A 71,107-nucleotide genomic window follows, 5' to 3' on the forward strand; every position below is an offset into this window, starting at 1 on the left:
CTGGTTCGATTAAACCTTGGTTTCTTACTGAGGGAAACTTGCCGCTGTGCGCATCACACCTTCCTCTTGGGGTTCCCAACGGACGTGTCAACTACACGCATCACCAGGTCACCCCCGACCGGGCCTTTTACTCCTGGAATCTCTCTAGAATATCTAGAGTGTCCCACAGTTCTTTCTTGAGAACTTTGTCCTCACTCGTGCACACCTAGGATCAATTTCATGTCCAGTCACCCATTCGCAAATTGCTCCAGCATGCTTAGTCTGGGAAATATTTGGGGATGAGATTCCAGAAAATAAACTGCAACTAATTTCTATGAGTATCATGTTAATCCTTTGGAGCCCGGGGCCACTATGTCACACTCATCCCCCTTAGAAGATCGACATCTTTGCCGATCAACCCCAATCCAGCAACTTACTCTCTTGGCACACGTACGGGCGTCTAGTGCCAGCACATGTGCCACGAATGGCCACATGTCCGCGTCTCCAACTTGTAGGCACCGGTGTAACCGTGTGGGTTGGATCTAATACCAAATGTAACACCTTGTCCACCCCGACCGAGCATATTATCCCTGGCAGCTCTCTAACTTAGGATATCTGAACTGACCCAACAGATCAACATATATCTTTTCTGCGCCGCTAGGAGCGCTCCAGGATGTCACACATGGGGTCCCCTTAGTTAGGCGATATTCATTCCCACAATGGTCATTATTGGAATTTGTTGGATTTTCAGAAGCAGAAGTTCAATAATTAAACCCATGGAATTCAAGTATATATCCGCTGTCACACAGGTCTAGTTTCACTTGTTTGTGTATGTTAATAGTGTTCAGTGAAAGTTTCCATCTCGTTTATAGCTTGCACACAAGAAACCCTATTTCTTAAAGGAAACGAATTTAGATAGAGGTTATAAACCCTTACGCGTGACATTGTGTTGGTGGTATAACTCTTGAAAGGGGTTGAAGGCACGTGGAAGGAAGGTTTCCAATGTGTTCCATATGGGATTAAATAATAATTGATCACTTTGATCGTGTAGCCTCGAATGGGTGGGGCGTAGCTAAACTAACCTTGTCCTATGTCATATTGCTAGTGGAAAGGCAAGCCCCTAGTACTTTGGCTCTATACACTAGTAGAGATTAGCTTGTAGGAGTTATGTGATCTGTGGCGTGGCAAACTAAAAAATACACTACATCTAATGTTGGTGGTGAATCATATGTTGGCGCGTCACACAGAGTGATGCAACGCCACAATGTAGGACCCACATGCCAAACCGTCCACTAACTGGCCACGAAAAGAAGTAATAACCCGCACGTGGCCTTCGCCTCTTCCTCTTCATCCCCCGTACGGCCTCCATGCCCCCACACTCGCGCCGCCCCTCCCCCACTTGGCCTCCACGTCACTCTCCGCTACGCCACTATCCCCCACTCGTTGCCCGCCGCTGGTTCGCCGCTGATTCGAGGTGGCCCATCGCCAATTCGAGGTCGCCATTCCGCCGATTGCAGTGAGCCCTAAGCCTCCACTTTTTAATTTTTAGTTAAAATTTCTAGCTAGCGTGCCCCCTCTCGCACGCACGAGGAGTAGCCTACCATCCGCGCTGATATCCTCGATAGTATCTAGTCCGACCGATTTTATATCAGCTTATGCACACCGGTCTCTAGATGTACTACTAGATGTACTATTTATGTTTTAATTTGGAAAATGTTCGTATAGTGCAAATCTTCTAGTCTTAAATAATAAGTGCATTGTTAGTGTTTGAAATGTTTAGTTTTATTATCTTAATAGGATATGGTGTCGTCTTGTTATGTCTGCCATACTAGATGTGCATCGAGCTTGTCGACGGACGCATCCTTGGGTGTGTATCTTTTTGATGGTTTTGCAAATAAAGTGGTAAGTAACAAACTATTGTGCATGCACTTCCACACTTATTAGATGAAATGTATATTGTTCTTGCATTATCTAATGTTTGTTTATTTTTCTGATTTGTGCTTAGATTCTTACGTGGAATCGTAAGGTCACATTTCAATGACTTTCTTGGAGGGAGTGCGTCCTTCTAGACTCATGGAGACACATACAACATCAAAATAAAGAAAAAGTCGACAAGGACCCTTCCGCGTGGCCAAGGATGGAGGCAGTTCATTAGAGAGAAAGAATCTCACCGAAGGAGAGATGATACACTTCAACTTGATAGCTCAAGTGCCAAGGATTAACATTGTCTATCTCAACTTTGGTGGTAATGAGGATAATGATGATGATGTCGCTTGGCAGCTACCCTGTTCGCTCAAAGATGCAACCTTACCGATCCCTAGCAATACCATCTTTTGTAAATTCTACCGCCACTCAATGCCTGCACCGGGGTGCCATTTGAGACCCGATCGTCAAGCATGAGTGTCAACGAAACACTTTGGTATGTTTCTTTCAATTTGTATGTTTTCTTCCTTTTTGTTGTTGTGTGCATGCATAAATATCTTGTGGTGGAAGCTCTCGTTTTACATTGCTTTTTTCTGCTGGCATACTAGAAATTACCACAATAGTGGGTACCTTGGCATCCTTACTAAAGGCGTAGTTGGAGTACGTGTTGGAGCAACCGGTGCCATCACCAACATTGGTTACCAAATGGAGCAAGATGGCCGCGTGATGTTCCTTATCGAGGGATGGAGGGACTTCATCAGTAGCTTACATCTAAAGACGATTGGAAAAGCTCTGCTATTGACTACTAGACCAATAGCGCGCATGAAACTCAATGTGGTGTTTGTCATTGATTTCATCAACAATTATTAGTTGTTCACGTGGCGGCCATATAATAAAGTAATAATCTATTCATGCTATAAATGGTGAACTATGTTATAAGTGCTCTATGCATGTGAACTTAGTTGAGATTTGGATGTATGGGTGGTGACGTCATATATGTTAAGGCCTCTGTATGTGAACTATGTTGAGATTTTTAAATTGCATTTTGCTTTCAATTTCAATATTAGCAACATAATTATTTTAGTCAAGATAATTACAGTAACATCGTGGCTTACTAACTCACACTACACTAGAGCATTTGGTACATGTGGCCTGTTTCTGGTACGTGGAGACTGTGTAGTCCATTGAAAATAACAATCCAACTTGTAAGCTATAGAGAACCAACGTGAGGTTGGTTTGTTAGGATGGTGGTTGTACCTCCAGCCCTCTAGAGTTCAAACCTTGGGTTTGACTTCTGTACGTCTCATAACGGCGGAGTATTCTTTTAGTGGGAGGCGAGCGTTCCCGTCAACAGATGAGCGCTTGTAGTGACTTCATCAATTTCAAGATCCGATCCGCTGGCTTCGGTCTTCCGAAGAAGGTGGTCATAGGGGTAAATGTATGAGCGTGTATGTAAACATCTGCATTTGTATTGTGTTTTCTCAGAAAAAAAAACTTGTAAGCTATATGATGACAGGCGGCTCGGCCTTCAGCGGCGCGTGATACTCGTGTCCGTTACTTCCGTTTTTTTTTGCAGAGTTGCTTCAATGAAAGGGATTTTCCCCAACCTTTGCTATGGACAGAAGATAATGCATGATTTATTAGCCGAAAAAAGCACCTTCACACAAACGAAAGAGCATCAGATGATTATTGATCTTCCTAGAGGCCTCTAATCAGTACGTCGTCCACCGACAGATCTGATTTCCCACGAATAATTGACGATGATTATGGACTGAATAATATATCCTGGAGATACGGTGTGAAAATATGTGCCGCTCTAGTTTAGTGGATGCTGCATCTCCACGTCAGTAGTATATTGAACAGATCTTTTTTTGGAAGTAGCAGCAGCAATTTTGTTGCCCATAAAAGGAGTACACACTGATAATCGATTACTAGTCCCTTTTCTCAACAACCGTTGACCATTCACTTGTATATATAGACGTCGGGCAGAACGATCCATACCCAGGGCAACCGAGCAAAGAGAGAGAGAGAGAGAGAGAGAGAGAGAGAGAGAGAGAGAGTAGCACACAGAGAGCTAGGAGAGCAAAACAATGGCGGGTGAAGGAGATCTGAAGCTGCTGGGCTTGCTGGTGAGCCCATTCGTGGTCCGCGTCCGCATGGCGCTGCACATGAAGGGCGTGAGCTACGAGTACATCGAGCAGGACGTCATCGACAAGGGCGAGCTCCTCCTCAAGTACAACCCCGTGTACAAGAAGGTGCCCGTGCTCATCCACAACGGCGTGCCGCTCTGCGAGTCCCAGATCATCGTGCAGTACATCGACGAGGTCTGGCCTGGAACCAACGGCTCCTCCATCCTCCCCTCCGACCCCTATGACCGCGCCACCGCTCGCTTCTGGGCCGCCTACGTCGACGACAAGGTGCGTGCGTTTATTTTCTCACGCTTTTTCTCCTCCACTTTGCGGATTCCATTTGATCTGCCGGAGTTATGGTTTTCTCACGCTCCAGAGAGTCATGGTTACTCTTCTTGCCATGCAGTTGTTCCCTGCCTGGCTAGGCATTCTCAAGGCGAAGACTCAGGAAGAAAGGGCAGAGAAGGTGAAAGAAACGCTTGCCGTGGTCGAGCTGCTGGAGGTGGCCTTGGCCCAATGCTCCAACGGGAAGCCTTTCTTCGCCGGCGACTCCATCGGGTTCCTCGACCTTGTGGTTGGATGCAACTTGTTATGGTTCGAGGCGCTGCGCAGGTTATTCGGCGTGACATTCGTTGCCGCCGGCAAGACTCCTCTCCTGGCCGCCTGGGCGGAGCGTTTCGGAGGTACCGAGGCGGCGAGGGAGGTTGTGCCGGACGCGGACAAGGCGGTGGAGTTCGCCAAGAAGCTCATGGCTAGTTTATGCTCCGCTCCGGTTGCCAATGCCAGCTAACATGATTCGGTTGTACTCTTTTCATCGTTGAATTACGTGGCAAATCAGATATGTACTTCAGAACATGTTCTTCGTGTAATAAAAGATGGATATGTCAACATTTTGTACTACAGTAGAAGGAACCACGAGGTCGACTGAAAATGCTTAATATATAATTCGGGCCTCCTTGCCTTAAATAATATAGTGCGCATTAGTTTGTACGAAAGTAAAACTCCACTAATTTTGACAAAGTTTACTGAGAAATTATAGATATCTCCAATATCAAATGTATACTATTACTATATGACATAAGAATGCTTACCATATGTTTGAATTTTAAAAGCATATAGTCTTCTTATATCATATAGTAAGCATTCAAGTTGATAAACAAGGTTTGGACATATTCAAACCAGACAAATCATGTATCTACCCCTAACCCTAAACTTCGGTCGATTTTATGAAAGTCAAGCATGAAGAGAAGTGGTTTTTGGTTTCAAACATGGAAATTTCAAAAACCCTCCCAAGAGTTACATTTTGGAGTGACTTAAGAATGATAGATGCTTAATTTTTCATATTCATGTTTTAAACTTGTTTAAATCATGGTCAAACCTAGGATTTGACCAAGATTCAAATGGGCATAAAATAAAAAAAAACAGAAAATAAAAAACCAAAGTACATAGTCTTCTTTTGTCATGTAGTAAGTATTCAATTTGATAAACAAGGTCTAGACATATTCAAACTAGACAAACCATGTATCTACCCCCTAACCCCTAAAATCTGTCTTATGAAGTCTACCATGAAGAGAAGTGGTTTTGGGTTTCAAACATGGAAATTTCAAACACCCTCCCAAAAACTTCATTGTAGAGTGACTAAGAAGATACAAGGTTCTCTTTTCATTTTCATGTTTTAAACTTGTTTAAATCTTGACCAAACCTAGGATTTGACAAGTTGAACCCATCTGCTGAAATCTCAGCGTTTTGGAGTTTTGGACACTGTTCATGGTAGCTTTTCGTCCAATAAAATCTTCACGCGTCGATGTTTTTTACTCCACATTAGCGATGCCTGGCTTTGGTCAAAGAGATGATGTACCGCACGTTTCCACGTTGACATGTTGGTCGGCCAAACGCCGTTTGCCTCTATCTCTCCCCTCGTGAATTCTCCCTCCCGTAAGGTCTAGCGTCAAGAGGCAGTGGGACAGGCCGACCTGCTTGGGCGGCAGGGAACGGCGGCCGGCGTTGAGCTCAACCAGAGCTTGCCCGGGGAAAGCTGCTGGCGAGATGCAGCTGGCGTGGTCGCCGACGTCCGCGTCCAGCGGCGACCGCCGAAGAAGTCAGGCGCGGTGCTGCCGCGCCGCGGCAGATTCTTCCTCTTTGCCCCTTCCTCTTGAACCTCGCTGCTATTCCTTCTTGGCGGCCGCGGCATCCGGCGTTCAGGAGCTCATGGTTGTCAGCAGGGACAACGAGGGTGGGTGCCTGGGGGGAGACACCGTTCCCTGCCGCTGCTACCCTGGGCATCGCTGGATGATATTAGCGAAGCAGTCATAATCGTAGGCGAGGAGGACGACCTGCGGAGCCATGTCTTCTGGCTGCGCCAATGATGCGCAGCGCGACGGAGGCGCTTCAGAAGTGTACTGGTGAGAGCCGCCCAGAGCTCCACCGCATTGCCCGAGATCTCAGCCGCTGCCGTTGATACGAGCACGCCCTTGAGGTATGTCTGTGTTTGGCTGATTCAACTTTGGTTTGGTTTGTTCCTATGTCAAATGAGAATTCCAACTTTCTTCCTCTGAAATCGCCTACTGCAGAATTTCATGGAGAGGACAAAAAACTGAATTCAGTCCTGCTTTGCTGTAGGAATCGGAGCATGTTTTCGACTTGCAAAGAGAATGACTGAACGTTTCTAGGTGCACGTTAGGCATAGTTTCAGTCTTCCAATTAAATTTCAAGCGTGGATTGCTAGGAATCTACACGATTCTTGTGTTTCTAGGTGCACGTCACTCTCCGCTACGCCACTATCCCCCACTCGTTGCCCGCCGCTGGTTCGCCGCTGATTCGAGGTGGCCCATCGCCAATTCGAGGTCGCCATTCCGCCGATTGCAGTGAGCCCTAAGCCTCCACTTTTTAATTTTTAGTTAAAATTTCTAGCTAGCGTGCCCCCCCCCTCTCGCACGCACGAGGAGTAGCCTACCATCCGCGCTGATATCCTCGATAGTATCTAGTCCGACTGATTTTATATCAGTTATGCACACCGGTCTCTAGATGTACTACTAGATGTACTATTTATGTTTTAATTTGGAAAATGTTCGTATAGTGCAAATCTTCTAGTCTTAAATAATAAGTGCATTGTTAGTGTTTGAAATGTTTAGTTTTATTATCTTAATAGGATATGGTGTCGTCTTGTTATGTCTGCCATACTAGATGTGCATCGAGCTTGTCGACGGACGCATCCTTGGGTGTGTATCTTTTTGATGGTTTTGCAAATAAAGTGGTAAGTAACAAACTATTGTGCATGCACTTCCACACTTATTAGATGAAATGTATATTGTTCTTGCATTATCTAATGTTTGTTTATTTTTCTGATTTGTGCTTAGATTCTTACGTGGAATCGTAAGGTCACATTTCAATGACTTTCTTGGAGGGAGTGCGTCCTTCTAGACTCATGGAGACACATACAACATCAAAATAAAGAAAAAGTCGACAAGGACCCTTCCGCGTGGCCAAGGATGGAGGCAGTTCATTAGAGAGAAAGAATCTCACTGAAGGAGAGATGATACACTTCAACTTGATAGCTCAAGTGCCAAGGATTAACATTGTCTATCTCAACTTTGGTGGTAATGAGGATAATGATGATGATGTCGCTTGGCAGCTACCCTGTTCGCTCAAAGATGCAACCTTACCGATCCCTAGCAATACCATCTTTTGTAAATTCTACCGCCACTCAATGCCTGCACCGGGGTGCCATTTGAGACCCGACTGTCAAGCATGAGTGTCAACAGAAACACTTTGGTATGTTTCTTTCAATTTGTATGTTTTCTTCCTTTTTGTTGTTGTGTGCATGCATAAATATCTTGTGGTGGAAGCTCTCGTTTTACATTGCTTTTTTCTGCTGGCATACTAGAAATTACCACAATAGTGGGTACCTTGGCATCCTTACTAAAGGCGTAGTTGGAGTACGTGTTGGAGCAACCGGTGCCATCACCAACATTGGTTACCAAATGGAGCAAGATGGCCGCGTGATGTTCCTTATCGAGGGATGGAGGGACTTCATCAGTAGCTTACATCTAAAGACGATTGGAAAAGCTCTGCTATTGACTACTAGACCAATAGCGCGCATGAAACTCAATGTGGTGTTTGTCATTGATTTCATCAACAATTATTAGTTGTTCACGTGGCGGCCATATAATAAAGTAATAATCTATTCATGCTATAAATGGTGAACTATGTTATAAGTGCTCTATGCATGTGAACTTAGTTGAGATTTGGATGTATGGGTGGTGACGTCATATATGTTAAGGCCTCTGTATGTGAACTATGTTGAGATTTTTAAATTGCATTTTGCTTTCAATTTCAATATTAGCAACATAATTATTTTAGTCAAGATAATTACAGTAACATCGTGGCTTACTAACTCACACTACACTAGAGCATTTGGTACATGTGGCCTGTTTCTGGTACGTGGAGACTGTGTAGTCCATTGAAAATAACAATCCAACTTGTAAGCTATAGAGAACCAACGTGAGGTTGGTTTGTTAGGATGGTGGTTGTACCTCCAGCCCTCTAGAGTTCAAACCTTGGGTTTGACTTCTGTACGTCTCATAACGGCGGAGTATTCTTTTAGTGGGAGGCGAGCGTTCCCGTCAACAGCGAGGCGCTTGTGGTGACTTCATCAATTTCAAGATCCGATCCGCTGGTTCAGTCTTCCGAAGAAGGTGGTCATAGGGGTAAATGTATGAGCGTGTATGTAAACATCTGCATTTGTATTGTGTTTTCTCAGAAAAAAAAACTTGTAAGCTATATGATGACAGGCGGCTCGGCCTTCAGCGGCGCGTGATACTCGTGTCCGTTACTTCCGTTTTTTTTTTTTGCAGAGTTGCTTCAATGAAAGGGATTTTCCCCAACCTTTGCTATGGACAGAAGATAATGCATGATTTATTAGCCGAAAAAAGCACCTTCACACAAACGAAAGAGCATCAGATGATTATTGATCTTCCTAGAGGCCTCTAATCAGTACGTCGTCCACCGACAGATCTGATTTCCCACGAATAATTGACGATGATTATGGACTGAATAATATATCCTGGAGATACGGTGTGAAAATATGTGCCGCTCTAGTTTAGTGGATGCTGCATCTCCACGTCAGTAGTATATTGAACAGATCTTTTTTTGGAAGTAGCAGCAGCAATTTTGTTGCCCATAAAAGGAGTACACACTGATAATCGATTACTAGTCCCTTTTCTCAACAACCGTTGACCATTCACTTGTATATATAGACGTCGGGCAGAACGATCCATACCCAGGGCAACCGAGCAAAGAGAGAGAGAGAGAGAGAGAGAGAGAGAGAGAGAGAGAGAGTAGCACACAGAGAGCTAGGAGAGCAAAACAATGGCGGGTGAAGGAGATCTGAAGCTGCTGGGCTTGCTGGTGAGCCCATTCGTGGTCCGCGTCCGCATGGCGCTGCACATGAAGGGCGTGAGCTACGAGTACATCGAGCAGGACGTCATCGACAAGGGCGAGCTCCTCCTCAAGTACAACCCCGTGTACAAGAAGGTGCCCGTGCTCATCCACAACGGCGTGCCGCTCTGCGAGTCCCAGATCATCGTGCAGTACATCGACGAGGTCTGGCCTGGAACCAACGGCTCCTCCATCCTCCCCTCCGACCCCTATGACCGCGCCACCGCTCGCTTCTGGGCCGCCTACGTCGACGACAAGGTGCGTGCGTTTATTTTCTCACGCTTTTTCTCCTCCACTTTGCGGATTCCATTTGATCTGCCGGAGTTATGGTTTTCTCACGCTCCAGAGAGTCATGGTTACTCTTCTTGCCATGCAGTTGTTCCCTGCCTGGCTAGGCATTCTCAAGGCGAAGACTCAGGAAGAAAGGGCAGAGAAGGTGAAAGAAACGCTTGCCGTGGTCGAGCTGCTGGAGGTGGCCTTGGCCCAATGCTCCAACGGGAAGCCTTTCTTCGCCGGCGACTCCATCGGGTTCCTCGACCTTGTGGTTGGATGCAACTTGTTATGGTTCGAGGCGCTGCGCAGGTTATTCGGCGTGACATTCGTTGCCGCCGGCAAGACTCCTCTCCTGGCCGCCTGGGCGGAGCGTTTCGGAGGTACCGAGGCGGCGAGGGAGGTTGTGCCGGACGCGGACAAGGCGGTGGAGTTCGCCAAGAAGCTCATGGCTAGTTTATGCTCCGCTCCGGTTGCCAATGCCAGCTAACATGATTCGGTTGTACTCTTTTCATCGTTGAATTACGTGGCAAATCAGATATGTACTTCAGAACATGTTCTTCGTGTAATAAAAGATGGATATGTCAACATTTTGTACTACAGTAGAAGGAACCACGAGGTCGACTGAAAATGCTTAATATATAATTCAGGCCTCCTTGCCTTAAATAATATAGTGCGCATTAGTTTGTACGAAAGTAAAACTCCACTAATTTTGACAAAGTTTACTGAGAAATTATAGATATCTCCAATATCAAATGTATACTATTACTATATGACATAAGAATGCTTACCATATGTTTGAATTTTAAAAGCATATAGTCTTCTTATATCATATAGTAAGCATTCAAGTTGATAAACAAGGTTTGGACATATTCAAACCAGACAAATCATGTATCTACCCCTAACCCTAAACTCGGTCGATTTTATGAAAGTCAAGCATGAAGAGAAGTGGTTTTTGGTTTCAAACATGGAAATTTCAAAAACCCTCCCAAGAGTTACATTTTGGAGTGACTTAAGAATGATAGATGCTTAATTTTTCATATTCATGTTTTAAACTTGTTTAAATCATGGTCAAACCTAGGATTTGACCAAGATTCAAATGGGCATAAAATAAAAAAAAACAGAAAATAAAAAACCAAAGTACATAGTCTTCTTTTGTCATGTAGTAAGTATTCAATTTGATAAACAAGGTCTAGACATATTCAAACTAGACAAACCATGTATCTACCCCCTAACCCCTAAAATCTGTCTTATGAAGTCTACCATGAAGAGAAGTGGTTTTGGGTTTCAAACATGGAAATTTCAAACACCCTCCCAAAAACTTCATTGTAGAGTGACTAAGAAGATACAAGGTTCTCTTTTCATTTTCATGTTTTAAACTTGTTTAAATCTTGACCAAACCTAGGATTTGACAAGTTGAACCCATCTGCTGAAATCTCAGCGTTTTGGAGTTTTGGACACTGTTCATGGTAGCTTTTCGTCCAATAAAATCTTCACGCGTCGATGTTTTTTACTCCACATTAGCGATGCCTGGCTTTGGTCAAAGAGATGATGTACCGCACGTTTCCACGTTGACATGTTGGTCGGCCAAACGCCGTTTGCCTCTATCTCTCCCCTCGTGAATTCTCCCTCCTGTAAGGTCTAGCGTCAAGAGGCAGTGGGACAGGCCGACCTGCTTGGGCGGCAGGGAACGGCGGCCGGCGTTGAGCTCAACCAGAGCTTGCCCGGGGAAAGCTGCTGGCGAGATGCAGCTGGCGTGGTCGCCGACGTCCGCGTCCAGCGGCGGCCGCCGAAGAAGTCAGGCGCGGTGCTGCCGCGCCGCGGCAGATTCTTCCTCTTTGCCCCTTCCTCTTGAACCTCGCTGCTATTCCTTCTTGGCGGCCGCGGCATCCGGCGTTCAGGAGCTCATGGTTGTCAGCAGGGACAACGAGGGTGGGTGCCTGGGGGGAGACACCGTTCCCTGCCGCTGCTACCCTGGGCATCGCTGGATGATATTAGCGAAGCAGTCATAATCGTAGGCGAGGAGGACGACCTGCGGAGCCGTGTCTTCTGGCTGCGCCAATGATGCGCAGCGCGACGGAGGCGCTTCAGAAGTGTACTGGTGAGAGCCGCCCAGAGCTCCACCGCATTGCCCGAGATCTCAGCCGCTGCCGTTGATACGAGCACGCCCTTGAGGTATGTCTGTGTTTGGCTGATTCAACTTTGGTTTGGTTTGTTCCTATGTCAAATGAGAATTCCAACTTTCTTCCTCTGAAATCGCCTACTGCAGAATTTCATGGAGAGGACAAAAAACTGAATTCAGTCCTGCTTTGCTGTAGGAATCGGAGCATGTTTTCGACTTGCAAAGAGAATGACTGAACGTTTCTAGGTGCACGTTAGGCATAGTTTCAGTCTTCCAATTAAATTTCAAGCGTGGATTGCTAGGAATCTACACGATTCTTGTGTTTCTAGGTGCACGTGATAGTTTCAGTCTTGCACAGAGAATGGCTGAAAGTTTTTTCCTTCTACAGCTGTGATTCACTCTTTTTTGTTTCAGGTTTCTGAAATTTCTCAGAGTGACCATCTTTGCTGACCCTTATAACTCGTGGCATTTGTTATGCTGTGCAGCAGCTTCTGTTATAGTTCATCTACACTCGGTTAATTGAAAGGATGATTGAATGCAGATTCAGGTGTGCTATTTGTTTTCTGTCTGTCTGATGAAGTATTATTGTGATACATGTAATATGCCTCTATGCTGGACAGTTTAGATGCTCTGCTGCCTCCGTTTAAGACTTAAAATAACAGAGATGCTGCAACACACAGGATTTCTAGCTCTGCAGAATTGTTTACTCAAAGGAACTCAACCGTGTTTGTACACATGCAGGATAATCCTTGATTTGATCCATAAGGTCTTCTACCGACCGAATACAAGAGTATCGATGGCCTACAGGTCCGGATACAAGGATTTAGGTAGCTCTTTCTCTTTTTTTGTTGTCTCTTTACATACTCTCTTTCATTAGTATATATATATTTGCGTAGTACACTGTTTACCTTTTAGAGAAGATTTATAGATAACACAAACGCTCAATGGAAAGAGATTTCCTTTTGGTGGCCGACAGATTGTTTGTGTTATCAATGTGTTATTATTTTCCTTCCGGTTAGAAGGAAAAAAATCTTATATGACTCTTTGTTTGACAGCTTTGAGAAAGGGAGAAGATTTATAGATAATACAAACGCTCAATGGAAAGAGATTTCCTTTCGGTGGCCGACAGATTGTTTGTGTTGTCAATGTATTATTATTTTCCTTCCGGTTAGAAGGAAAAAATCTTACATGACTCTTTGTTTGACAGCTTTGAGACAGGAATAAGAGCTCTATTTCCTGCAACTTTTTGGTTGTCGGTGCGTACCTGTTCTTATGCATCTATTAGATAAATGGATTTTATCATAGATGCATAACTGATCAAGCAACCTAGCCAAAGAAGTTCACCATTTAGGTCCATGTTTCATTTAGGGACTCTACATTCTTCACTGGTTTTATTTGAATTAATCCCTGCTAATTGGTGTGATTTTGCATGAACATGGTAAATTTATTATAAGTTGTGCTTTAGTTGTACTGGAGTTTTGCGTGTACAACAAACATGTAAGATGATCAGTTTGATGATGCATATACTTGGCTAATTTTGATTTCCATTGACTGCATAGAATTGTTAGGTTTGGACTTATTGGTAAACATGTATTGCAATTTTTTCTTTTCAAGCGGGTCTCTGATTACCGCCCGATCTAATGTTCTTTTGAACTTTCTCTGTAAAATATTGATGCATGTAGAAAAAAGTAAAATGCTACACTAATTTTCATCAATACAATATTTTATAATTTTACTTTTTCTGGTTCTGAATTTGCCTCATCCCCTATACTCGAGAATGCGTACATGGATTTCTATCGGATCTTATCAGTGTGTACTGCTTACGATGCAGTGTGCATTCCTTTTCTTATCTATTTGCATCATCATAAGGATCATTGTACTGTTGTCTTGCAGATGTGGGATCGTAGGTCGATTCGAGGATAACGGGCAGGCCGTAGCGGAATTTACTCAACCGCCAATTACGGATCAATTCAACAACAGTCTGAGGCAGATCAGATTGCAGCCATTGTCTGTTAAGCTCCCGAGTGGACGCACTGTAGGGGAGCTACCAAGCCTGGCATTGAAGCATCAAGACTCGAGAGTCGCGAATAAGGACACAAATACCATCTATATTTTGCGTTGTGCACTAAAGCCGCGTCAGTTATTGCACAAACTGACAGGGCGCGACAAGCCATGCTACAGAGGTAGAGAGAGCTTCAGAGCTTGAGAGAGAGAGAGAGAGAGAGAATTGAGAATTGTTCAAGAACATGAATAGAGAGAATTCAGAAGCAGTTGCTGCACTAGCCAAGAAAAGGTACATCCCAACATTAGTTCCATACTGATGACAGTAGAACTACCAATTCACTTTCCATTCACTCTCTGCAGTGGAAACAATGAGCATAGAAAGCCATTACGAATTGTTCCCGCCTAAGTAGGTCATTGGACGCTGCCAGGTCAAATTTTAGAATGAACTTCAGGTAAATAAAAGCAGTTTCCCAACAAGCATAAAAACACTAATTCTGGAATTTCCTCCATGCGTGAAACACCAATATCTCATCTCCAGCAACAGATCAAGCTAACCTGAAAGAAACAAAAAAAAAGTGTTCCAACTAAGTAAACTAGCATAATTGCTTCTTCGATATAGCTATTTGGTGGCCACCTGCCATAGGAAATGCTATAGTACTGCATCCATTGCTTATGTTGGACAATTCCCAATATAATTAGCTCTATTGCAAATTATTAGCACCAGCTAACCATCTTCGCACTTGTGTGTAGATGTATGTGCAGTGTCTCTATTTGTAACATAGATTATTATTTACGGGTGCGGCGTGTCGCCGCGCCGTAAACTTCCTAGTACTATATTAAAACATATTTATGATGAATCAAAATATCAAATGGCATTGATTTGATACTCTAGATGTTAATGTTTTTTGGTACAAAATTAATCAAAGTTCACACGGTTTGACTTAGACGGGTGTGTCTATGTCTAAGTTCACTGAGATTTTCTTAAGTCTCAGTCACCTCAGAAAAGTGCAACTGCAGTTTGAAGAAAAGTGCAACTCGGTCCAGTTGCACATTTCTGGCAGAAAAGTGCAATTGCACTTTTTTAACAGAAAAGTGCAACTCAAGCACTTTTTTGTAAGTGACTTAGAGCATCTCCAGCCGCGTCCCCCAAAGCGTCTCCCAAAGGGATTTGGGGCGCGCCGGGCCAAAAATGCGTTCCAGCCGCGTCCCCCAAAGCCCATTTTTGTCCGGCGCGCCCCCATACGGTGTCCGGCGCCCGAGCCCGTCCCCGTCCCACGAGGGACGCACCGGGCACGCCGGACACAACGAAAGCGAGGCGAACCGACGCGGGCCCGACGCGTCGCCGGCTCGGAAGCTCAGCCCCCGCCTACGTAGCGACGGTGCGATTGTCGGGAAGCGGAACCGTCGCATTGGCAACCGCGTCGACGACGCGGCAACCGCCGGAATGGAGTCGGGACTCCTTGGAAGAGCAACCGCTGGTCTTTTCGACTTCTGCGCCGCCGATCATCCGCGCTCAATAAGACCCGTACGTCGGCGCTATTGGATCTTCACCGGCCGCATCCGACACCTCCAACGACGATGAGCTACATCTCCGAGCTTCCGCCCGACACCTCCAACGAGGGAAAGCCTGCTGGATGGCGCCATTGGTGGGAGAAAGCTCCGACGCCCAGCAGCGACGACGATTCCCTCCCGCCACTTGACAGCGCGGAGGAATGGCTGGGCGTGGAGGAGGACGCGGAGGAAGAAGGGTCATCGGAGGAGGCGGCGGTGGCCGTGCGAAGGCGGAGGCGGACGCGAAGGCCAATACCGCCAAGGCCAAGGCGCGGCCCGCGAGCACCGGCGACAACGAGGAGGACTCCGACGCGTCGGCCGACACCGCCTCTTCGGAAGAGGTGACGAGCAGGGAAGCGCCACCGTGACGACGACGACGAGGCGGGGCCATCATCGAAGAAGAAGTAGTAGTTTAAAATAATTTGTATGTAATTTAATTATGTTTTTTCGAAGTTTTATATATATTTTGTTTATGTTGAACCGATTTGAATATTAGTAAAGAGTTTTATTCTATCTATTTAAATTCTTTTTAATGTTTGGGAGCAGCGTTTGGGGGACGCGACTGGGGAGCGACGTCCCCCAAAGGCGGCACGAACAAAACACGTCCCCCAAACGCTCAATCCGGCGCGGTTTGGGGGACGCGACTAGAGATGGTCTTAGACTTAAGAAAATCTCAGACTGAGACATAGCAAAACCGAAAAAATTATACTAGGCACTGTATTTTGGCATAGAGGGAGTGTGTCTATGTCGCCTCGTGGAATAAAGGTGGACTAACTCGCTAGTGTACACCTCGATTCCAGACTGCGTCACTGGTGACGCACTCAGGTACGTAAACATCAAGAACGAGACGCCGAGGTGTCTATCTCTTGCACAATAGTAGATAAGAGCTAGGAAGAAACAGATCGAGAACGAAAGAATGGCACGCGAAGGAGGCCTGAAGCTGCTCGGCTTGACGGTGAGCCCGTTCGTGCTCCGTGTGCGCATGGCGCTGCAGCTGAAAGGCCTCGGCTACGAGTACATCGAGCAGGACCTGTTCACCAAGGGCGAGCTCCTCCTCGTGTCCAACCCGGTGCACAAGAAGGTCCCGGTGCTCATCCATGACGGCAAGCCCGTCTGTGAGTCGCTGGCCATCGTGCACTACGTCGACGAGGTCTGGGCAGCCACGGGCCCCTCGATCCTCCCAGCCGACCCCTACGAGCGCGCCGATGCTCGCTTCTGGGCCGCCTACGCCGACAGCAAGGTGTTTTTCATATGTGTTTTGCCCCCCAACTTCTTTTCTTCTATGGTAGACTGGTAATTCAGTCTAACCCGGTGGCAAACTCGTGGTGTTCTATCTGCAGCTCTTGCCTGCTTGGGTAGGCATCATGTGGGCGCCGACGGAGGAGGAGAGGGCGGAGAAGGTCGAGGACACGCTCACCGCCATCGGCCACCTGGAGGAGGCGTTCGGCAAGTGCTCGAACGGGAAGGCTTTTTTCGCCGGCGACTCCGTCGGGTACCTCGACCTCGTGCTCGGCTCACAGTTGTTCTGGTTCGAGGCGCTGCAGAAGATGTTCGGCGTGGTGGTCATTGAAGAGGGCAAGGCTCCGCTCTTGGCCGCGTGGGTGAAGCGGTTTGGACAAACTGATACAGCGAAGGAGGTGGTGCCAGATGTTGACACAGCGGTGCAGTACCTGAAGAAGCTTCAGTCTCACCGACCAGGTTCTACAGTTGCCCAGTTGTTGTCGTGACAAAAGTTCTATGCCAAAGTGCGTAACCAGGGCTATCAGCAAGATTGCAACCATTCAGTATTTCATCTAAAAAACAATCCTGTCTAAGCTAGTTAAATTCATGTATTTGTTCATTTGGGAGCACCAGCTATTAATTTGCTGAAGATGTAGGACACTGAACCCCCGTCGGTGATGATATATGACACTGAACTCCAGTCCTGAAGACATGGCAATATTTTTTGCTTCCATCACATTTCAGACCATTGCCTGGACTGCAACTCAATTTCATAGCGGTGATACTTAGGCGTAACCAGCATCCAGCAATGATGGCACTTGCGGGAGATTTTGGGCTCTAAGCGATCACAGACTCACAGTGACAGCGATGGCGAAGACACACGGAATAAAAACATTATCAGAATTCAGAAAGCCAAACTAGCTGAGATCACAAGGAGATTGGAGGGAGCCAGACAGGACCGCAGTTCAGATATGTGCAGGTCTATTCGTCATGGGTATAACCTCGTTACCTACACCTTGAGAGTGATCTTGGTTTAATTGTGCATGGTAATTAAAACATTTTGTTTTGTGTACCATGTACCACAACAACATGATCCATTTTGTTGCGCTCCTTCCAGATGTTCCACCAAGTGAGTTGAAGGAGTGCTGTCCAGTTCTTCTGATTGGGCTTCGGATGCATTCTTTGGGTGGTTATTGGTTAACAGCCAGGACTCGAGTGATTCAGTATCAGGAGTCGGTGCAAGCTGGGAGGGCAGCTGGGCGGAGGTTGGCAAGAACCTCTAACAATTGAAGAATGTTGCAGGGAATGGGGGTCTCAATACAACAGAAGGGACTGGAGACAATGACATTAACAACGATAAGGAAGCAATGCATAACTCTGAAGATATAGTCAGTTTACTTGATGATGATATGTTCATGATGAACCATCTAATTCTCAGTCAATGAGTTTTGGCACAAAACTGGGGAATTCAGTCCCAATGTCTCACAGGGTGTTATAACAAACTGTTTTGGAAGAGGAAAATTAACTTGGAGATGAACAGGACACAAAGAGAATCAATAAAAGTTCCATGAATCTCACAAGAGAAATAATCCGGAAAAAAGGGAAAGGTACTTCTGAAAACATGCCTACTGTGCTTAATTCGTGTAATTCTACTTTGATGGACCTTGCAAATTTAGTTGGGGAAGATATTGGACCTTCTTTTGATATGATTGAGACAAACTTAGATTTAATTAGAGAGCAATAAAATGCCAGAGTTAATAGTCTTTTAGCAAAAGAAAAAAAAAACTACTGCAGACCAATCCTGAACAGGAGATCTTAAAAACGAGGATTAAAGTATCTTCTTCAAAATTTGTTGCCTCTTACTAGAGAGCAACTAGAGGATGTGGACAATAGTAAGATGAAATATATTTCAGTTTGTGGGATCAAGTATGGTTGCTGGTTTAAGTACTGTGATACTTTCAAGAGATTTCTTGCAGTTAAAACCCAATTCGATTAGGTGACTCATATAATTTCTAGCCGGTAATAGGCCCCTCTCTGAACAATATCCCGCGTTATATAGCATTGTTCGTCGCAAAAGTGATACCATTGCATTAGTAATGGCAACCTCACCCCCGACTGTGACGTTTAGAAGGGATTTAATCGGTCCGAGACTTCGTGCATGGAATGCCTTACTGTTACGTTTGGAATCCCACGGTATGATTGCTGCACCCCCATGGGGCTCTCACAGGCGTTTGGATTTTGGGCCGTCCGATCGAGCTGACGTGGCGCGATCTCAGCCGGCCGTTCCGTTCCGGGCGCGAGGCCCTCGCGCGAACCCACATTTTATCCATGGGTCGTGTAAAAGCCCGCCCGGCCAGACCACTCGCGTGCTGAGACAAAACTGGAGACCCAAACCAAACCCTACCCATTCGCTCCACATCCTCCAATCCCCTCGCGTGATGTCCTCCCCAATCCCCTCGTCTCTCTCTCCTCTCTCCCACCCTGCTCCGCCGCCATCCACCCTCCTCCACCACCGTTCGGCTCTCCGTGCGCGTCTCTCCCGGTCACGGTGCGAGACATCGATTAGGCAGGTAGCCCATTCTCGACTCGGCCACCACCGCCGCTCCCAACCGCCGCCGCCGGCCGACGAGGAGAGGCCAGGATGTTCTTCCACATCGTCCTGGAGCGGAACATGCAGCTGCACCCGCGCCACTTCGGCCCGCACCTCCGCGACAAGCTGGTCGCCAAGCTCATGAAGGACGTCGAGGGCACCTGCAGGTAGGGTTTCCGTCAACCCCCTCCTCCGCCCGCCCGCCCCCTCCTCCAGCTCGCCGAGCCCTAGAGCCAGGGGCGCTGAATCTCATTGGCTGTACTGCAGCGGGCGGCACGGGTTCGTGGTGGCGATCACGGGGGTGGAGGAGGTCGGGAAGGGGCTCATCCGGGAGGGCACGGGCTTCGTCACCTTCCCCGTCAAGTACCAGTGCGTCGTCTTCCGGCCCTTCAAGGGCGAGATCCTCGAGGCTGTCGTCACCATGGTCAACAAGGTGGGCTTTTACTCGACTGCTGTATTGTGGCCTTCTTATCCGCAGGCGTGATGTGCTCTGCAGTGCCCGGTTTACTGAACTTCGATTGCTTGGTTCTGCAGATGGGGTTCTTCGCAGAGGCTGGGCCTATTCAGATCTTCGTGTCAAATCATGTGAGTGGCTTCTGTGCTTTTAATTGGAGCTGCTTTGTCAAACTGGTGGAGCAAATCGATAAACTTCAGAATTCTCTATGTGGTCAATTATTCAGTACAAGCTCTTACAAGTTCTTGTTTACCTTTCACATTCTGGCTCACTGGGTGTGTTTTCTGCTTTTGTATGCAGCTGATTCCTGATGATATGGAGTTCCAATCTGGTGATGTGCCAAACTACACAACTTCTGATGGATCGGTATGCTTATTTTTGTACAAGTGGTTCCTATTATTCTTCTCGTTTGCACGTGCAGTTCTTACTTTGCTTTTGCTTTGGCATCTTTAGCCTGCTCTGCTGAGGAACATATTGTTTTGCCGAAGCTTTTCAAGTGGTTTGTGAAGCTCCTATGGTTACTTACATGCACATCATGAACAAATACATGTGTGATGGTCAGTACTCATTTGAAAAAAAACAATGGTAGTTGTGTTTCCATGGTCTGGTAATAATGTAGACTGAAGCTGCTCAGTTTTTTCAGTACTCCGATATTTTTATTGCCCAAAACCAAACTACTCACTCTGATCCATAGTTGTCAGTGATTTAGTATAACTTTATTCTAAAAATCTAAATGAGCGACAACTAATATCAATCGAAGGGAGTATAAGACTCAGTATGTAGTTATGTACTATGTAGCTTAGATCCAGGAAAAGTGCAATACTATGTATTTGTTCTGTAATCTTTTAAATGTTGTGTTTCGAAATCTATTGATAGAGGTGACTTTGCGCTTGCAAAATTACCGAAATCTAATGACCGATCATCTTCCTGGGTAATCAAATAATTTGTTGTATTTCTTGTGCATGTCACATTGTGTTCTTTGTACTATATTGCCCTGTCCCAGGTGGTAGGAACACATTGTTTTGATTGGTGTGACTTCATGATAATGCATTTTACTTCCACCGTTTGATTTTTTCCCGCATGTTGCATAGTAATGCAATTTCATTCATATGTGATTATCAATTCACTGCTTTCATTCCCATAGTTTTATACTGTTGTTTCCTCTGTTTGCTCTTTTGTATATTTCTCATGTTGATTTTTTCTTACGCAACTAATCTGATCCAAGAACTATGTATTATTTAATTTCGTTTGTGAATGCTACCTCTATATATGCTTGCTGATGTCTCTTCTTTGGAAATTAGTGCCTCTGAATCCACGATGGGAGTTGAGTCAAAACCAGATGAAGCTTGGGTGAAGAGAACAAGAAAAGATGATGGCTCCATGGTTTTGTACAGGATGCCAAAAATGTTAGGGATTCATCCGTCCAGACTGCAGTAAACCCTGTTCCAGGAGTTACCTGTTGTGAACCTGAATGGGTCCTCTTTATATACATAGCTATTGTTTTTATCGAGGTGGTACATAGCTGTTGTTATCTCCGAAGCATCTATAAGTACATCTTTCAGTATATTTTCCTATTTTTGATTCATGTATGTATTGCATTTCTCTTATGTACCATCTGCTGCTCCGCACATGACACCAAATTGTTACTGACGTATTTAATATCGAATTTGTCCCTAAAAACATCAAGGTCTACTGAATTTTGACTGTATATTTATTCCTCAATGTGTTATCACTCCCACTGTCTAATATGTTAGTGCATAAGATTTAGAAGGAAGGCCTCACAATGATATTTTCAGAAAATAAATATTTTGTTGTCTTATTGATTTGTTTGATTAAATGCGGATGCCTATAATATTCATTTTTAAAAACCTACAATGGTTGGACATTTATTCATCGTTGTTATACAAATTTTAAAATTGGTATGAATTTAACGGGATCGTGCGCCAAGGCGCACCCCTAATCTAGTCCATTCAGTTGTCCGAGGGACATGATGAATTTCGTTGGAGCTTACACCCTAATGGGAAATTTTCTGTAAGTTCTTTATACAATGCTATTATCCAACCGGAAATACCAGTTGATAAAAACAAGAAGGTTTGGAAGATGAAAATACCACTCAAAGTTAAGATTTTTGCCTGGTATTTACGTCGAGGAGTAATCCTAACCAAAGATAATCTTGCGAAACGGAATTGGCATGGGAGTACGCATTGTGTTTTTTGTTAACACAACGATACAATTAAACACTTGTTCTTCCAATGCCGCTTTGCTAGGTCTATATGGTCATGCATCCAAGTAGCTTCTGATCTGTATCCTTCGACTAGTGTCGCCAATATCTTTGGTAATTGGCTTCATGGTATAGATCACATATTTAGAACGTTTATTAGGGTGGGGACGCTTGCCATTATATGGTCGCTATGGCTGTGTAGAAATGACAAAGTTTTTAATGACAAGAATTGTTCTTTCCTGCAGGTTATCTACAGAGGTACTGCTACTCTCCGTTCATGGTCTGCACTGCAGAAGGTGGAGAACCGTGACCTGTTTACGGAGGTTTGTACACGGTTGAAGGACACGGCGAGGGATACTTTTTTCCTACATGGGTGGCAGCATAATCTACGGATTGGGCCTCCGCCTTCTCCTTAGGCGATTTACATTGGCTCAAGTCAGATTTGTATTTTGCCTTTTTTAGTACTCCGGATTACTGAGACCTTTTAAACGGTTGTGTGCATAGCTAAGAGGTCGGGTGTAATTGGTTCAAAGAGTAATAAAGCGCCCATTATAAAAAAAATTCTAGCCCGTTTCTTTTTTTGCTAAAGAGAATATATTAATATCAAAAGATATCAATTACACCCAGCCTCTGCAACAACGCACCACCCTAATGGCACTACGGATGCACACAACCAAAAAATAGAAAAAAAAAACTAAGAAACAAAAGTCCCGCTATAGTCGGGCCTAACAACAACAATACATCCACCACCAAGACAACACCTCCAAAAGCAATGCCTCCAAGAAGGGAACGGTGCTCTAACACCGTCATCGTCTGATCAAAGATCTTAGGTTTTCACCCTGAAGATAGTCCCCGCTCTCAAAACAATGCCTCTAATAAGGTCATTTGCCAGGCACAACTAGTTAAGGCTAGACCTTGGGTTTTCACCCTGAAAGGTAGGACTCTGGACTTCCCACTTTCATACCGCTGATGTGAAGCCCGGAACATCAAGCAAGTCCCTCAACAGCGCGGAGACTTGAACCTCCCTTAGCTAGTCTTCCCATCCGACCTTCATGATATTCTCTTCTTCTGACTTTCATCATGGATCCATAGTCACTTGACACAGAAAAAGAGCTTCGCGCCGCTCCCTCCAAAACCAAATGATCAGGAATAAAAGCATAGGCGCGCGCGACCGAATACCACCCGATCCAGCAAACTACAAGCAAAAGATGCGTTGTACCATTCACCGGTGGAGCCTTCCGAAACTCAACACTCCGGCTAGGTCTTCATCTTCGCAGAAGAAGAACCCTAGGACCACCACCTTCAAACCCGAAGTAGACGAACAGGCCCCCACGCCGCCATCCGCTGACCAACGATGACCAAGGAGAATTCAGTGGACGGCGGAAGCCGCAACCACACCATCCTCACCCCGCACATCGCCGCCCCCTTCCTCGCGCCGCTAGCAGAAGCCGGCGATGGATCTTGGCGGGCCCAAGATGCAAAAACCGCCGCCACCACCATCCATCGCCGGAGGCCGTGGAGGAGGAGCCGGCGCCGCACATCCAGGGACGCCGCCCTAGACACGGAGCACGCCGAAGCCGGCCGCCGGTCGGCTCCTCCAACAACCCCGCGGGCACTTTGGCGCTGGGCCCGCCGCCACCGTGGCCAGCGCCGACGGCTGCGGCCGAGGGAGAGAAACGGAGGGAGGGGCGGCGAAAGGAGGGAGATCGGCCCCCCAGCGGCGCCCTGGGGAGCGCCACGGGAGGGGAGGGGTTATGTGCTCTAGCCCGTTTCTGGCTTAGCCTAGTGTGCCGTGGTGTATGAGTAATTTACTCTAAGCACTGGTTTCTGTACATGTGGTCTAGTTGGGCCTAAATTGCGGCGCCATTATATATGTTTTCTTAGGGACATAATGACATACATTCCTCCAAATTAAGTGATAATAAATAAATATTGTCACTCATATTTGTCTTGTCGGCTTCAACAAGAGAAATACGAACTGAGATTATATCACTACAATGATCTGTTCTACAGCAATTGAGCCTGTACTGCGACCGTGTGATCTCTTGATCTCCGGACCTTGCAAGACCCATGGTTAAACCGTGAGACACCTTCAGTTAAGTTGCGTTGCTGTCATACTTGGTTCTCTACACAGGCCAGGACACTCAAATTAAGCTGTAACAGATGAACATGTCACCAGCCACACCACCAACATGATGTTAATTTGATTTTAGCAGCCTCTACCACACCCACACATACCTCTACCACGAGTTTCTAAATTACGCCAACATATATATACATCTTACACCTCAACTACGATGAGCTTATGCAGAGATACAAAGCTAACAAAAATAGCAGCAAAGCAACTTAAATAGCATCGAACACCAGACGAGGAAGGAGGAGGCAAATCAAGAAGCAGAGCGGGCATCACATCATGAAGGCCATGGAGTTAAGCCTGGAGAGGCGGCTCCACATGTCCTCTTCCCGGGAGGTGATCACCAGCCTCGGCGCGGTCATGCTCCGGTACAGCTCCTGGAGCTTGGTGAGGAGGAGGACGATGCGCCGGCACGGGACCAAGACGAGGGTCAGCGGGATGACCCAGATGCCCAGCTCAACCACCAGCATAGTCGTCGTAGTTCTTTGCCGGCCTCTGCAGAAAAAGAATGTCTGGAGCTAGTGGAGTGTGCTTTGCTCTTCACCCGCCGGTGGCTAAAGCTCTCCCTGTTCTTTATATATGGTGGAGCTAGGTTACAGTGGAGGGCACGCCATCCGAGCGGCCTTGATTTCTTGATATGATATTTGCACCATCTACTGTAACATGTGCTTTGTACTCGCTCTATGAGGTAAGGCTAAGCCTGTGGGGTTTTCCTCTCCACTCCACTTGATGGTGATTGATGAGTGATCTGAAATTAACTAGCGCATTTAGGGTCATAAACTGCCCTGTCTTTTCACTGCTTTGGGTAGTCTGGGATAAGCAACCTCTTGAACCAGTGCCTTCAGTGTCTACCACTTGGAAGGTTTGTAGGAGGATGCCTGTGTAAGGAAGCAAACCCCAAAAGTAGCAAGTAATTTGGTGCAGTCTGCTTTGTGCTTTATTGACAACCTTCATTTTTCCCCCATTTTGTAGAAACACTTAGAGAGGGACGCGAGCAAGAAGATTTGGTGTGCTTTTACTTAAAAGAGAAGAAAATCAGATCAGAAAGGCACTGATAAGTTGCAGATAGATCCAATCATCTGTACCAATCAGTGGACACACGGGACCATTTCCAGGAAGAAACAATAGATTGTGTCTTTTTAACTCCTACAGCAATACCCTTTGGCCACCTAATTCTATCCTAAGTGTTGTTACCACTTACCACGTGACCTTCCAACAGAAACAAGAGGATAGCTCCAGAGAGAAGAACAATCAAGCATGTAACCAAGTTGCTAGCAGGAACAGGAACACCAAATTGTTTAATTAAGTACTAAGTGCGATGCGGTAGGTCTCCCTTTCTAGATGCCCTTTACCCAAAAGCCAAATCTGGAACCGCACCACCCGACGATTCCGTCACTGTTCGCCATTCTTGGATTTGTGTCAGGCTCAATGATACACAGCTTGCAGATACAGAAATACAGAAATAATGCACATATACGATCGTGCAACAGTGTAACTGAAGCGGCCTACGGTTTTGGTTACACATCATAGCGAGAGGAATCGAAAAATCATCAACGGTACGGGCTCTCCTACCGAAGAGGTAAGATATCGTAAGCCCTTTTTGGTGCCTTGTGCTGCTGGACTCGAACACTTCATGTCGATCCGGATGCAGCGGGCATGTGGCCTGCGGTTACAGATGGAATCCGGCAAGATCGCGTGACATTGCCAGCTGATTTGTCACTGCTCCATTCTGCCTGATCCGTAACACGACGGAGGTGTGGGATCCAATATATTATTGGCCTGCTACGAATTGAGGAATTTAACAGGGGACGGTTCAATTCCCACTCTTGTGTAGTTGTGCTCCGAATGGACAATAGTATGCAAGGACCAATCATGCATGCTAGGTTCGTCTCCTCAGGGTACATTACATTTCATGATATTGTCTCCTCAGGTTACATTACATTTCATGCATGATATTTTGATGTTGCGACTCGACGTTTTCTTTCAAATGGATATAGCCATGTTGATGGTGTCAGCCATGTCGGTCGACTAGTGAGCGGCGAATGACCAGTGCATCAGGCGCAAGCCTAATCAGAAGATTAGACCAGACCGGTGGTCGGTGAGCTGGTGACCGGTGGCTCGCAGTGGCGCCGAAATTTGAATTGAGAATTCCCTTTTCAGCTTAACTAGCACGGCACTTGCAAGGCCACCATTTCCAGTATGAGCACTAGTGGAGAAAAGTCCATTCGTACCGGTTCCAGAGGGGCATTTGTACCGGTTTTGCAACCGGTATAAAACATCCGGTACAAAAGCCCCCCCCCCCCCTTCATACCGATTCCTTACGAACCGGTATTAAAGGGGCCTCCACATGGGCCACCAGAAGAGCTCAGGGCCAGGGAGTTTTGGTACCGGTTTGTAATACGAACCGGTACCAAAGGTTGCCACCCGCGGCAGAGAAAATGCATGAATCTCTGCCGCGGCAGAGAATTTAGGGTTTAGGGTTTTTGTAGGGGTTTAGGGGTATCAGAGCGTTTCATATCGCGTCGATGCACCAGAAACGCGTACGTTTGAGTTTAGGTAGTACATGAAGATCAAGGTGATGCATATCAAGTTGGTGCATATAATATAACACACATGTAATTGCATAAGATCGCAAATTAAGTAGTACATGCATGAAGATCGATCTTCATGCATAGTGGTACTCTCCGAGGCGTACTCTATATATGTCTATTACATGTAGCATAGTGGTACTCTCCGACTCAAACTATATGTAACATGTACATCTTCATTCATAGTGGTACTTTGCGCATGGTGGTAAGACGTCCCGAAAGAAAAATCTCGCCAATTCCTCGCCTATTGCTATGAAGCGGTCCTCGATTGAGAGCTTGTTCCGCTTTCTTTCCAACTATAAAAGAATAAGATACAAATGAATACATGAGCTATGTGTGTGTGTGTGTATATATATGTATATGTATATATATATATATATATATATATATATGTATATGTATATATATATATATATCAAATCACAATCAAACAACTATTACTGAAACTCAGCACAACTTATGATAAGAAAATAAATTTGTGAATATTATTTTCGTACCTCTTTATTTCTTTCATTATTCGTTCTCTCGCTGACAATTATGTGGATGTACTCGCAAATGTAGTATCCACAAAGATCAGTCCCTTGTGGTTGTTGTGGGCATTTCTTTACAAGAATATAATTCAATCAAATAATAGTCAAGTATGATAAATGTGTGTGGACCTAGGTAGTACTACTTACTTTCGCACGCCATCGCAGCTTCGGTTGCCATTCATGGGACTTATCTTCCTTGATGAAAGTTTCCCATACGCTGCCCGACAAAAGAAAATGCATAAAAGAGTTATCAATTAGTTGATAGCAGGAAATTAACGAAACAAACCGATAAGAATTGAAATTACCTTCTGATCATAAGAAAACAAGACTTGTATAGTTCAGAATTTTTGCTTAGTGAGTCAAAGAGTTCAACTTCTCCATCGTACATTTTGATGACGAGAAGAATAAAGTGAAACCTACGCACGTTTAAATATGTAGTGTCATATATATAAGTCATCAGTTAAAATTTTGACATACGGTGAGCAAAATATAGTGTGTTATAAGACAATAAGACTCTGGAAGTTGTAAGGCCAAATTATTAGCCTTTTGTCACGTTGTCGCTTCAAAAACCTTAGGAAAGTCTCCGGTGTATCCTTGTTATAGAGGGGTTCTTCTATGGTTCTAACATGCATTGTGTCCGGGTCAATGAACCCAATGTTCGTGATTTCGTCCCTTTTGCATTCGAGCATCTTCGATCTGCATAATATAGTGCACAAAAGATTAGAATTTGCAGACAATGAACGAGCTGAGCTAAAGACTTGTCAAATTAAATAAATCACTTACAGACAATAGCAACTGATGATAGATTTGTCGAGGGCCCGGAGATTGTATAACTGGAAAAGCTCGTTGAAGTCAACGTTCACACAGTATTCCTGGAAGTAGTGCTCTTCCCTAACTCGCACCATGATAGTCTCGGTCCCGCCCTTTGAGGCATTAAGGTACCACGAATGCAAGTTACGCATACGTGTTGGTAGCTTCCTGAGATTCTCGACCAAATCTTTCCCTTGAACAAATTGATATGCTCGTTCAGCGAAGGCGTATCGGTTGTGTTTTGTAGAGAACTTTGAACGGCCTTCCCGTCAAACACCTTCAGAGGGGGGACCGATTGAACGGGTTGTTGTCCGAGCTGGTAGACTTGGTGTATCCCTTTTATCTCCTTGACACCCGATTGAATGGGTTTTGTCGCCTTGATCATCTTGTCATACGACCTTTCAATAGAACGCCTATAGTCAGATGGCGGCGATGGTACAAGGTCATATAGATTCTCAACGGTATGCACAACTTTCACCGGATCTAGTGTCTTCTCAAAAGGTATCTCTGGCACTTTCGGTGCAAAAAAGGCTTTCAGCTCGGACTCAACGGTTTCCCTGTTTTCCTCTTCACTTTTTTCCCAAGGTAACTTCTCAATGGGCGGCTGTGGTTTCTCCTTTCTAGATCTCTTCCTAGGCGGCGTACCGTTCCGCTTAACGGGCGCTGTCTTACGCGGAGGATCTCGAGATGGTGGACTCACGCTGGGTCCCTCTCAGGTAGGTGTGGACTTGGCTGCTCACGAGGACTCGCTACCAGGGAGGAGTCGATGGCATTTGCTGCTCATGTGGAGGAGTCGGTGGCCTTTGCAAAAGGACGATGTACTTCTTCGGCCATAGGGCGAAACCGTGCTTGACATCGGCCAGTGTCCTCTCATCGTCACCTCTAGGAATATCAAGCTCCACTGTTTCAAAACCCGGAACAACTTCATCGACCCCGACACGAACACAGCCAGGTGGAATGGGCATATGATGGTGCGTTGCTCCATCTTCACTTGGGTACACATAGCCGACCACCACCTTAACGGACGCGGTCCTGAATAACATATGTAGCTCGCAATCTGTCTTCTCCGTGACATAATCCACGGGGTAGCGTCCTCCACATCCGTCAAGATGCGAGGAACCGACACTGCTTCTTCGCTGAGATGGGGCAGCATCGGCTTGTGGATCATGTAGAAACAGCGGCTGATCAGGTGCCTTCTGATTTTTCTCAAGCGCCTCCACCCTATTTAACAATTCCGTTAACGTGTCGGCGTCCTTCTTCTTCTTTCGCGAACGGCTTCTATAAGTGGCAGCGCTGTCCGGCCACGCTTCCTTCATGGTGAGACCTGGGCGAGCTCGTACCCGTCCAACGTGTTCAGGATTCCCCAGAGCGAGTGTCAGCTCGTCATTCTCTCGATCGGGAATGTACTCTCCCTTTCTGACCTTGTCAATTGCATCTACAAGCTTCGGTACGATTGCCTCAATTTTTTCCTTCCATTTTCCCTGCGCAATGATCAGCCCTGTCTTTGGGTCCAACCCTGCCCCATGCGCGAACAACCAGAACTTGGACCGTTCGGGCCAGTCCCATGTCTGTGGAGTGATTCTTGCATTCATCAGTTTATTTTCAAACGCTGTCCACTTCGGAATGGCAGTATTGTAGCCACCTGACCCCAAATGATGCCAAAGTTTCTTCTTTGAAGCATTTTCCGTATGTGACCGATCGGGACACAAAAGTAGACGATTGCTTATACCTCTTAAATGCGGGTCAGTGATCTTTTATCTTCACTAGATTATCATCGAATACTGGATCTTCATTCTTATATTTGTCCCATAAATTTTTCTTCCAGGTCTGGAATTGTATGGCCATCTTCTTACATGTCCATTCCTAGAACTTTATTCTTCTGACCTTCCGTCATGTCTTCCGGTAGGCTGAATTTTTTCAGTAGCATGTCCCAAAGAAAAATTTTCATCGCGTCGTTGACATAACTAGCACCAGTCTCCGTGTTCTTCGGCTTACAAGAACTCCGGCTTGACTTGTAAATTTGCGGCAGTGCTCTTTGGGATGCTCTAGTTCACCATTAGCCTTAAATGACGTGAGGGCTAACCTGCCCTCGCCATTTAGCAGTTGCGTCGGGCCTCGTTTTGTTTTAACAGACTTGCTCGATGATCCAGAAGGCTAAAAGAAAAAAATTTCGTTAATAAGTGCAATTCAAATAAATGAATGCATCTAGGGATGAACATAGACTAATTGATACATAAATATACACCTCGCCGGAGTTTGTTATGGACACTTTGTTGTCTCTTCTATTTTTTTCAGACTCAAGTCCCTAGCCGAAATCATTCAGAAAGTCTTCGAACTCGTTGTCATCTCCATCGGGTTCCGTACCACGGGCACTCTCATAGATCAATTTCTGCACCGCTTCTTCCCCCTCCTCATCTCGGACGAAGGTGCCGTCCGCCATACCTCAATGTCACTACAAAATTAAGAAAGAAATTAAGAAAGCAATTATTTCATTCATCATGGATAACAATTGACATGAAGAAAGCAAAAAACCCTAACCCTAACACTAACTATATTTCGCGGCGGCACCACCACGGCCACGGACTCGGCGTTCCCCCTCCTCCTCCGCCACCGCCACACACTCGCCCTTTGGATCCGCCACACACTCGGCCTTTGGATCCGCCACACACTCGGCGTCCCCCCTCCTCCTCCGCCACCACCACGGACTCGGCGGCACCGCCACACACTCGGCGGCACCGCCACACACTCGGCCTTTGGATCTGCCACGCACTCGGCATTCCCCCTCCTCCTCCGCCACCGCCACGGACTCGGTGGCACCGCCACACACTCGGTGTTCCCCCTCCTCCTCTGCCACCGCCACGGACTCGGCGGCACCGCCACACACTCACCGGCACCGCCACACACTCACCGGCACCGCCACCCTCTCCACGCCATCGTCGCCTGCCTCGACCGCACCAGGTGCTCGACCAGCCCGCCCAGCCCCGCCACGATCGTCACCACCTATAGGGGCACCACGCCCACCCGAGCCCTGCCACCCACCGCGGCATGGCAGCAGCAACACGACATGGCAGCAACACGGCACGGCAGCAACACGATGCGGCGCAGTAGCAGAAAGGCATGCGCGCGGTGGCTTAGACATTTTGTCGAACACTCTACGCGCGCGGTGGCGATGAAGCGGTGGCGCTGGCCTTGGCGCCGGCGTAGGCGTCTCCGTCTGTGGCGCAGCAGAGCCCTCCTGGCCAGCCTGGTCTCGCGGCGGCGCGCGCGCGGCATGGAGCGCGGCAGCGGCGCAGCTAGTTGCTAGGCCGCGCGACAGCGCTGGAGGAGGAGGGGGAGAGGGGCGGGCGCGCTCACCTTGGTCGGGTTGCCGGCGCGCGGAGGAGGGGAGAGCGGCGGGCGACGGGGAAGGCGACGGCGTGGGCGACGGTGACGACGTGTCGGCTCTACGGCGAAGATGTCGATGGCTTGGGCGCGAGCGACGGCGTGGGCGACGGCGTGGGCGCGGGCGGTCTCTGCGCGTCTGCGTGTTAGAAATGGAGGATTTGGGGGAAATTTTGCCCGTGCGGCTAAGTCAAATGGAGGCGAACCCCCTTTGGTACCGGTTGGTCTTTCGTACCGGTTGGTGGTACCAACCGGTACCAAAGGTTTTTTTGTTTTCTTTTTTCTTTTGTTGTTTTCTTTTCTTTTGCTGTTTCTTTTCTATTTCTTTTTTTCTTTTCTGTTTCTTTTTCTTTTCTGTTTTTTTTCCTTTTTCTTTTCTTCTATGTTTCTTTTCTTTTCTATTTCTATTTCTTTATCTTTTCTGTTTGTTTTTGTTTCTATTTCTTTTCTATATCTTTTTTCTATTTCTTTTCTATTTCTTTTCTGTTTCTTTTTCTATTTCTTTTTCTATTTCTTTTCTATATCTTTTTTCTTTACTCCCGCCACGAGGCCGTCCGCGTGGGAAAAATTCCCGCCCCGGCGTCGCGCGGGAAACTTTCCCTCCATGACGCCGCGCGTGGGAGAAAAAAGGCGGGAAAGAAAGGATGGGAATAAAATTTTATTAATATTGAACTCGAATTAAAAGTACATAGCTCAACTGAAAATTAAGATACATGGCCAGATTCGACTGTTGGAGTCATTCGGTCATACTCGTGCCTAGCCCTATAGTAGTCGCCACTGTAGTAGTCGTAGTCGCCGTCATCATCGTCGCTGGCATCGGGGTCGCGGTAGTCGAACCTCGGCGGGAGAGCACGCGTGGGCTGGGACTGAAGGTAGCGCAGGCGGGGGCCACGGTAGGCCATGACGCCCTGGAGAGTCCGGTCGCGCCACCACAGCCGACGGCCGGCCTCGTTGAAGTTCGAAGGAGGTGGGCCGCCCTCCTCGTGCCTGGCAAGCGCCCTCTCACGCCGATTGATGAAGAAGCTTTCCCAAGTCGGGCTGTAGTCGGGATGCCACTGGGGATTCCTTCGCTGCTCTAGCGTGAGCTCGAAGTAGTAGTTGTTCGTGATGGCCATCTCGCGCGCCACACCTAGAGGGACTGGAGGGACCGGTACGCCTCCGACGCTCAGCAACCAGCCGGTCGGGACGCGGTAGCCCGGCGGGCAGGGGTAGTTCGAGGCGCAAAGTGTCTCCGCCTCCCGGGGGGTTAGATATACGATGGAAGCCATGGGAGAGAATGATGAGGTTTGCAGATATGAGTCTAGATGTGATATGTAAATGGAGGCCAAGCCTACATATATATAGTGAAAAAATGGCGGGATGACGGAGGCGGGAAGACAGAGGAGGGAACCGGTGGAAAGCGCGGGAAGAAAATAGGCGGGAACGCAATGGCGCGGCAAACCTTTAGTACCGGCTGGTGGATGCAACCGGTACTAAAGGTGCTTTTTGTGTCATGTAACAAAACTGTCGGTGGGATAAAGACGCGTGGGTAACCTTTAGTACCGGCTGGTGGGTGCAACCGGTACTAAAGGTGGTTTTCTGTCATGTAACAAAACTGTCGGTGGGATAAGGACGCGTGGGTAACCTCTAGTACCGGCTGGTGGGTGCAACCGGTACTAAAGCTGTCGGCAGGATAAGGACACCCTGCTCGATGAGATACATCATGTAGCACACGACGCCCTGTCGGAGGAAGAAGACAAAGTAGAAGCGGCACCATGCCTATAAAAGGAGCATCGATACGCCATGGCAAGAAGCTCAACAAGCCAACATGGATGGAGAGTTTCATCCCCATGGATGGAGGAAAGGGTTGGGAAATCTCCCGTGGCGGAACTTCTTGAAGATGCCCTTGGTGCACACGCCCTATGGCATCTTCGGAAGTTCCGCCTCGGAAAATTTTCCCTGCAAGCCCGTGAAAGACTCCATCTCCTCTAACAATGTTGGGGAAAGGGTTGGGAAATCTCCCGTGGCGGAACTTATCGAATATGCCCTTGGTGCACAGGCCCTATATATGGCATATTCGGAAGTTCCGCCTCGGAAAAATTTCCCTGCAAGCCCGTGAAAGCTACTTAACTAGTAAAACAAGCCAACCATCTCCATTGTTAATATCTTACATACAGTAACATCATTACACAAAAGTGATTTCCATATTGAGATACACAAGTTATGATCCCTATCTAGCTAGTTGATACGTCTCAAACGTATCTATAATTTCTTATGTTCCATGCTAGTTTTATGACAATACTCACATGTTTTATATACACTTTATATCATTTTGATGCATTTTCCGGCACTAACCTATTAACAAGATGTCGAAGCGTCAGTTCCTGTTTTCTGCTATTTTTGGTTTCAGAAATCCTACACAGGAAATATTCTCGGAATTGAACGAAACAAAAGCCCACGGTCCTATTTTCCACGGAGCCTTCCAGAAGTCCGAAGAGGAGACGAAGGGGGGCCAAGGGGGCCCCACACCACCTGGCGGCGCGGCCTCTTTTACTGTGTTGAATGGATTTCTTTGTTCCATTAACTTTCAGTAGCTTTGAGGAATGTCCAGAAGTGTTAAGAATGATTGTGTCCTCTGTGAACATGTGAATTTTTGATTATGCACTAACCCTCTAATGAGTTTGTTTTGAGTTTGGTGTGGAGGAAGTTTTCAAGGGTCGAGAGAGGAGGATGATATAATATGATCAAGAAGAGTGAAAAGTCTAAGCTTGGGGATGCCCCCGTGGTTCATCCCTGCATATTTCATGAAGACTCAAGCATCTAAGCTTGGGGATGCCCAAGGCATCCCCTTCTTCATCGACAACTTATCAGGTCACCTCTAGTGAAACTATATTTTTATTCTCGTCACATCTTATGTGCTTTACTTGGAGCGTCTGTGTGTTTTTATTTTTGTTTTTGTTTGAATAAAATCGGATCCTAGCATTCTTTGTGTGGGAGAAAGACACGCTCCGCTGTTTCATATGAACACTGGTGTTCTTAGCTTTACTTTTAATGTTCATGGCGAAGGTTGAAAACTGCTTCGTTCATTGCTATTTGGTTGGTAATTGGTATATTGTCTTGAATAATTTGATACTTGGCAATTGTTTTGAGCTCTCAAATAGATCATGTTTAAGCTCTTGCATCATGTAGTTTGAACCTATTATTGGAGAATTACTGTAGAGCTTGTTGAAATTTGGTTTGCATGATTGGTCTCTCTAAAAGTCTAGATATTTTATGGTAAAGGTGTTTGAACAACAAGGAGACAGTGTAGAGTCTTATAATGCTTGCAATATGTTCTTATGTAAGTTTTGTTGTACCGGTTCATACTTGTGTTTGCTTCAAACAACCTTGCTAGCCAAAGCCTTGTACTGAGAGGGAATGCTTCTCGTGCATCCAAAACCTTGAGCCAAAACCCATGCCATTTGTGTCCACCATATCTACCTACTATGTGGTATTTTCTCTGCCATTCCAAGTAAATTGCTTGCGTGCTACCTTTAAAATTTCATTCCTTGTCTTTGCAATACATAGCTCATGGGAAAATAGCTTAAAAACTATTGTGGTATTGAATATGTCGCTTATGTATCTTATTTCTTATAAGTTGCTTGTTGAGCGGTAACCATGTTTCGGGGACGCCATCAACTGTTACACCTTTGTTGAATATCATGTGAGTTGCTATGCATGTTCGTCTTGTCTCGAAGTAAGGGTGATTTATCATGATTAAATGGTTTGAGTATGCATATTGTTAGAGAAGAACATTGGGCCGCCAACCAAAGCCATGTATCATGGTGGAAGTTTCAGCTTGGACATTAATCCTCAATCTCTTATGAGTATATTATTCGTTGTTGAATGCTTAAGCATTAAAGAGGAGTCCATTATCTGTTTTCTATGTTGTCCCGGTATGGATGTCCTCAAGTTGAGATTTATCAAAAACGAGAAATCAAATGCGATCTATCTCCTTGGACCTTTGTACAAGCGACATAGAGGTACCCCTTTGTGACACTTGGTTGAAACATATGTAATGCAATGATAATCCATGGAAATCCGAGCTAACTAGGACAAGGTGCGAGCACTATTGGTATTCGATGCATGAGGCTTGCAACTTATAGGATGTTTTATGCATAACACATATGAATTATTACTACCGTTGACAAAATTGTTTCCATGTTTTCAAAATAAAAAGCACTAGCACATGAGTAATCCCTGCTTCCCTCTGCGAAGGGCCTTTCTTTTACTTTATGTTGAGTCAGTTTACCTACTTCTTTCTATCTTAGAAGCAAACACTTGTGTCAACTGTGTGCATTGATTCTCACATACTTGCTTGTTTGCACTCATCATATTACTTTGTATTGACAATTATCCATGAGATATACATGTTGAAGTTGAAAGCTACTGCTGAAACTTATATCTTCCTTTGTGTTGCTTCAAAACCTTCTATTAAGAATCTATTGCTTTATGAGTTAACTCTTATGCAAGACTTATTGATACTTGTCTTGAAAGTACTATTCATGAAAAGTCTTTGCTATATGATTCAATTGTTTAGGCTTTTATCTTTACCCTTGCTTTGAATCACTTTATTCCTCTCATATGCTTCACAATAGTATTGATCAAGATTATGATAGCAGCATGTCACTTCAAAAATTATCCTTGTTATCGTTTACCTACTCAAGGGCGAGTAGGAACCAAGCTTGGGGATGCTTGATACGTCTCAAACGTATCTATAATTTCTTATGTTCCATGCTAGTTTTATGACAATACTCACATGTTTTATATACACTTTATATCGTTTTGATGCATTTTCCGGAACTAACCTATTAACAAGATGCCGAAGCGCTAGTTCCTGTTTTCTGCTGTTTTTGGTTTCAGAAATCCTACACAGGAAATATTCTCGGAATTGGACGAAACAAAAGCCCACGGTCCTATTTTCCATGGAGCCTTCCAGAAGTCCGAAGAGGAGACGAAGGGGGGCCAAGGGGGCCCCACACCACCTGGCGGCGCAGCCAAGGAGGGGGCGCGCCCACCTATGGGGTGGGCCCCTCGAGCGCCTCCCGACTCTGCCCCTTCGCCTATTTATTCTCTCCGTCGCGAAAACCCTAGTACCGAGAGCCACGATACGAGAAAAGTTCCAGAGACGCCGCCGCCGCCAATCCCATCTCGGGGATTCAGGAGATCGCCTCCGGCACCCTGCCGGAGAGGGGAATCATCACCGGAGGACTCTACATCATCATGCCCGCCTCCGGACTGATGCGTGAGTAGTTCATCCTTGGACTATGGGTCCATAGCAGTAGCTAGATGGTTGTCTTCTCCTCTTGTGCTATCATGTTTAGATCTTGTGAGCTGCCTAACATGATCAAGATCATCTATTTGTAATGCGACATGTTGTGTTTGTTGGGGTCCGATGAATATGGAATACTATGTCAAGTTGATTAATTGATCTATTATATATGTGTTGTTTATGATCTTGCATGCTCTCCGTTGCTAGTAGAGGCTCTGGCCAAGTTGATATTTGTGACTCCAAGAGGGAGTATTTATGCTCGATAGTGGGTTCATGCCTCCATTGAATCCGGGACAGGTGACGTAAAGTTCTAAGGTTGTGGATGTGCTGTTGCCACTACGGATCAAACATCAATGCTTTGTCTAAGGATATTTGTGTTGATTACATTACGCACCATACTTAATGCAATTGTCTGTTGTTTGCAACTTAATACCGGAAGGGGTGCGGATGCTAACCCGAAGGTGGACTTTTTAGGCATAGATGCATGCTGGATAGCGGTCTATGTACTTTGTCGTAATGCCCTAAGTAAATCTCATAGTAGTCATCATGATATGTATGTGCATTGTTATGCCCTCTCTATTTGTCAATTGCCCAACTGTAATTTGTTCACCCAACATGCTATTTATCTTATTGGAGAGACACCACTAGTGAACTGTGGACCCCGGTCCATTCTTGTACATCTGAAATACAATCTACTGCAAACTCTGTTCTCTGCTGTTCTTCGCAAACAAACATCATTCTCCACACCATACGTTTAATCCTTTGTTTACAGCAAGCCGGTGAGATTGACAACCTCACTGTTAAGTTGGGGCAAAGTATTTTGATTGTGTTGTGCAGGTTCCACGTTGGTGCCGGAATCCCAGGTGTTGCGCCGCACTACACTCCTTCACCAACAACCTTCACGTGGCCTTCATCTCCTACTGGTTCGATAACCTTGGTTTCTTACTGAGGGAAACTTGCTGCTGTACGCATCACACCTTCCTCTTGGGGTTCCCAACGGACGTGTGCTTCACGCGTCATCACTAGTCTTCTGAGTTTTCTTCTTGTGTTTCCCTTTCTTCTGACTGCGACGCAACCATGGACAATCTTCATTATTTAAGATGATGCTTGGGTCAGTTTTTACCTTGAAGGGTGGAATATCATCAAACTTATTATAATCTTCTGACATGTCTGTCTTGTCCTCTACTCCCATGATGTTTCTTTTTCCTGAAAGAACTATGTGCCGCTTTGGCTCATCGTATGATGTGTCCTCTTGCCTTTCTTTTCTTTTTTTCGGTTTGCTAGACATGTCCTTCACATAAAAAACCTAAGCCACTTCACTGGCTAGGACGAATGGTTCGGTGTCGTACCCTAGATTCTTGAGATCCACTGTAGTCATTTCGTACTGCGGGTCTACCTGTACCCCGTCTTTCAGGTTGAACCATTTGCACCGGAACAAAGGGACCTTTAAATTAGGTCCATAGTCAAGTTCCCATATCTCCTCTATGTACCCATAATATGTGACCTTGTTCCCATTGTCATCTTCTGCATCAAAGCGGACACCACTGTTTTGGTTGGTGCTCTTTTTGTCTTGGGCGAACGTGTACAATGTGTTCCCATTAATCTCGTACCCTTGAAAAGTCGATATAGTCGAAGATGGTTGCTTGGCCAACAAGTACAGCTGCTCGTCATCGGTGACATTCATGAGACGTGTTTGCAACCAACCACCGAAAGTCTTCATGTGTTCTCCATCAATCCAATCTTCACGTTGCTCCGGGTATTTAGAGCGTAAGATATCCTTGTGTTCCTCTTTGTACGGAGCCACCAAGATGGAATTATAAGTAGAACTGTGTAGTGTGCTTGAGTGAAAGAATGTCCGTCCATACACGTTGTTGCTTTCTTTCCTAGCGTGCCTTTGATACGTCCAAAACGTATCTACTTTCCCGAACACTTTTGCTATTGTTTTGCCTCTAATTTGTGTATTTTGGATACAACTAACACGGACTAACGCTGTTTTCAGCAGAATTGCCCTGGTGTCTTATTTTTGTGCAGAAACTCAACTTTCAGGAAAATCCCCGGGAATAATTGCAATGGGCCTATTTTCACAGAAGATTGACGGAGCCAGAAGACGGGACGGAGCGGGGCCACGAGGCGCCCACCCCACAAGGCGGCGCGGTGGGCCCCTGGGCGGTGCCGGCCTATAGTGGCGGCGCCTCGGCCAGCCTCCGACGCTCCCCTCTGGACTACTTAAGGGTTTCGACCTAAAAACGCACGGGGGTTCGACCAATCTGCCAGAAGACATCCAAAACTCCGCCGCCATCGCGAAACTCCGTCTCGGGACCAGAAACTCCGTTCTGGCACCCTGCCGGGACGGGGAATTGGAGGAGTTCATCGCCATCATCACCACCGACGCCTCTCCATCGACCATCCATGTTTCCCCCATCCATGTGTGAGTAATTCTCCCGCTGTAGGCTGAAGGGGATGGTAGGGATTGGATGAGATTGATCATGTAATAGTCATAAGATTGTTAGGGCATAGTGCCTAGTATCCGTAGTTGGTACTTTTATGATATTGTTGCAACTTGTTATGCTTAATGCTTGTCACTAGGGCCCGAGTGCCATGATTTCAGATCTGAACATGTTATTTTTTCATGATGATATTCATTGTTTTATGATCTTACCTGCAAGTTGTATACACATGTTGCTGTCCGGAACCCGAGGCCCCAAAGTGACGTAAATTGGGACAACCGGAGGGCAAGGCCGTGATGTGAGGATCACATGTGTTCACGGAGTGTTAATGCTTTGCTCGGTGCTCTATTAAAAGGAGTACCTTAATTACCGCAGATTCCCTAGAGGCCCGGCTGCCAGCGGCTGGTAGGGCAAAAGATGTTGTGCAAGTTTCTCATTGCGAGCACGTACGACTATATACTGAACACATGCCTATGGTTGTTTAGTACTTGGATACCGCTTTATTATTATCTCGCAAATGCCCTCGCCTTGATTGTTAAATGAGCTCTCTTATCCATGCAGCGCCCGTTCATCCATCCCCGTGCCTACAGATATTTTAATCCTGTTGTTTACTATAATCACTACTGCTGTCTTTGTTGCACTGCTGCTTATATTTCACTACTGCTACTGCTATAAAACTGTTGCTACTGATAAACTCTTGCGAGCAAGTTTGTTTCCAGGTGCAGCTGAATTGAAAACTCCGCTGTTGTTATCACCAGAATTTGACCGGATTAGAGGTGGGCCGCGATTGAAGATGGGCTTGAAGAATATACATGGAAGAAATACATGAATCGGCCTTATATACCAAGTTTGGGCTAGTTTGCCCGTGTATCTGTAATATAGTAGGATACGTGTCGGTTAGATGGAGTTTGGGCTCGTGCCCGGTTGGGATTATTCCCACGTTAGAAAGTCTACGGACTATAAATATGTATCTAGGGTTTATGAAATAAACAACAATCACGTTCACCACAAACCAATCTAGGCGCATCGCCAACTCCCTTGTCTCGAGGGTTTCTTCCGGGTAAGCACCATGCTGCCTAGATCGCATCTTGCGATCTAGGCAGCACACGTTTATTCGTCGTCCATGCGTTGCTCGTGCTGAAGCCTTTTTAATGGCGAGCAACGTAGTTAGCATGGATGTTTTAGGGTTAGCATTGTTCATCGTATCATATGCTATCGTCGTGCGACCCTTAGATATCTAGCCGTCCTTACACCTATCTTAAGTGTAAGGGCGGCACCCCGCTTGATCATTGTTTAGTAGATCCGATCCGTTATGATTGCTCCTTGTTCTTCAGGGATTAGTTTAATATCTGCATAGTTAGGCCTTACAAACGGGTTGAAGGATCCAGTGGCGCGTAGGGTGTACTTTGCTAGCCCTAGACGGGATGTTCCGAGGATCAACTTCGTGTTGGTTTTTAGGCCTTGTCTAGGGTCTGTTTACGATCACCGTGCGTGGCCGCCAGGCTCAATCACGAGTAGGATGTTCCGATTAGGCGGTGAAAACCCTAAATCGTAGTAGGTCGTTTTAGCTTTATCTTGATCAAGCAGGACCACCATCCGATCGTACACCTCGTACGTATCATGGGTGGATCGGCTCCTTGAGCCGATTCACGGGACAACCTGAGAGCCGATCGAGGCTCGTATTTAATGTTTACGTGTATGCCATGCAGGAAACTAAGCGAGGCACATCCAACACCTTCCTGACCAGGTATAGGTCAGGTGGCATGCCCTTGCATCAGCATCGGACGTGCATGCAGAAGGCTTTGCGGGCCGTCGCTCGGAGGGACCAGGGCCAGCCGCAGTCCTGGGAGCCTCCCGGCTCTACGGTGTTGCCCGTCGCTGCCCGCCGGTGGGTTTCGACCGCAACACATTTCGGCACGCCCGGTGGGACCATCTTCGACATCAACCGCATCGCCATCTACATCCGAGATGGCGGAAGGTACTCCGACCAAGTACGAGGACCTCGACCGAGGAGCTCAAGAAGAAGCATGACGAGATCAAAGCGGTCCTCGAAGCCGACCTCATCGGCTCTTTTCACGTAACCCGCTCACATGGCATCGGGTGGAAAGGGTTCTCACCGAGGCGCGTCGATGAAGTGGACCTGTCCACCCCGTCGAAGAACGCACCAGGTCGCCGCGTCAGGAGATTAACTTCATGGTGGCTCATTCGCTGCACCGCCATTCTGAGAGCCTGGTGAACACTTTGGAGCGTGTCGCTCTGCGCGTGATCCAGGAAATCATGAGCCATCAGTACTCTCCGTCAGGACCAGCTCTCGGGACTCACCAAGGAGAGATGCCACTCCAGTCCCGTCCACCGCTGCCGTTCGCATTGGCAGCACCAGAAGTGCCGAGTTCATCGGCATACGTCGTCTACAAGATCGGTGGTGACCCTAGTGACTACCAATTCTTGCATGAGGCGCCTAGGGAGATCCCTCACGGATACACGTGCGCATACGTGCCGGATCTGCAAGAATCGGGCGCTCTCGAACCAGCTGCAACAAGCAGGGACTTCCGAACAGCAGGAGGAACTTCGGGAACGGATCTTGAGAAGCGGACGTGGCTAGCTAAGTATGCCACTCCGACAAACCTCCGGAGCTCAGCTCCTGCAGCTTGGCTCGTAGCTGGAAAAGCAAGCATGGCTGGTTAAGTATGCCACCCCGGCGAATCTTCGGAGTTCGACGCCCGCAGCCATCACCGCGGATCAGATCCGTACAATCCCGAAAGACCAGTTCGGCATGATGCCGAAAAGGAGGACAATCGGCTATTCCAAGCCGTACCCCAACGAGTACGAGTTGATCCCGCTACCACCCAAATATCGGCTCCCCGATTTCACCAAGTTTAACGGATCGGATGGTTCCAGCTCCATCGAGCATGTGAGCCGATATTTGGCACAGCTGGGCACGATCTCAGCATCGGACGAGCTGCGCGTGAGGTTCTTCGCACAGGTCCCTCACAGATCGGCTTTCGGGTGGTACACATCGCTGCCACCGGACTCAATCCGGACTTGGAAGCAGCTTGGAAGAGCAGCTCCACGTACGGCATCACTCAGAGGCTTCCGAGGCTGGCATTGCCGATCTAGCACAAGTACGACAGAAGCGCGGGGAAACAGTGTCAGAATACGTCCAGCGCTTCAGGGCCGTTAGGAACCGATGCTATTCGGTTCATGTGACTGAAAAAGAAGCAGTCGAGTTGGCGGTGGTGGGTCTCTCATCATCGATCAAGGACGTGGCCTCCCAAGCAGACTACCCTTCACTGGCACACATGGTGCGTAAGCCGCCAGCATATGAACAGCGCCACCCGGATGTTTACCAGGATAAATTCAAGCGTGCGGTGGTCCTGGTTGAGGCGGATGAAGATGAAGGTGCTCGCGGGAGATCAAGAGGTAGCAGTGGCTGAATGGACTCGGGGGCAAGCCCCGTGTCCCGTAAATGGGTTAAGTCACAAGGTCCTCCAAAAGGGTTTGACTTCGACGTGACCAAAGCCGAGCAGATTTTCGACCTCTTACTCAAGGAGAAGCAGCTAAAGTTACCCGAAGGCCACAAGATCCCCACGGCGCAGGAGCTGAACGGAAAGCCATACTGCAAGTGGCATAACACATTCACCGACGCCACCAACGACTGCAGGGTGTGGCGTCAGCAGGTCCAAATGGCGATAGAACAAGGGCGGCTAATTTTCAGCGAGTACGCCATGAAGGTCGACACACACCCCTTCCCCGCCGTTAACATGGTGGAGTGCACTTACCATGGAGGGTGCCAACCAGGATTCTCGTGCAATATCAACATGGTAGGACCTGGGCACCACTCTGGTAAGGACGGAGATGAGGGCAGCTGCTCTCATAGCAAGGACACAGAGGAAGCCGCTCCACGCGATCGGCTCCGTCACGATGGCAAGCGCTACATCACGGAGGGAGAAGTGAGGAACGTAAGATATCAGCCGACCTCTCTCTGATCACCTCCTCAACAAGTATGTGGGTCAATATGACCAACACCGGCGATACAACGACGATGATGAAAGAGATCGTCTGGCTAGGGACGCCAGGAGACACCGTCGGCACGATCGCGACGAGGAGAGATATGAGCGCCACGCCAAGGAAAAGTCGAGAGAGCAAGAAGACGTGGATAGGCACCGGGACCGCCCCTTCTTCGACACCGCTGGGATTCAGGAATGAGCCGATTGCCTACAATCGGCAACTGCCCGAATGTAGACAAAAGAAGAAGGATGCAGCTAACGTGTCCGTGTTCAAACGTCTAGGGCCTCTCCCGCCTCGGAACAAGCACGCCGAGTCCGCTCGGTAGAAGATCTCGAGGAACTAGAGGACGATGATGAAGAAGACAAGTATCATCGGCCAAGGTGGTGCCCCGATGGGCTCAGCCGTTCCCAAAAGCGTAGGGTTCAGCGACTACGTGGGTTGGAGGAAGCCGAAAGGTTATACCCGCACACGTTGAGGAAGGCGCGGCCTGATCCGGCCGCTAAAATTCAGCGAACCCCGGACGAAGAAGGTCGGCCACAAAGGAAAGAGTGGTGCCCCGGACAAAAGAAAGCCGATGATGAGACATCGGCCGGCACAAACATGGTGTTCATCCTTCCAACGGAGTTTAGTGCTCCAGGATTAGACGAAGCACCCGTGGCACAACTCGATCGCGGCCCACGGCCGGTCATCTTTGAGAAGCCACGAGAAAGAAGCTACAGGCATCTGAAGGCCCTGTACTTGCGAGGTTACATCAATGGGTAGCCTGTCAACAAGATGCTGGTGGACACCGGAGCGGCAGTCAACATCATGCCATACTCCATGCTACGTCGGTTGGGACGCTCTAGCTCGGATCTGATCAAGACCAATGTGACACTGAGCGATTTCAACGGCCAAGCATCTGACGCACAAGGTGTTCTGAATGTGGATCCGACCGTAGGAAGGAAAACCGTCCCTACAACGTTCTTTATTGTCGACAAGCAAGAACACTTATGTCTGTCCTACTAGGGAGAGATTGGATCCACGCCAATCGTTGCATTCCATCCACGGTGCACCAATGCCTAATACAGTGGGATGGAGATGAAGTAGAAGTCGTCCACGCAGATGATTCAGCCCAGATTTCAACGGCTGGCATGAACGTTTGGGAGACATCAGGCCAAGAGCCACTCTCAGGCATCAATTTGGACGACTGCGAGCGCATTGACGTGACGAAGGACGGGGTTAGGCTGGTTTTATCCACCGTCCTGACCGTGTAACCAGAGCAACATCTATGGACAAACGTGGCGATGCCGATCCATGTGATCGGCCCAAGGATCTGTGGAGGAACATTGCAAAACCTTCCTTAAGCAAGCAACATGGAGGCCGATTCCAGCAATCGGCCAAAATTATCCTCACCATACATTCTGCCTGGGTTCAACGTCAATCTAATGGGCAATGCGTTTACGTCGGCTGATGAGTTGGAAGAAGTCCACACTGGTCCTAACAGAGCCTCCGTTCACATATAGTGCCTTGGCTAACCACAGAGCCGATATCAGCAGTTACCTGGCAGAATCGGCTCGGGGGGCACCTAATCAGATGAACATGTGCGATACATGTGCAGCGAAACATTGGGGGCCGATAGAAAAAATCGGCCCGTAAAAAAAATTTCTCATGATATACAGCCGACTTTAGAGCTAAGGAACAAAGCCGATGCACAGCCATCGACTCTAGTACAATTACACAGGATCTACCCGCTGCGTGTTCAAGACGCGGATGGCCTTTTGATTCCTGGAGGGAGTGAACAGTGAGAGCTTCCTCAGCGACAACGAGCCGATTTGGTGCCAGAACCTTCTCTTCAAGGACTTTCAACCCTTTGTCGGTTAAGCCGATTGATGCTTCGCCTTCGATATCGGTTTTTTAACGGAAGAAAAGGTGATCGATGGTGGCAAGTTTGCTCATATTCGCTCAAATTCGGGTTCATTTGTCTGAAATGTATGTCTTCACCGCTGTTCTCGCCTTGACTGAGGCTCGGGGGGCAGCTGATTTGGTAGGCACTCTGTTTTTTGAAAGCCGATTGGAGTGTCGTCGGCTGATCCTGCATCATAAACCTCTTCGGAAGTGGTGGGTTGTTGCAGAAGAAGATCACCAGAGTTGCTGGAAGGAGACCATGGCATGGGCATTGGGCGATGTTACCCTTGGGTCCGCTGCGGTTGCAAACCTGCACGATTGACATCTGAGGTTCATATGGCCGTGGGTTGGATCTGTTCAAGCGGCAATTTGGGGATCTGAGTTTTGCTCTTTCGGACCAGTCGCAGATTACCATTTGAAAGACGATAGAACTGGCCTTGCTCGCGTTTTATGGCAAGGGCCGATGCGCTGCTATCGGCTTTTAATGTGTTGACTCTCTTCAAATCGGCAAAGTTGGAAAAGGGGACAGAATCAGCTGAGAAATGTCTTCTTCATTAATAAAAGAGGATTTTTACAATGAGGAGCCGATTGCTCAAGAAAGGAAGAACAAAAGAAGAGCCGATTGCTCAGAAACTACTAATCCTACATTGCTAATCCTCGCTGGCTCCATCGTCGGCGTCGGAGTTGCCGTCGGCGCTACTTCCGGAGAAATCCTCGTCGCTGCTGCCCCAGCCCTCAGCCGGAGCCTCTTCTTCCTCGTCATCATCATCATCCTCGCTGTCCGCCCAAGCGCGGAAGCGCTTCGTCGGCGGATACCCAGCGGAAGAGGAGGAATCATCCTCCTCCTCTTCCTCTCCTTCCTCGTCATCATCATCGTCCTCGCTCGTCCGCCCACGCGCGGGAGCGCTCGCCGGCGGATACCCGGCGGAGGAGGAGGAATCATCCTCCTCCTTTTCCTCCTCTACTTCTTCTTCTTCCTCCTCCTTGTCGGAGGAGGTGGGGTTCGCCCAGGAGTGGAGGTCGTCTTCACTCTCGCTCTTCAGCTCCCCTTCGATGAGGAACTCGAGGTCGTCCTCCCCATCGGTCAGAGGTAAGTCGCCATCTGACCCGATGAGTGCTTCGGGTAGGCCATCTGGTATGTGGTCGAAGTTCCACTCCTGCTCGCTCGAGGAGGAGGATTGGAGGGAGAGGCCTGAGGAGTTGGAGGAAGAGGAAGACATTGCTACAGGGAAAGAGGGTTTTTTGGGCGCTGATGGACAGAACAGAGCAAGGGGATGAAGTGGTGAACCGTTCGGCACAGATAAATAAAGAGGGATAGTGGGGATTTAATGCCATGACGGTTCTCGAGGACGTGATGCCGAAACTATCAATTCGTGCAGAGAAGCCAAGGAGGCGAGGCGAAATGATGAAAGATTCTGCGGCAGTTTTGCTCTGCCATGACATGACCCGACGAAAGAAAAACAGAGTGATTTTGGAATTGTCATTTCCAAAACCAGGGGGCATGTGTTATCACCAGAATTTGACCGGATCAGAGGTGGGCCGCGATTGAAGATGGGCTTGAAGAATATACATGGAAGAAATACATGAATCGGCCTTATATACCAAGTTTGGGCTAGTTTGCCGATGTATCCGTAATATAGTAGGATACGTGCTCTGTTAGATGGAGTTTGGGCTCGTGCCCGGTTGGGATTATTCCCACGTTAGAAAGTCTACGGACTATAAATATGTATCTAGGGTTTATGAAATAAACAACAATCACGTTCACCACAAACCAATCTAGGCGCATCGCCAACTCCCTTGTCTCGAGGGTTTCTTCCGGGTAAGCACCATGCTGCCTAGATCGCATCTTGCGATCTAGGCAGCACACGTTTATTCGTCGTTCATGCGTTGCTCGTGCTGAAGCCTTTTTGATGGCGAGCAACGTAGTTAGCATGGATGTTTTAGGGTTAGCATTGTTCATCGTATCATATGCTATCGTCGTGCGACCCTTAGATATCTAGCCATCCTTACACCTATCTTGGGTGTAAGGGCGGCACCCCGCTTGATCATTGTTTAGTAGATCCGATCCGTTATGATTGCTCCTTGTTCTTCAGGGATTAGTTTAATGTCTGCATAGTTAGGCCTTACAAACGGGTTGAAGGATCCAGTGGCGCGTAGGGTGTACTTTGCTAGCCCTAGACGGGATGTTCCGAGGATCAACTTCGTGTTGGTTTTTAGGCCTTGTCTAGGGTCGGTTTACGATCACCGTGCGTGGTCGCCAGGCTCAATCACGAGTAGGATGTTCCGATTAGGCGGTGAAAACCCTAAATCGTAGTAGGTCGTTTTAGCTTTATCTTGATCAAGCAGGACCACCATCCGATCGTACACCTCGTACGTATCATGGGTGGATCGGCTCCTTGAGCCGATTCACAGGACAACCTGAGAGCCGATCGAGGCTCGTATTTAATGTTTACGTGTATGCCATGCAGGAAACTAAGCGAGGCACATCCAACACCTTCCTGACCAGGTATAGGTCAGGTGGCACGCCCTTGCATCAGCATCGGACGTGCGTGCGTAAGGCTTTGCGGGCCGTCGCTCGGAGGGACCAGGGCCAGCCGCAGTCCCGGGAGCCTCCCGGCTCTACTGTGTTGACCGTCGCTGCTCGCTGGTGGGTTTTTGACCGCAACAGGCTTACAAATATTCTTTGGCTCCCCTTGTGTCGAATCAATAAATTGGGTTTTACTTCCCTCGAAGACTGTTGCGATCCCCTATACTTGTGGGTCATCAAGACTATTTTCTGGCACCGTTGCCGGGGAGCATAGCTTTATTTGCAAGTTCACCTGAATTGATATTGTTCGCTGCAAATCCTCCATCATGGGTAAACCTCGCGATGCTAAAGTCGCCATATTACCGTCCACTACAAGAAAAGGTACAACTCTGAGTACCTCTGCTGCTCATGATTCACCATCTGTGATAGGTAAACTTGTTTCACCACAACAAGCTTCACATGCTGGTACCTCTACTGAATCTGAAAATTCCTCTTATAATTTTGATGATGCTTCTGCTGTGCTTGATAATGATGGTTCATTAGGATCTTTTCTAGATGCTACAATTGCTAGGTTTATACAAATTGAAAATACTGAAATTCCTGATGAAAATACTGCTACACCTGTTAATTCACCTGAGTCTGTTGAGTACTCTAGTGATGATCTTGATGAAGATTATGTGGAACTTGATGATGATTTTATTGATAAATGTAATGCTACTACTGGTGCAAGTAACATTAAAAAACTTCTTGCACAACATGTTGTTAGATATAAACTGTCTCCTGATCCTAAATTTGCCACATCTCCTATCAACATTAAGGATAAGGATTATGATTTTTCTCTTGATTTATCTCATATATCTATTGTTGAGAAAACACCTTTTTGTGGTACTGAAAAAGAAAGTGTTGTAGAGCACATGAATGAGCTCTCTACTTTTTAGTAGCTAGTTTTCTGATGATATTAAGAAGCGTACTTATTTTGTTGCTAAAGTTTTTCCTTTCTCATTAAAGGATGATGCTAAAACTTGGTATAATAGTTTGCCTCCTGATTCTATTGATAGTCCAAAAGGTTTGCTTGATGTTTTCTTTCGAAAATACTTTCCTGCTAGTGCTCAACATATTGCCTTGCGGAAAATTTATAGTTTTGACCAGGAAGATGGAGAGAAATTGCCTGAAGCTTGGGCAAGGTTTTGCTCTCTTATCAGAGCTCGGCCTGGACATGATTTGGAAAAGCATGACCTACTTGATATATTTTATAGTGGACTAACCATTGAGTCTAGGGCATACCTGGATAGTTGTGCTGGTTGTGTTTTCAGGAAAAGAACTCCGGACGACGCTTGAAGAATTATTGGCTAGAATAGGCCGAAATCATGATGATTGGACTACACCCGAACCAACCCCGACACCAATATTGAAGAAGAGGGGTATGATTAAATTAAATGATGAAGATATGAGGGAAGCCAAGAAATCTCTTAAAGAGAAGGGTATTAAATCCGAAGATGTGAAGAATTTACCCCCCATAGAAGATTTATGTAAGATAACTCCCCCTTCATCCACGATCGAGGTACATTCTCTCCAACGCTTTGATAGAGAAGATATTCCTTACTTGAAACCTCCTGATCAATGTTTAGATGAGTTTGATAATTATGTTGTTAAGCAAAATAATTTTAATATGAGAGTAGAGAATCATTTAATGGAAAATTCTCGAGCTATTAGTGAATTGCATGATATTGTGGAGAGAACCTCCAATGATGTTAAGATGCTTGTTAAACATTTTCATATGGTTCAAACTCAAATTGATCAACTTACTAAAGTGCAAAATGACTTGTTAAAAAATACTTCTAAAGAAAAACATGCTTACGAAGTAACAACTAGAGGTGGTGTTTCCACTCAGGATCCTCTATGTCCCGAGGGGCATCCCAAAAGAGTTGAACAAGATTCTCAACGAACTAAAGAAATTAGTGCTCCTTCTAAGAAAAAGAAGAAGAAACATAAAACTGTTGTAGAATCCTCTGAGCCTCGTTAATGATCCTAATAGTATTTCTATTTCGATGCTGAAATTGAAAGTGGTAATGAACATGATAAAGATAATGATAAGAATGATGTTTCTGATAAAGAAGAGGTTGAAGATGAACCTGAAAAGCATGCTAAAAATAAAAAGTATACTAAGGAAGATTTTATTGCTAAGAAACATGGTAATGAAAGAGAACCTTGGGTTCAAAAGAAAATGCCTTTCCCTGCTAAGAAACTAAAATCAAAAGAGGAAGAGCATTATAATAAATTTTGTGATTGGATGAAACCTTTGTTCCTGCAAATCCCTTTGACTGATGCTATTAAATTGCCTCCTTATTCAAAGTATATGAAAGATATTGTCTCTAACAAAAGGAAAATTCCTAATGAGGAGATTTCCACTATGCTTGCTAATTACTCTTTCAATGGCAAGGTTCCAAAGAAGTTGGGAGACCCTGGTATACCGACTATCCCTTGTTCTATCAAGAATAATTATGTTAGAACTGCTCTATGTGATTTGGGAGCAGGAGTTAGTGTTATGCCTTTTTCTCTTTACAAGAGACTTTATTTAGATAAGTTGATACCAACTGATATATCTTTGCAAATGGCTGATAAATCTACTGCTGTTCCTGTTGGTATATGTGAGGATGTTCCTGTTCAAGTTACTAATAATTGCTTAATATTAACTGATTTTGTTGTGTTGGAAATGCCTGAAGATGATAATATGTCTATTATTCTTGGAAGACCCTTTATTAACACTGTAGGGGCTGTTATTGATTACAATAAAGGAAAAGTTACTTTCAATGTCGATGACAAGGAACATACTGTTTATTTTCCCAAGAGGGTTGATAAAGTATATGGAGTTAATACAATTTCTAATTTGAGAACCATCAAAGTGAGAGTTATTGATTTTCCTATATATGAGCCTAAAAAAGGATATCAAAGTATTATGATTGGATCCATATCAATACAATATAAGGTAACATGATTGATTTGAGGTTTATTTCTTCTTATGTCATGTAAGATTTATTTGGTGGCAAGACTTGATCAACCTTGTTAACAAGTACATTTTATATGCATAGAAGAGCTAAACAACATTTCTTTCTTCCTCCACTTGCATTACTTCTTGTAGTACTATTTGTTTTGCAAGATGCTTTAGTTGTTTAGAAGTTTGAAAATCTTTTTCTGTCCTGAAATAGTAATGTTAACACCCAGAAATGTGCGTTTTTCGAAGTTCTCAAAAATTTACAAAAATTATACCGTTGGTCTTATTTTTCGAAGAGCAACCTGGGAGTGCCTGGGGCTGACCAGTGGGGCACCCTGATACGTCTCCGACGTATCGATAATTTCTTATGTTCTATGCCATATTATTGATGATACCTACATGTTTTATGCACACTTTATGTCATATTCGTGCATTTTCTGGAACTAACCTATTAACAAGATGCCGAAGTGCCGGTTGCTCGTTTTCTCGCTGTTTTTGGTTTCAGAAATCCTAGTAACGAAATATTCTCGGAATTGGACGAAATCAAGACCCGGGGGCCTATTTCGCCATGAACCTTCCGGAAGACCGAAGAGCATACGAAGTGGGGCCACGAGGTGGCCAAACCACAAGGCGGCGCGGCCAAGGGGGCCCGCGCCGCCTCGTGGTGTGGGCCCCTCGTCGGCCCCCGACTCGCCCTTCCGCCTACTTAAAGCCTCCGTCGCGAAACCCCCGATGCGAAGAACCACGATACGGAAAACCTTCCGGAGACGCCGCCGCCGCCGATCCCATCTCGGGGGATTCCGGAGATCTCCTCCGGCACCCTGCCGGAGAGGGGATTCATCTCCCGGAGGACTCTACACCGCCATGGTCGCCTCCGGAGTGATGAGTGAGTAGTTCACCCCCGGACTATGGGTCCATAGCGGTAGCTAGATGGTTGTCTTCTCCTCATTGTGCTTCATTGTTGGATCTTGTGAGCTGCCTAACATGATCAAGATCATCTATCCGTAATACTCTATGTTGTGTTTGTCGGGATCCGATGGATAGAGAATACCATGTTATGTTAATTATCAAGTTATTGCATATGTGTTGTTTATGATCTTGCATGCTCTCCGTTATTAGTAGAGGCTCGGCCAAGTTGATGCTAGTAACTCCAAGAGGGAGTATTTATGCTCGATAGTGGGTTCATGCCTGCATTGACACCGGGACGAGTGACGAGAAAGTTCTAAGGTTGTGTTGTGCTGTTGCCACTAGGGAAAAAAAATTGATGCTATGTCCGAGGATGTAGTTATTGATTACATTACGCACCATACTTAATGCAATTGTCTTTTGTTTTACAACTTAATACTGGAGGGGGTTCGGACGATAACCTGAAGGTGGAGTTTTTAGGCATAGATGCAGTTGGATGGCGGTCTATGTACTTTGTCGTAATGCCCAATTAAATCTCACTATACTTATCATGACATGTATGTGCATTGTTATGCCCTCTCTATTTGTCAATTGCCCGACTGTAATTTGTTCACCCAACATGCTTTTATCTTATGGGAGAGACACCTCTAGTGAGCTGTGGACCCCGGTCCATTCTTTTAATACTTGAAATACAAATCTGCTGCAATACTTGTTTTACTATTTTCTCTCGCAAACAATCATCTTCCACACAATACGGTTAATCCTTTGTTACGAGCAAGCCGGTGAGATTGACAACCTTCTTGTTTCGTTGGGGCAAAGTACTTTGGTTGTGTTGTGCAGGTTCCACGTTGGCGCCGGAATCCCTGGTGTTGCGCCGCACTACATCCCGCCGCCATCAACCTTCAACGTGCTTCTTGGCTCCTCCTGGTTCGATAAACCTTGGTTTCTTTACGAGGGAAAACTTGCTGCTGTGCGCATCATACCTTCCTCTTGGGGTTGCCCAACGAACGTGTGAAATACACGCCATCAAGCATATTTTCTGGCGCCGTTGCCGGGGAGATCAAGACACGCTGCAAGGGGAGTCTCCACATCCCAATCTCTTTACTTTGTTTTTGTCTTGCTTTATTTTATTTACTACTTTGTTTGCTGCATTATATCAAAACACAAAAAAATTAGTTGCTAGCTTTACTTTATTTACTGTCTTGTTTGCTATATCGAAAACACAAAAAAATTAGTATACTTGCATTTACTTTATCTAGTTTGCTTTATTTACTACTGCTAAAATGAGTAATCCTGAAGTTGAAGTTCGTTCATTTAAGCAACAAGGAGGAGAATGTTTAAAAGATGCTTGGTATAGAATTAGTGATGCCCATAATAGGTGCACTAAGAAACACTCCACCACTATCCTACTCAGGAGTTTTTATGTTGGTATCTCTAGCTGGAATAGATATGTTCTTGATTGTCTCGCGGGAGGTAACTTCCTAGGTGCTCCCGCTTTAGAAGCTAGTTGCATTATTGAGAGTTTATTTGGAACACCACCTGTTAATGAAATTAAAATTAAAACCTCCCTTGAGGATGTTATCAAAAAATTGGAAACCATAGAGAAATTTTTTAGTGTTGAAACTAAGTTGGAGATGTTACTTGATAAAACTGATAAACTTGATAAATCCTTAGGAGGAATTGATGAAAGAATTAGTGTCCTAGGAACTTGTGTTGACCATGATAATCAAATTAATAGGATTGGCGAACTTGAAAAAGCTATGGGAACCTTGGGTTCAACCTTTTCATCTTTACAGTTTAGAGAGAAAGCTTATGTGGGAAAGGAGCAAAAGTTTATGTATGCTTCTAAAGTGCCTAAATCAAAGAAATATTATTATAGGCCTAAAATTGACAAAGCCCCTAGTACCACTGCAAATGGGGGAGCTTATGATATCGATGCTCCATTCTCCGATAACACTTGAGTTACACTTTCTGCGCCTAGCTGAAAGGCGTTAAAGAAAAGCGCTTATGGGAGATAACCCATATTTTTACTACAGTATTTTTGTTTTATATTTGTGTCTTGGAAGTTGTTTACTACTGTAGCAACCTCTCCTTATCTTAGTTTTATGTTTTGTTGTGCCAAGTAAAGTCTTTGATAGTAAAGTAAGTACTAGATTTGGATTCTTGCGCGAGTTCCAGATTTCTTTGCTGTCACGAATCTGGGTCTACCTCCCGGTAGGTAGCTCAGAAAATTAAGCCAATTTACGTGCATGATCCTCAGATATGTACGCAACTTTCATTCAATTTTGGGGATTTTCATTTGAGCAAGTCTGGTGGCCTAATAAAATCCATCTTTACGGACTGTTCTGTTTTGACAGATTCTGCCTTTTATTTCGCATTGCCTCTTTTGCTATGTTGGATGAATTTCTTTGATCCATTAATGTCCAGTAGCTTTATGCAATGTCCAGAAGTGTTAAGAATGATTGTGTCACCTCTGAACATGTGAATTTTTATTGTGCACTAACCCTCTAATGAGTTGTTTCGAGTTTGGTGTGGAGGAAGTTTTCAAGGATCAAGAGAGGAGTATGATGCAATATGATCAAGGAGAGTGAAAGCTCTAAGCTTGGGGATGCCCCGGTGGTTCACCCCTGCATATTCTAAGAAGACTCAAGCGTCTAAGCTTGGGGATGCCCAAGGCATCCCCTTCTTCATCGACAACATTATCAGGTTCCTCCCCTGAAACTATATTTTTATTCTGTCACATCTTATGCACTTTGCTTGGAGCGTCGGTTTGTTTTTGTTTTTGTTTTGTTCGAATAAAATGGATCCTAGCATTCACTTTATGGGAGAGAGACACGCTCCGCTGTAGCATATGGACAAGTATGTCCTTAGGCTCTACTCATAGTATTCATGGCGAAGTTTCTTCTTCGTTAAATTGTTATATGGTTGGAATTGGAAAATGCTACATGTAGTAACTCTAAAATGTCTTGGATAATTTGATACTTGGCAATTGTTGTGCTCATGTTTAAGCTCTTGCATCATATGCTTTGCACCCATTAATGAAGAAACACTTAGAGCTTGCTAATTTGGTTTGCATATTTGGTTTCTCTAGAGTCTAGATAACATCTAGTATTGAGTTTTGAACAACAAGGAAGACGGTGTAGAATCTTATAATGTTTACAATATGTCTTTTATGTGAGTTTTGCTGCACCGTTCATCCTTGTGTTTGTTTCAAATAACCTTGCTAGCCTAAACCTTGTATCGAGAGGGAATACTTCTCATGCATCCAAAATACTTGAGCCAACCACTATGCCATTTGTGTCCACCATACCTACCTACTACATGGTATTTATCCGCCATTCCAAAGTAAATTGCTTGAGTGCTACCTTTAAAATTCCATCATTCACCTTTGCAATATATAGCTCATGGGACAAATAGCTTTAAAAACTATTGTGGTATTGAATATGTACTTATGCACTTTATCTCTTATGAAGTTGCTTGTTGTGCGATAACCATGCTTCTGGGGACGCCATCAACTATTCTTTGTTGAATATCATGTGAGTTGCTATGCATGTCCGTCTTGTCTGAAGTAAGAGAGATCTACCACGTTAATGGTTGGAGCATGCATATTGTTAGAGAAGAACATTGGGCCGCTAACTAAAGCCATGAATCATGGTGGAAGTTTCAGTTTTGGACATATATCCTCAATCACTTATGAGAATAATAATTGTTGCCACATGCTTATGCATTAAAGAGGGGTCCATTATCTGTTGTCCATGTTGTCCCGGTATGGATGTCTAAGTTGAGAATAATCAAAAGCGAGAAATCCAAAATGCGAGCTTTCTCCTTAGACCTTTGTACAGGCGGCATGGAGGTACCCCATTGTGACACTTGGTTAAAACATGTGCATTGCAAAGATCCGGTAGTCCAAGCTAATTAGGACAAGGTGCGGGCACTATTAGTATACTATGCATGAGACTTGCAACTTGTAAGATATAACTTTCATAACTCATATGCTTTATTACTACCGTTGACAAAATTGTTTCATGTTTTCAAAATAAAAGCTCTAGCGAGAAATATAGCAATCGATGCTTTCCTCTTTGAAGGACCATTCTTTTTACTTTTATGTTGAGTCAGTTCACCTATCTCTCTCCACCTCAAGAAGCAAACACTTGTGTGAACTATGCATTGATTCCTACATATTTGCATATTGCACTTGTTATATTACTCTATGTTGACAATTATCCATGAGATATACATGTTACAAGTTGAAAGCAACCGCTGAAACTTAATCTTCCGTTGTGTTGCTTCAATGCCTTTACTTTGATTTATTGCTTTATGAGTTAATTCTTATGCAAGACTTATTGATGCTTGTCTTGAAGTACTATTCATGAAAAGTCTTTGCTTTATGATTCACTTGTTTACTCATGTCATTACCATTGTTTTGATCGCTGCATTCACTACATATGTTTACAAATAGTATGATCAAGATTATGATGGCATGTCACTTCGAAATTATCTTTGTTATCGTTTTACCTGCTCGGGACAAGCGGAACTAAGCTTGGGGATGCTTGATACGTCTCCGACGTATCGATAATTTCTTATGTTCTATGCCATATTATTGATGATACCTACATGTTTTATGCACACTTTATGTCATATTCGTGCATTTTACGGAACTAACCTATTAACAAGATGCCGAAGTGCCGATTGTCTGTTTTCTCGCTGTTTTTGGTTTCAGAAATCCTAGTAACGAAATATTCTCGGAATTGGACGAAATCAAGACCCAGGGGCCTATTTCGCCACGAACCTTCCAGAAGACCGAAGAGCATACGAAGTGGGGCCACGAGGTGGCCAAACCACAAGGCGGCGCGGCCAAGGGGGGGCCCGCGCCGCCCTGTGGTGTGGGCCCCTCGTCAGCCCCCCGACTCTGCCCTTCCCCTACTTAAAGCCTCCGTCGCGAAACCCCTGATGCGAAGAACCACGATACGGAAAACCTTCCAGAGACGCCGCCGCCGCCGGTCCCATCTCGGGGGATTCTGGAGATCTCCTCCGGCACCCTGCCGGAGAGGGGATTCATCTCCCGGAGGACTCTACACCGCCATGGTCGCCTCCGGAGTGATGAGTGAGTAGTCACCCCTGGACTATGGGTCCATAGCAGTAGCTAGATGGTTGTCTTCTCCTCATTGTGCTTCATTGTTGGATCTTGTGAGCTGCCTAACATGATCAAGATCATCTATCCGTAATACTCTATGTTGTGTTTGTCGGGATCCGATGGATAGAGAATACCATGTTATGTTAATTATCAAGTTATTGCATATGTGTTGTTTATGATCTTGCATGCTCTCCGTTATTAGTAGAGGCTCTGGCCAAGTTGATGCTAGTAACTCCAAGAGGGAGTATTTATGCTCGATAGTGGGTTCATGCTCGCATTGACACTAGGACGATGTGACGAAAGTTCTAAGGTTGTGTTGTGCTTGTTGCCACTAGGGATAAAACATTGATGCTATGTCCGAGGATGTAGTTATTGATTACATTACGCACCATACTTAATGCAATTGTCTCGTTGTTTTACAACTTAATACTCGGAGGGGGTTCGGACGATAACTCTGAAGGTGGACTTTTTAGGCATAGATGCGAGTTGGATGGCGGTCTATGTACTTTGTCGTAATGCCCAATTAAATCTCACTATACTTATCATGACATGTATGTGCATTGTTATGCCCTCTCTATTTGTCAATTGCCCGACTGTAATTTGTTCACCCAACATGCTTTTATCTTATGGGAGAGACACCTCTAGTGAACTGTGGACCCCGGTCCATTCTTTTAATACTGAAATACAAATCTGCTGCAATACTTGTTTTACTATTTTCTCTGCAAACAATCATCTTCCACACAATACGGTTAATCCTTTGTTACAGCAAGCCGGTGAGATTGACAACCTCATCTGTTTCGTTGGGGCAAAGTACTTTGGTTGTGTTGTGCGGGTTCCACGTTGGCGCCGGAATCCCTGGTGTTGCGCCGCACTACATCCCGCCGCCATCAACCTTCAACGTGCTTCTTGGCTCCTCCTGGTTCGATAAACCTTGGTTTCTTTCTGAGGGAAAACTTGCTGCTGTGCGCATCATACCTTCCTCTTGGGGTTGCCCAACGAACGTGTGAAATACACGCCATCACACCCCAGGGCTGGACCCCATGGGCTGGCGCGGCCAGCAAGGGGGGCGCGCCACCATGTGGTGAGGGCCCCTCCTGGCCCCACTTTGTCATCCCTTCCACTCATTCCACTCTCTCTCCCGAAAAAAACTCGTACCAGTTCATCCTCACTCGCGTTTTCGCCCAAGAGCTCGGGATTTTTCGATCTCCTTGCTCAGCCCAGATTTCTGTCTGAAATTTGGCACATTTGCTCTCCGGTGTGTGACTCCTCCGATTATCCAAATAGAATTTTGTTTGGTTGAGTATATCTTGAGTAATTTGCTGCTGTAGGTGACATGTTAAGTGAGCTTGCATGCTTGTTCTAAGTTGTAAAAAGTAATTTTGATGCATGTTTAGTACTCTACCAAGTTCCTATAGTAGTTTCCCTCATTATTATGTCTCGAAATCAAATTTTATAATGATTGTTGAAAAATTTCAGAAAATGGAATGGAATAGACACCAACTCAACCAACATGAATTGGAGGTCCATGAAGTTATGAGAGTTCACCGTGAAGAGGGAGTATACCCCTCCTACTACCCATGCACCGATTTCATGAAGAGTGCGGGAATTTTTCAGGATGTTCAAAATCTAATTTCTAATGCAGGGTTAGAAGATTTTGTTGTTGGTGAACCTTACCAATATGCAACCATGTCAGTGGTGCAGGATTTGAATTCCATTGGTCCCAACCTAACCCCATGGTTCGATATAAAAGCTACAATAAAACTATCAACTTGTCCTTTGATGATTTTTGTGCAGCTATTAAAGTGCCACAATGGGGATCATGTGAGAAGATTAGGGGGCTGCCAAAGCAACTCTTGAAGCTATACGAGATGATCTGTCAAGGGAGAAGCTTCTCAGATGAGAGTGGTAAAATTCGTAGTATTCAACTCCCATCTATTCGCTATTTTGCTTACTTTATCACCAAGAGCGTTCGTGCTAGAAAGAATGCAAATAAGTTATCCATCCATGACTTGGCTTTCCTAGCTGCTGCATTGGAACATGATAGGACTTATAATTTGGGTGCCTTGATAGCTTTTAGGCTTGCCACTAACCGTGATAAAGGAGGAATTTGCGGAGGTCTCATTGCCTCTCGTTTGCTAGCTATGCATGGTGTAGAACCTCACCCTCTTGATATTCAGATTTCTATAGAGAAACTTGATATTGTTTCCATGATAAAACATGACTTTGTTTCTAATTGGTCTAACTTGAGTAACATGTCCTATGAGATAACCTTTTTCAAGAAAAAGTGGAGAACAACTAAAACTGAAAGGCTAGTTGGATTGCCTGCACCTGTTTTGTTTAACCTTGATTCCAGGGAGAATTGGTCGGTCACAGAAGATGAACTTGATGCATACATAGAGGGGGCAGCCATCATGCAGGGGACGGCACGGAGGAGGCCGAGGAACCCCTCGACTTGTCATCCGATGCAGCAAGTTCTTCACATCAGTATCTCGGGCATGTGGAGCCTTCATCCTTTTCTGCGGCACAGGGATCTTACTACGACCACGCCATGTATGATCCACCGGCGTGGAACCCTGACCCTCGCTGGGGTTGATCTCCACTGAGGCCAAAAGCCTAAGCTTGGGGGGAGGTATGCCGGCATCACTCATTCATTGCATATTACAATTCGCGGATATGTGTACATACTTGTTTCACTTCTTATGGTTGCCTCTAATATAAGGAAGATGATATTTGGGGAAGTGCTGTCTAAAAACAGATTCTGGACTGATACTAAAAAATTCCTAAAAATAGCCAGAACGTTATTTTGAGAAGCCAATTTTTGTGCATGTTCCCCAGGTTATTATCTAACTTTCATTAGTTGAGCACTTTTCGAGTTGAACAACGGAAGATTTTCGTAAAAAAATGATTACTGTACTGCTGTCAAGTTTGACGAATTTCTGCCACTTTGTGTCTATGTGACTCTTCTAGTTTTCATTCTCTTGTTTTTGCTTTGTTTCTTTTCTAAAACACAAAAAGACCAAAAATATTTCTGTTGTTTCTCTTCACCATTTATTATTTTGGTTTCTTGTTCTTATTTTGCTTTATTTGCTATCGTTGGTTTGCTATGAGAAAATCCAAAAAGATTTTGTTTTGTTTGCATGTTTCCTTTTGTTCTTGTTTCCAATTCGAAAACACCAAAAATATTTGCTGTTCTTCTTTGGTTTTGTAAAGTTCACTATGGAGTTCAGGGGTCTTCGGTGGTTGGAGCTTGGTTTTCATTTCATATTATTCAAGCTACACAAGTGAAAGGCAATAATGACGATCTACGACAATTCGACTGTGGTGAGAGGCTGGTATGAACTCTATTTGTTTTCATTTTTGTACATATACTCATCCATGTGAGCATGCTTAGTTGGTTCATGTGAGGTATGTGTCATTTAATGAAGTCTAGTAGTTCATGATCTCTCATGTTTAGTTCAAATTTATTAATATGAGTAGCATGTCATAAATATTTGCTTACATTGTTTTATTCATAGATAGGTATGACATTGTGGTATCCTCCTCTGAGTAATTCATTTGAATCGACTTGGCACATGCTCACGCATGCATATGACTGAAACAAAAGTCAATTAAGCCTCGGTGATTTACTTTGCTTCAGAGTTCTTGTATCACTTTTATGCCTCCGTTTATTTTATTTTGTCGCAAGCATGATTATGACAATTGTTGCTCTCTTGATTGTCGCTTCCCAGTCTATTGCTAGCCTTCACTTGTACTGAGCGGGAATGCTGCTCGTGCTTCCAAACCCCTGAAAACCAAGTTATTCCAAAGTGTTCACCATAAATACCTATGCATGGAATTTCAAACCATTCCAAGTAAATTCTCATGTGCTACCTTTAAACCTTCAAAGTACTTCTCAATTTGTGTTAATGTTATATAGCTCATGAGGAAGTATGTGGTGTTTTATCTTTCAACCTTGTCATTTACTCCTGACATACTTTCACCAATGGACTAGTGGCACATCCGCTTATCCAATAATTTTGCAAAAAGAGCTGGCAACGGGGTGCCCAGCCCCAATTAATCAACTTTCATCAATAATTATCTTCACATGTTTTGCCCCGATTTATCGGTAAGCAACTTAATTTGCAAATAGACACTCCTCCATGGTATGTGAATGTTGGAAGGCACCCGAGGATTCGGTTAGCCATGGCTTGTGTAAGCAAAGGTTGGGGGAGTGTCATCCATAATGAAACTAAAGTATATGTGTAAACAAAAGAGAAGAGGGATGATTTACCTTGCTCGGTAGAGATAACGTCCTTCATGGGAGCCGCTCTTGAAAGTCCGGTTGACGAGGTGGTTAGAGTACCCACTATCATTCGTTGACAACAACAAACACCTCTCAAAATAATTTTACTCCTGTTTTACAAATGAAAAGCTCTAGCACATGTTAATCCCTGCTTCCCTCTGTGAAGGGTCAATCTTTTACTTTTACATTGAGTCTCCATCCTTTCTTTGAGCACCTTCTTGAGAGCATAATTGTCATTCTTAGTGTAATATGCTTGTCCCAAAATATTATTAGATGTGGTATAACTTTGATGCTTTTATCTTTAATAATCTTTACTTCTAATCTCTCCATGAAATTCAGAGGTGCCTGGGCATTTATGTTTTGCTGTACAAATACGGGCCAGCGAGATACCACTTTATCATATCTTTCTATGAACATTGCAATCCTGCTGATAGACATGATTCAGGATGCTTATTATTAGTTTGTTGGTATCTTTTTCATGATTGGCATAACTATTAGATGACTTTATTTGCATGTATCTTATTATGAATTGCCTAAGTACTTGTCCATATCATGAGAATATTTACATCATATGAACAAATGTGTTCGTCAAAGTTCTTTTATCGCACTCAGTTGTTAACTGAATTGCTTGAGGACAAGCAATAAGCTAAGCTTTGGGGGAGTTGATACGTCCAAAACGTATCTACTTTCCCGAACACTTTTCTATTGTTTTGCCTCTAATTTGTGTATTTTGGATACAACTAACACGGACTAACGCTGTTTTCAGCAGAATTGCCCTGGTGTCTTATTTTTGTGCAGAAACTCAACTTTCAGGAAAATCCCCGGGAATAATTGCAATAGGCCTATTTTCACAGAAGATTGACGGAGCCAGAAGACGAGACAGATGGGGGCCACGAGGCGCCCACCCGACAAGGCGGCGCGATGGGCCCCTGGGCCGCGCCGGCCTATGGTGGCGGCGCCTCGGCCAGCCTCCGACGCTCCCCTCTGGACTACTTAAGGGTTCCGACCTAAAAACGCACGGGGGTTCGACCAATATGCCAGAAGACATCCAGAACTCCGCCGCCATCGCGAAACTCCGTCTCGTTACCAGAAACTCCGTTCTGGCACCTCGCCGGGACGGGGAATTGGAGGAGATCATCGCCATCATCACCACCGACGCCTCTCCATCGACCATCCATGTTTCCCCCATCCATGTGTGAGTAATTCCCCCGCTGTAGGCTGAAGGGGATGGTAGGGATTGGATGAGATTGATCATGTAATAGTCATAAGATTGTTAGGGCATAGTGCCTAGTATCCGTAGTTGGTACCTTTATGATATTGTTGCAACTTGTTATGCTTAATGCTTGTCACTAGGGCCCGAGTGCCATGATTTCAGATCTGAACATGTTATTGTTTGATGATGATATTCATTGTTTTATGATCTTACCTGCAAGTTGTATACACATGTTGTTGTCCGGAACCCGAGGCCCCAAAGTGACAGAAATTGGGACAACCGGAGGGGAAGGCTATGATGTGAGGATCACATGTGTTCACGGAGGTTAATACTTTGCTCCGGTGCTCTATTAAAAGGAGTACCTTAATTACCAGTAGATTCCCTAGAGGCCCGGCTGCCACCGGCTGGTAGGACAAAAGATGTTGTGCAAGTTTCTCATTGCGAGCACGTACGACTATATACGGAACACATGCCTATGGTTGTTTAGTACTTGGATACCGCTTTATTATCTGCAAATGTCCTGCCTTGATTGTTAAATGAGCTCTCTTATCCATGCAGCGCCCGTTCATCCATCCTTGTGCCTACAATATTTTAATCCTGCTGTTTACTATAATCACTACTGTTGTCTTTGTTGCACTGCTGCTTATATTTCACTACTGCTACTGCTATAAAACTGTTGCTACTGATAAACTCTTGCGAGCAAGTCTATTTCCAGGTGCAGCTGAATTGACAACTCCGCTGTAAAGGCTTACAAATATATTCTTTGGCTCCCCTTGTGTCGAATCAATAAATTGGGTTTTACTTCCCTCAAAGACTGTTGCGATCCCCTATACCTGTGGGTCATCAGCCTTTTCCACGCAGTCTCCCCTCATAGCGCGATTCAGGAACACCGATCGGCTTAAGGTCAGGAATAAAGTCAACAGAAAACTCAATGACCTCCTCTGTTCCATAGCCCTTGGAGATGCTTCCTTCTGGCCTAGCACGATTATGAACGTACTTCTTTAAGACTCCCATTAATCTCTCAAAGGGGAACATGTTGTGTAGAAATACATGACCAAGAACGCCAATCTCTTCGACCAGGTGAACTAGGAGATGTGTCATAATATTGAAGAAGGATGGTGGTAACACCAACTCGAAGCTGACTAGACATTGGACCACATCCTTCTGTAAATTTTGTAGAGTAAGTGGATTGATTACCTTCTGAGAAATTGCATTGAGGAACGCACATAGCTTCACAATGGGTACTCGAACATTTTCCGGCAGAAGCCCCTCAATGCAACCAGAAGTAATTGTGTCATAATCACGTGGCAGTCATGAGACTTTAGGTTTTGAAACTTTTTCTCTGACATGTTTATTATTCCCTTTATATTCGACGAGAAGCCAGACAGGAGCTTGATGCTACTCAGGATTTCAAAAAAGATCTCATTCTCCTCTTTGGTAAGAGCGTAGTCGGCGGGACCTTGATACTTCTCTCGGATTCGGGTTGTTTCTTTCGTGGATACTTTGTTGGTCCTGCTCGTGCATCCGGTGTATCTTTTGTCTTCCCATACACGCCCAAGAAGTTTAGCGAGGTTCACGCAAAGATTTTTCGTCACGTGCATCACGTCGATTGCAGAGTGAACCTCTAAGAATTTCTAGTAGGGTAGCTCCCAAAATATCGACTTCTTCTTCCACATGGGTACGTGTCCGTCAACATCATGCGGAACATATTGTCCGTCAGGACCCTTTCCAAAGATCACTTTTAAATCCTTGACCATATCATATATAACTTCCCCGGTAGGGTGGGTAGGCTTCGTTTGGTTATCTGCCTCACCTACGAAATGCTTTCCTCTCTTTCTTACGTGATGTTGTTTTGGAAGAAATCGACGATGCCCAGGTACACATTCTTGTTTCCCAAATACTTACTGTCAGTCTCACCTAAACAGTGTGTGCATGCATTGTATCCCTTGTTTGACTGCCCTGAAATGTTACCAAGAGCAGGCCAATCATTGATGGTTACAAATAACAACGCTCGTAGGTTAAATTCCTTTTGTTCGTGCTCATCCCACACAGGTACACCTTCTTCACGCCACAACTCTAAAAGTTCTTCAACCAATGGCCTTAGGTACACATCAATGTCGTTGCCGGGTTGCTTCGGGCCCTGGATGAGCACTGGCATCATAATGAACTTCCGCTTCATGCACAACCAAGGAGGGAGGTTATAGATACATAGAGTCACCGGCCGAGTGCCATGACCGGAGCTCTGCTCCCGAAAGGATTAAAGTCATCCGTACTTAGACCAAATCTTAAGTTCCTTGCGTCATCCGAAAATGACTTGAACTCTCTATCGATTTTTCTCCACTCGCGACCCGTCAGCGGGGTGTCTCAGCATCACATCTTTCTTACGGTCCTCTTTGTGCCATCGCAACAACTTGGCATGCTCTTTGTTCTGGAACAAACATTTCAACCGTGGTATTATAGGAGCATACCACATCACCTTCGCAGGAACCCTCTTCCTAGGGTTGGACTCGCCCTCAACATCGCCAGGGTCATCTCGCCTGATCTTATACCTCAATGCACTACATACCGGGCATGCATTCAAATTCTCGTACTCCTCGCGGTAGAGGATGCAGTCATTGATGCATGCATGTATCTTCTGCACCTCTAATCCTACAGGGCAGACAACCTTCTTTGCTTCGTACGTACTAGAGGGCAATACGTTCTCCCCTGGAAGCATTTATTTTCAGCAACTTTTCAAATCCCCTGTCAGAAGTACCATTCTCTGCCTTCCATTGCAGCAATTCCTACGTGGTACCCAGATTTTTCTGGCCATTTTCGCAATTTGGGTACAACAGTTTGTTGTGATCCTCTAACATTTTCTCCAACTTCAACCTCTCCTTTTTATTTTCGCAGCTCATCTTCGCATCAAGAATGGCCCGACCCAAATCGTCATCCGGGTCATCAAAAATCGGCTCATCAAAAATGGGCTCTTCTTCAGCTTCGTCTTCCCCCATTCTACTATCACTGTCTTCAGTGAATATAGGATAGTTGTCACTATCCTCTTCTTCTTCATTGTCTTCCAATATAACCCCTCTTTCTCCGTGCTTGGTCCAACAATTATAGTTGGGCATGAAACCGTTCTCCGAGCGAGTGGACGTGAATGGTCTTTGAGGTAGAGTAATCCTTCATATTCTTACAGGAACTACATGGACAATAGATGAAACCATTCGACCGCCTCGTTTGCCTCAGCCACGTTGAGAAAATAATGCATGCCATTAATGAACTCGGGATGGCACCGGTCACCGTACATCCATTGTCGACTCATCTGCATTTTATATGTATATCAAAAATCATTAATTACACAACATCGTGGATATATGAGTGACCAACTTAATTAATATTCAAGTTCATCACATAAAACTAATTTTTTTTTATAAAAAAGAAGAGGCTCACCGAGGTGGTACGGTGCCTGCTAGGGGACGACGCTGGCGATCGACGGTGGTGAGTACGGGGATGATACTAATTAAAACCTACAAAAGATACCATAATTTCAGCTCAAATTGCATGTAAAAAAATAAAATCCCTAACTTACGCATTTCATCAAACACCTTGCTAGCACTAGAAAAATAGTACGAGCTAAAACTACCAAAGAAATGAGCTAAATTAGGAACGCCGGAAGGAAGGATGATATTGCTAACCCTTGGATAGATGTATGCCCTTAATCTTGTTAAAATGGTGGAGAAAAAATAGGGATTTGTTGGAGTGTGAGAGATGCAAAAAAATTTAGAGTGTGAGAGGAAGAAGAGAAAAATGAGATGAAGAAGAGCCAGGGACGGGCTCGCGATGTGATGATATGGTGGCACCCTTTGGTACCGGTTCGTGTTACGAACCGGTACGAAAGGTCCAGCCCTGGCCCCACACGCGCTTGTAATTCTGGCCGAAGACCTTTCGCACCGGTTCATAACACGAACCGGTACGAAATTCCCTCACGAACCGGTGCCAGAGCTCCTCGCCCGCCTGAGCCCCAAACCGGTGCAAATGACCCCTTTGGTACAGGTTCGTAAGGGAACCGGTACCAAAGACTTAGATGGATGCCCCATTTTCTACTAGTGGAGTGAAGTGTTGACTATTTATTATTACATTATGTACAATTACCTCTCTTATTTGAAAATGCATGGTGTTTAAGAGAAGGTTGTTGGTGGGAAACAAATGGACTTTGTGGTTACACTTATGCCAAAAACTTATGAGGATTAATTTGAATGATGAGAATGATCGATTTGTTTGGAATTTGACAACAAATGGCTTGTTTACAGTAAAATCTATGTATGAGGATCTTATGAATAACCACACACCTTTTCTGCGAAAATACCTATGAAAAGTTAAAGTTCCTCTTAAAATAAAAATATTTATGTGGTTTCTGAGTAATAAGGTTTTACTTACTAAAGATAATTTGGCTAAAAGACGGTGGAATGGGTGTACAAAGTGTGTTTTTTGCGGAGAACATGAAACTATTGAACACCTTTTCATAACTTGCCCTTTATCTAAACTACTTTGGCGCACGGTTACTTTCACTTTTGACCTTCTACCTCCAACCAATATTACGAATATGTTTGGTAATTGGTTAAATGGAGTTGATAGAAAATCTAAGACTTTCATCCGTGTTGGGGTTTCTGCCTTATGTTGGTCTATATGGAGGCGACGAATGATATTATTTTTAACAAAAAAACAATCTTTTCACTTTTTGCAGGTTATCCATATGGTGTCACGTACATTGGGTTCAGTTGTGGGCTCTACTGTCACCGGAAGGACATCGGGATGCTATGGCTACTGGATGCACATGGCTCCAGATGGTCGCTCAAGATATCTTGTGCCAGGCTGACTGGCGACACAATAGGCGGCTACGTTGATGTGTAGTCCATTTTTACTTTGTTTCTTTCGCTGGTTGATTCTTGTATCAATTCTAGGCGATGCCTGAGATGTTCTAAACATTGCACTCGTAACTTTTTGAATAAAAGTCCGTGTACATCATCATGATAAAGAAGCCGGGGTTTAAATCCCCATTTCGAAAAAAGATAAGGTTACATTACTGTAGGCCACCATTTTCAGTATGAGTGAAGTGTTCACTATTTTTAGATGAGTATTGCTAAGCGAGGCGAGTCATAGCGACGCAGGTGGTGACGCTATCCGTCGCCGATGGAACCTCGTCTCTAGGTAAGTTTTGGGCATGCTCGTCCAACTCAAGCGAGGATGACGACGCCGGATCATCACCGGAGTCCGGTGGAACACAGCAATCTCTTCGTTACATCTGTAGGTCTTCGGTGGAATGGAGCCAACCCTAACCCTCTCCGCCCCTCCCCCCGAGGGCGATGGGGCACCCCAGCCGCCGGCCGTCTCAGACCTCTTCCGCCCCTCCCTCCGTCGTTGCCGCTGGCAGGGGTCGTCGAGCGAAGCCCGGGCGACACCGGCGGCGGTGGATCTTCCTCTCCCGCGTCACAAAGGAGGGGTCGGGGCCCTTCTTACTCAATGGTGGTGGGGCATCATCAAGAGATCTGGTTCGGCGTGGGTTCCCGTGATGGCCGCAGTGGGCGCCGTCGGCGGCTCAACTCTAACTCTCGGCGCTCCGTCTCAGATGGGTTCGGCCAGGACTATGGGTTCGAGCGGGCTGAGGCTTGGTTGTGGAAGACTTGCTGATGGTGGCGGTGGTGGTTGCCTGCGGACTCCAGCGGCGCTAGAGTTGCAGGGGGACGGGCCGATTGAGTGAAAACCCTAGGTTGCTTCTCCTTGCCCTCTTCGTGATCCCATCTGTCGCTGGTGGAGGGCCAGCTGGCTCTAGGGCGTTTCCCCGGGAGTGGATGATCTACGCCTGGTGTCTTCGTATTGCTTCAAATGGCATGGGATGGTCGGCGGCGTTGGGGCACGACCTAAATAAAGGTGGCGGTCCTAGGGTTGCTCTTGTGCGAAGATGAAGACCTGCATGAGGCATGTCCTTCTTGATCTGGCCAGAGTGTTGAGTTCCGGAAGGCACCACCGACGAATGTAACAGTGCACATATTTCCTAGAGTTTGCTGGACAGGGTGGTATTTGGTCGTGCGCACCAATGCGTTTATTCCGACCGTTTGGTTTCAGAGGGAGCGGCACGAAGCTCTGTTCTTTCTTGCCATATAGCGGCATTTCGGTCCAAGGTGAAGTCAGAGGCGGAGAATATCATGATGGCCAGACTTGGAGTACTAGCAATGGAGGTCTAAGTCTATGCGTTGTTGAGGAACTTGTTTGGTGTTCCGGGCTTGCAGCAGCAGTATGAAAGTGGGGGCGGCTGCACATGTGAAGTTCAGAGTCTTGCCTTTCAGGATCGAAATCCAAGTTCTGGCCTTAATTGGTTGTGCCTGGTAATGACCTTGTTGAAGGCATTGTTTTGAAAGCGTGGGCTATCTTCGGAGTGAAATCCTAAGATCTTTGATTGGGCGACGATGGTGCTGGTGCACCGTTCCCTTCTTGGAGGCGTCGCTTTTGAAGAGGCTGAATTTCAAGTGTTGTCCTGGTGGTGGTTGTATTGTAGTTGCTAGGGCTGGAATGATGTGTTGGGACTTTTATTTCTTAGTTTATTTTTCCTTTTTTGGCTATGTGCATCTGTACTACCATTAGGGCGTTGCGTTTGTTGCAGAGGCTAGGTGTAATTGGTATATTCTGATATTAATATATTCCCTTTATCGAAACAAGGTCTTCGGTGGAGTGTGAACGTCGAAATCTCATAGCAAAGAAGAATAAAAGAGAAGAGAAAAGGAGGATGCGCGCTGGGCGACACAGGAGTTGGCCGTCTACTCGTCATCATCTGCGATAAGATCTCCGGTGTGTACTTCTCGACAATGTCGTCCGATCAAACTTCCGGCGATGCCACAAAATTTTGACAGATGAGACCACCTCCCCGGTGAAGTGGCAAAAAGAACCACCTCTCAGTTGAAATGTCAAAACTGTCGTGGCGGCAAGCTGGCCAAGCGACACATATCACATGCCGCCACCGGCTATGGCGGCAGGCCTTGCCACCGTGATGGGTGGCGACACGTTTGGCTACCGGAGCTACCGTTAACGACGCCGTCGATTGGTGGGCCTGCCGCCCTTGCCCGTGGCGGCATGCTGGCTGATACGTCTCCAACGTATCGATAATTTCTTGTGTTCCATGCCACATTATTGATGTTATCTACATGTTTTATGCACACTTTATGTCATATTCGTGCATTTTCTGGAACTAACCTATTAACAAGATGCCGAAGTGCCGATTCTTTGTTTTACTGCTGTTTTTGGTTTCAGAAATCCTAGTAAAGAAATATTCTCGGAATTGGACGAAATAAAAGCCCGGAGGCCTATTTTCTCACGAAGCTTCCGGAAGTCCGAAGGAGAGACGAAGAGGGGCCACGGGGGCGCCAAACCCTAGGGCGGCGCGGCCCCCCTTGGCCGCGCCGGCCTGTGGTGTGGGCCCCCTGTGCCGCCTCTTGACCTGCCCTTCCGCCTACAAATAGCCTCCGTGACGAAACCCCCGGTGCCGAGAGCCACGATACGGAAAACATTGCGAGACGCCGTCGCCGCCGATCCCATCTCGGGGGATCCTGGAGATCGCCTCCGGCACCCTGCCGGAGAGGGGAATCATCTCCCGGAGGACTCTACACCGCCATGGTCGCCTCCGGAGTGATGAGTGAGTAGTCTACCCCTGGACTATGGGTCCATAGCGGTAGCTAGATGGTTGTCTTCTCCCCATTGTGCTATCATTGTCGGATCTTGTGAGCTGCCTATCATGATCAAGATCATCTATATGTAATTCTATATGTTGCGTTTGTTGGGATCCGATGAATAGAGAATACTTGTTATGTTGATTATCAAAGTTATGCTTATGTGTTGTTTATGATCTTGCATGCTCTCCGTTATTAGTAGATGCTGCTGGCCAAGTAGATGCTTTTAACTCCAAGAGGGAGTACTTATGCTCGATAGTGGGTTCATGCACATTGACACACGGGACGATGTGAGAAAGTTCTAAGGTTGTGTTGTGCTTGTTGCCACTAGGGATAAAACATTGATGCTATGTCTAAGGATGTAGTTGTTGATTACATTACGCACCATACTTAATGCAATTGTACGTTGCTTTGCAACTTAATGCTGGAGGGGTTCGGATGATAACTCTGAAGGTGGACTTTTTAGGCATAGATGCGGTTGGATGGCGGTCTATGTACTTTGTCGTAATGCCCAATTAAATCTCACTATACTCATCATGATATGTATGTGCATTGTCATGCTCTCTTTATTTGTCAATTGCCCAAGCTGTAATTTGTTCACCCAACATGCTTGTTCGTCTTATGGGAGAGACACCTCTAGTGAGCTGTGGACCCCGGTCCAATTCTCTTTCTTGAAATACAATCTACTTGCAATACTTGTTCTCTTGTTTTCTCTGCAAACAATCATATTCCACACAATACGGTTAATCCTTTGTTACGGCAAGCCGGTGAGATTGACAACCTCACTTTGTTTCGTTGGGGCAAAGTAGCTTGGTTGTGTTGTGCGGGTTCCACGTTGGCGCCGGAATCTCCGGTGTTGCGCCGCACTACATCTCGCCGCCATCAACCTTCAACGTGCTTCTTGGCTCCTCCTGGTTCGATAAACCTTGGTTTCTTTACGAGGGAAAACTTGCTGCTGTGCTCATCATACCTTCCTCTTGGGGTTGCCCAACGAACGTGTGAAATACACGCCATCAAGCATATTTTACGGCGCCGTTGCCGGGGAGATCAAGACACGCTGCAAGGGAGTCTCCACTTCTCAATCTCTTTACTTTGTTTTTGTCTTGCTTTATTTTATTTACTACTTTGTTTGCTGCACTATATCAAAATACAAAAAAATTAGTTGCTAGTTTTACTTTATTTGCTATCTTGTTTGCTATATCGAAAACACAAAAAAATTAGTTTACTTGCATTTACTTTATCTAGTTTGCTTTATTTACTATTGCTAAAATGGCCAACGCTGAAAATACTAAGTTGTGTGACTTCACAACCACAAATAATAATGATTTCTTATGCACACCTATTGCTCCACCTGCTACTACGGCAGAATTCTTTGAAATTA

The 71,107-nt window shown here is 45.7% G+C and overlaps 4 protein-coding genes and 1 long non-coding RNA gene across 9 annotated transcripts; all 5 read left to right on the plus strand.

The window, feature by feature from the left end:
- Positions 1-3,942: 3,942 nt before the first annotated feature.
- On the plus strand, positions 3,943-4,933 carry LOC124708882 (probable glutathione S-transferase GSTU6). The gene is made up of 2 exons (XM_047240519.1): positions 3,943-4,319; positions 4,438-4,933. Exons 1-2 carry the CDS (start codon positions 3,993-3,995, stop codon positions 4,819-4,821), a joined length of 711 nt encoding a protein of 236 aa, XP_047096475.1. The 5' UTR covers positions 3,943-3,992; the 3' UTR covers positions 4,822-4,933.
- Positions 4,934-6,391: 1,458 nt separating this feature from the next.
- LOC124706037 lies at positions 6,392-14,262 on the plus strand. Of its 5 annotated transcripts, none has more exons than XR_007004239.1 (6): positions 6,392-6,507; positions 6,602-6,783; positions 12,189-12,406; positions 12,601-12,686; positions 12,915-13,115; positions 13,753-14,262. It is a non-coding gene; the product is annotated as an uncharacterized LOC124706037 (long non-coding RNA). The 5 variants fall into 5 exon arrangements; XR_007004240.1 differs by lacking the exons at positions 6,392-6,507; positions 6,602-6,783 and adding an exon at positions 11,528-11,912 and having other exon boundaries at positions 12,007-12,406; positions 13,753-14,152; positions 14,224-14,262; XR_007004242.1 differs by lacking the exons at positions 6,392-6,507; positions 6,602-6,783 and adding exons at positions 11,528-11,912; positions 12,007-12,105 and having other exon boundaries at positions 12,345-12,406.
- Positions 9,349-10,339, plus strand: LOC124706036 (probable glutathione S-transferase GSTU6). The gene is made up of 2 exons (XM_047237702.1): positions 9,349-9,725; positions 9,844-10,339. Exons 1-2 carry the CDS (start codon positions 9,399-9,401, stop codon positions 10,225-10,227), a joined length of 711 nt encoding a protein of 236 aa, XP_047093658.1. The 5' UTR covers positions 9,349-9,398; the 3' UTR covers positions 10,228-10,339.
- A 1,900-nt stretch (positions 14,263-16,162) lies between the features above and the next one.
- LOC124706038 (probable glutathione S-transferase GSTU6) lies at positions 16,163-17,371 on the plus strand. Its single transcript, XM_047237704.1, has 3 exons — positions 16,163-16,654; positions 16,755-17,159; positions 17,292-17,371. The coding sequence occupies exons 1-2, from the start codon at positions 16,331-16,333 to the stop codon at positions 17,139-17,141; spliced, it is 711 nt and encodes a 236-aa protein (XP_047093660.1). The 5' UTR covers positions 16,163-16,330; the 3' UTR covers positions 17,142-17,159; positions 17,292-17,371.
- Positions 17,372-19,214: 1,843 nt separating this feature from the next.
- LOC124706039 (DNA-directed RNA polymerase II subunit RPB7-like) lies at positions 19,215-21,264 on the plus strand. Its single transcript, XM_047237705.1, has 5 exons — positions 19,215-19,392; positions 19,493-19,658; positions 19,760-19,810; positions 19,980-20,045; positions 20,981-21,264. The coding sequence occupies exons 1-5, from the start codon at positions 19,277-19,279 to the stop codon at positions 20,987-20,989; spliced, it is 408 nt and encodes a 135-aa protein (XP_047093661.1). The 5' UTR covers positions 19,215-19,276; the 3' UTR covers positions 20,990-21,264.
- The last annotated feature ends 49,843 nt before the right edge of the window (positions 21,265-71,107 follow it).

The sequence above is a fragment of the Lolium rigidum genome, chromosome 4 (genome assembly GCF_022539505.1).
Source record: "Lolium rigidum isolate FL_2022 chromosome 4, APGP_CSIRO_Lrig_0.1, whole genome shotgun sequence".
Taxonomy (NCBI): domain Eukaryota; kingdom Viridiplantae; phylum Streptophyta; class Magnoliopsida; order Poales; family Poaceae; genus Lolium; species Lolium rigidum.

Excerpts from the sequence above, each read along its gene's own strand:
- LOC124706036 (XM_047237702.1), top strand. The coding sequence starts at position 9,399 with ATGGCGGGTGAAGGAGATCTGAAGCTGCTGGGCTTGCTGGTGAGCCCA. Across the intron at positions 9,726-9,843 it reads CCGCCTACGTCGACGACAAG|TTGTTCCCTGCCTGGCTAGG; the intron begins GTGCGTGCGTTT and ends CTTGCCATGCAG.
- LOC124708882 (XM_047240519.1), top strand. The coding sequence starts at position 3,993 with ATGGCGGGTGAAGGAGATCTGAAGCTGCTGGGCTTGCTGGTGAGCCCA. Across the intron at positions 4,320-4,437 it reads CCGCCTACGTCGACGACAAG|TTGTTCCCTGCCTGGCTAGG; the intron begins GTGCGTGCGTTT and ends CTTGCCATGCAG.
- LOC124706039 (XM_047237705.1), top strand. The coding sequence starts at position 19,277 with ATGTTCTTCCACATCGTCCTGGAGCGGAACATGCAGCTGCACCCGCGC. Across the intron at positions 19,659-19,759 it reads TCGTCACCATGGTCAACAAG|ATGGGGTTCTTCGCAGAGGC; the intron begins GTGGGCTTTTAC and ends TTGGTTCTGCAG. Across the intron at positions 19,811-19,979 it reads AGATCTTCGTGTCAAATCAT|CTGATTCCTGATGATATGGA; the intron begins GTGAGTGGCTTC and ends TTTTGTATGCAG.
- LOC124706038 (XM_047237704.1), top strand. The coding sequence starts at position 16,331 with ATGGCACGCGAAGGAGGCCTGAAGCTGCTCGGCTTGACGGTGAGCCCG. Across the intron at positions 16,655-16,754 it reads CCGCCTACGCCGACAGCAAG|CTCTTGCCTGCTTGGGTAGG; the intron begins GTGTTTTTCATA and ends TTCTATCTGCAG.